At 25.5% G+C, this 72,089-nt stretch overlaps 5 protein-coding genes across 6 annotated transcripts in view; all 5 read right to left on the bottom strand.

Annotated features, from left to right (window-relative positions):
- The window catches only part of LOC145835422 (PX domain-containing protein kinase-like protein), a 14,646-nt gene extending 12,498 nt beyond the window's left edge, over positions 1 to 2,148 (bottom strand). For both annotated transcript variants that reach the window (XM_082943002.1, XM_082943003.1), the window contains exon 1: positions 2,024 to 2,148. In XM_082943002.1, coding sequence (XP_082799128.1) covers positions 2,024 to 2,119 — 96 coding nt within the window. In that variant the 5' untranslated portion in view covers positions 2,120 to 2,148. The remainder of the gene's footprint in view (positions 1 to 2,023) is intronic.
- A 9,575-nt stretch (positions 2,149 to 11,723) lies between these two features.
- Positions 11,724 to 12,574, bottom strand: LOC145836697 (ras-related protein O-Krev-like). The gene is made up of 3 exons (XM_082944478.1): positions 12,507 to 12,574; positions 12,046 to 12,273; positions 11,724 to 11,964 (listed from the first exon to the last, which is right to left on the bottom strand). The coding sequence occupies exons 1-3, from the start codon at positions 12,572 to 12,574 to the stop codon at positions 11,724 to 11,726; spliced, it is 537 nt and encodes a 178-aa protein (XP_082800604.1).
- Positions 12,575 to 17,999: 5,425 nt separating this feature from the next.
- LOC145835979 (ras-related protein Rap-2a-like) lies at positions 18,000 to 21,710 on the bottom strand. Its single transcript, XM_082943752.1, has 3 exons — positions 21,596 to 21,710; positions 20,014 to 20,247; positions 18,000 to 18,561 (listed from the first exon to the last, which is right to left on the bottom strand). The coding sequence occupies exons 1-3, from the start codon at positions 21,685 to 21,687 to the stop codon at positions 18,291 to 18,293; spliced, it is 597 nt and encodes a 198-aa protein (XP_082799878.1). The 5' UTR covers positions 21,688 to 21,710; the 3' UTR covers positions 18,000 to 18,290.
- Positions 21,711 to 27,686: 5,976 nt separating this feature from the next.
- Positions 27,687 to 41,253, bottom strand: LOC145836695 (N-fatty-acyl-amino acid synthase/hydrolase PM20D1-like). The gene is made up of 12 exons (XM_082944477.1): positions 41,249 to 41,253; positions 41,057 to 41,201; positions 32,855 to 33,089; positions 32,201 to 32,433; positions 31,411 to 31,497; positions 30,611 to 30,747; positions 30,422 to 30,541; positions 30,112 to 30,232; positions 29,706 to 29,870; positions 29,299 to 29,482; positions 27,970 to 28,069; positions 27,687 to 27,853 (listed from the first exon to the last, which is right to left on the bottom strand). Exons 1-12 carry the CDS (start codon positions 41,251 to 41,253, stop codon positions 27,715 to 27,717), a joined length of 1,671 nt encoding a protein of 556 aa, XP_082800603.1. The 3' UTR covers positions 27,687 to 27,714.
- A 20,715-nt stretch (positions 41,254 to 61,968) lies between these two features.
- On the bottom strand, positions 61,969 to 63,368 carry LOC145836107 (uncharacterized). The gene is made up of 2 exons (XM_082943914.1): positions 62,411 to 63,368; positions 61,969 to 62,202 (listed from the first exon to the last, which is right to left on the bottom strand). The coding sequence occupies exon 1, from the start codon at positions 63,362 to 63,364 to the stop codon at positions 62,432 to 62,434; it is 933 nt and encodes a 310-aa protein (XP_082800040.1). The 5' UTR covers positions 63,365 to 63,368; the 3' UTR covers positions 61,969 to 62,202; positions 62,411 to 62,431.
- Between the last annotated feature and the right edge of the window lie 8,721 nt (positions 63,369 to 72,089).

Here is a 72,089-nt window from a genome sequence, read left to right as displayed (position 1 = left end):
ACTTATCCGGACACGTTGGGCAAGTTTTTTCTGTAAACATGTCTGGATAACCAAAATTCCAGAAAGGTATAACATTTTTTTTTTATATAATGTGGGACACATTCAAAATTCACCCACAATCAAAATCCACCCACAATCAAAATCCACCCCCAATCAAAATCCATTTGATCAAAATACACCCGATTAAAATCAATCCGTTCAAAATAAACCTGTTTAATTTAACCCAAATCAACAGAAGGTCAGAATTGCACCTTGCTCGTTGCACGGGTTGACTTTTTAGCAGGGTGCGTCTTTTTAGCACTGCTTCATTTTAGCACTGTGGGTCACTAGTGCACAGGTTGTCATTTTTGTTCAACTTCACTTTTGCATGAGCTCCATTTTTGCACAGCGTAAAATTTATACCAAAGGGGACAGTTTTGCACAGCAACACTTTTGCACAGTTTTACATTAGCACAAAGGTAGTACTTTTGCACTGCTACAATTTTGCACGACGTTACTTTTACATAAGGTTTACTTTAAAACAACCTTCAATTTTGCTCGGAAACACTTTTGCACAGAATTTTACTTTTCAACAGCAAAAATATTTAAGGTCAGCAGTTTGCATGTTCATTTTTTTGCAAAACAAGAATTAATTCCTAACAGAATTTTGTAATACCGAAACTAATTATATATTTAAACAACTATTGGAATAAAATTAAATATTTAAGAGAAAAAAATTAAATTCAGTTAGTAAAACAATTAAATACATAAGTAAAAAATTATAACTAAAACTTAAAAAATAAATAAAATGCGATTTTTAAGGTAAACTATAAAAAAAACTTAAATGTTGAAAAATCAAACCTAGTGTATAAAAATTAATTAATTTGGTTAAAATAACAATTAAAATGGTATTTGATTCAAAAAGAAATAAATAAAGCGAGGTGAATGTTTCAACTTAGGTGGATATTGACTTGCATTGATTTTGACCAGGAGGATTTTGATCGGATAAATTTTGAATCGGATCGGGTGAATTTTGAACGCGGTTGGATTTTGATAGTATACCAATAATATAATTGCTGAATATAATGCAACGCATAATAAAAGTGTTATGGTAAAACAGATACATAGTAATTGTGAAAACATTTTAAACAAATAAATAGAAAAGCAGACATAAAAAAAAAAAAATTTTGACTAAGTTTAATGTCAATTTAACGGAAACATACCAATCCTAACAAACTAAATTTTTTTAGAAGTTTTATTTAAATAAGAAAGAATAGACGTTTGTTATATTGTTTTTTCACGTTTTTCAGTATTTATAAAATCACTTAAAATTTTCTTACAGCATGAAAGCTTAAATATTTGTATCATACAAAAATGTTAGTCTTTAATATTGAAAATGTTTTGAATTTTCTTCTCACCGAAACTGTCCGTATAAGTTAGCGTCCAAATAAGTGAAGTACGGATAAGTGAAAAAGCACTGTACTTCAAGGTTTGTTAAAGTTTAAAACTACTTCTGGTATGCTTATTTATTTCTAAGTTAAAACTATGTAAAGATTACTTATAAATTTTAAGAAAAAAATAAACTTCTAATTTTTATTTTTATTTTGTTTTTCTTTTTAATTTAGTTACATAAGAAACTTATTGAACTCTTTGACTTTTTACCATAACATCTCAAAACTAACTTGAATTTTTAACAATAAAGAACAACTTCATACTAAGTCAAAGATCTTTTAAGTGAGATCAACTTGTAAAAAAATACCTTACCTGCCTATGGCCTTAAGTAGTGATCATAAATAAATAAAAAAAGGACTTATCAATAAAAACTATTCAGTAAACTTATATTTGTCTAGTTCATTTTAAAATATCAAGTTTTCTTAAATAAAAGCTTAATAATAACTGTTTAATTATTTAACTGTGCTTAATTTTTAATTTTTTGATTTATTTTAAGATTTATAAATTAATCAAACTACCAAGAACTTTAAGTAAGTTAATAAATAATTTTCATAACTTTCAATAATTAGAACTTATTTACATTTAAACTTACTGTATAAGACTGTACTGTTTCAGAACCAGTAAAAGTACAAGCTAATTTTTCAGTGTCATCTAACACGACTGAATCTTTCTTTTCCAGTATATTCATATTTAAAGTTAAAAAAAACTATAATCAACTATATTTAATTTTATTTTATACAAAAAAACAAAAATTTTAGAATAGCAGTATAAACTATCGTTTTATATTTTTTGTATGCCTCAAAACTTTTATGTTTTAGGAAAGGTTAATACTAACTATTAACTTATAAATTATTACACCATTTTTTTTGATTTATTTACACTTTTTGATACTTTACAAACTATAACACAGCATTTGTAAAATACAATACATGCTAAACAACAAATTTTAAAAATTGAATAGATAAAATCGATGTATAAAACTAGTTGAAATATTTTTTTTAGTATTAAAAACTAATGAACTCTAATTGTACATAACTATTATCAAAATATTAAAAATGTATGTTACTAAAGAAAGTTACTAAAAAATTATCAATTAAAGTTACAAAGTTAGCACTTGGACTTCAAAATAAAATTCAGTATTTGATAACAAAAGTTCAGTGTAAATATTTCTAAAATTTATCCACATAAAGGAATAGGTTTTTTTAAATGTACAGGGTTTCCACTCTATGAGTAAAAAAATCTTCCCTGATTGACCATAAACTTCCCTGAGTTTTATTCAAATCCTTAAAATTTTATTGTTTATTTAAAAACTACAATCTTAATTCTAAGAATATTGAATAACTAGCCGCACGGCTAAAAAATTCTAAATTAGCACTTAAAAATAAATAAAATTAATTTCTGTTATCCAAAATTTTGAAACTAGATTAACTAAATATCATTCTAGATGCAGAAAAAAATTTGCCTGAGATTTTTTTAAAAAATCTTACAACTTTCCTGAATTTTTTAGAAAAAATCAAAACTGCCCTGAGTTTCCCTGAGAAAAAAAACGTAAAAAAATCCCATGAGTTTCCCTGAGATTTTTTATAATTTGAAAATTCCTTGAGTTTCCCTGAATTCCCTGTGTTCCTTGAGTGTGTGACAACCCTGAATGTATTTATTAACCAATTTTATTTTTATTGTTCTTTGCTGACAGAATTAAAAATTTTATTGAACTTAGTGAAGAACCATTAAAAACTTTTCTTTAAAACAGACCAAGTAACCACAGGATGTAGTATTGTGTGAGAGGGTGGAAATTTTTTGCATAAAACTAAAAAGCTTTAATTAAAAGAGTATAATTAGCAGTAACAACCAGTAATTTTCCATGAAATCAAAACAGAAAAATAAATAAGTATTTGTTTTATAATATTTATCCCATCTACATTAACTAGTGATCTCTTCATTTTTCTATTTGTAATACTAATTAGTTTTGTTTTCGACCTCTCCCCCCTAAGATGACAATAATTAAACCTCCTCCCTAACATAACTACACCTACATTAACCCTCCCCCCTCATAACTACACCTCCCCCCTAACATAACAAATGTCTCCCCTAACATTTGTCCTGGACATGACATTAAACTGTATCCTGGTGTATGATTCAATTACCAAAAGGTTTTTTCTTACACCAGGTCCTTAGACCAAACTTTTGAGCGCTTTTTTTGTTTAATAAAAATTACATTATAATAGACTATTAATTTTGTTCAAATGTGTTTGTATGTACTAAATTATTGCCTTTTGTATCAAGCATATAGAGAAAAACTTATTCATGAGTTTTTTAAAATTCTAAAAGTGTTTAATGTTTTGTTTATGTTTATTTTATTTTTATGTTTAAGTGGCTAAAGTTTTGATGCCTGAGTCGAACATTGCACAATAAACAGTATAATAATATAAAACAAATTTATTTACTCAACTATTTCAGGGTTGCCACCCTTTAAGTCAAAAATACTATCATGAGTGACCGTAAACTGTCCAGAGTCATTCTAAGTTTCTTCAAGCCTTAATTTATTTTTACTTTTCAAAATTAATATAAATCAAGTTATTTAATAAAAATGGTTATAAAAAAACAGAATATTTATGCTGAATTAATTAAATCTTATTCACAATCAATAAAAAACCATGTCCTTATTTTTTTTTTAACCTTAAAATTATATTGAGCTTTTCGTAAACTAACAAAACTATCCAGAGCAGCTAGCCTGAGTTTAAAAGTAAAATACAAAATTTCACAAATTCCAGAGATTTTATTAAAAATTAAAGTTACAAATTTTTAATTAAATCATAGACAAAATTAAACTTTCAAAGAAATTGCATTTTTTGTATATGTTTGTATATATAACTTGTTTTCAGTCTTATAATGTTCAACTCTGAAAGTTTTTCATGTTATTAGGACACCTATGCCATCAGGCCACATAGTTTATTGATTTTAAACAATATGTAGACTAAATATAAAATAGTAAATCATTTGGGTTTTTAAGTCTGTGTATGATATTTTAAATAAGTATGGTTGTTTTTTGTATAGAAAACAGTATAAAAGGCATAAAAATATAGTTTTTTCAATAATTCTGATCCTATGTATGACTTATTTGAACGAGCATAAAGTTAATTTTATAGAAAAATTTATAAATTTTCAAAAAACATAAAACTTTAATGTCAATTATTTTACTTATCTTAAAAGCTATCTAAAAAATTTTTTTTTATCTTAGAGAACGCACCTTTGTCTTTAATTTAGGAAAAAAAAAATTTGGTTTGGGGTTTGAATTATTTCATGGGGTCCCTCCAAAAATAAAGAGTTTTTTTTTTGTTTTTTCTATTAAAATTGCTTTATAACAAAAAATATTTTTTTTTTAATATTTTTTTTTTTGATTTCTCTTAGTTTGCATGTTATTTAAACTCTTAATTAGTTTTTTTATAAATAATGTTAATATCTTTTACGATTTGGCCCCAAAACAAAATGATGTATATTACACTATCATTTGCTTTGGCCATCTCCTAGATAAAAAATTGATAAAAGGAAAAAAACAATTAATAAGAATGTAAATTACAACAAATTTGATTAAACTATAATAATTTAATCACATTTGTTGTAATTCACATTCTTATTAATTGTTTTTTTCCTTTTATCAATTTTTTATCTAGGAAATAGCCAAGGCAAATGATAGTGTAATATACACCATTTTGTTTTGGGGCCAAATCGTAAAAGATATTAACATTATTTATAAAATAACTATTTAAGAGTTTAAATAACATGCAAACTAAGGGAAATCAAAAAAAAAAAATAAAAAGAAAAAATTATTTTTGGTTTTAAAGCAATTTTAATAGAAAAAACAAAAAAAAAACCTTTATTTTTGGATGGGCCCCATGAAATAATTCAAACCCCAAACCAAATTTTTTTTCTTAAATTAAATACAAAGGTGCGTTCTCTAAGATAAAAAAAAAATTTTTAGATAGCTTTTAAGATAAGGAAAAAAATTGACATTAAAGTTTTATGTTTTTTGAAAAATTTATAAATTTGCCTATAAAATTTACTTTATGTTCTTATTTGACACATACAGTTCTTGTAGCATGCTATTCAGCTGATTTATAAAGAACTTTAGAAAACTCCCTGGTTAAAAAAAATATGGTCAAAAAAGATTCAAACAAAACTGTAAAATCAAAGTACTTTAAAATATAGATTGTTAGTAGATTACTTATTAAACGACAAAAAACGCTCAAAATATTTTGTCCAAAGACCCGGTGCACGAAAAAACATTTCGGTTAATGAGTGGCACAACCCTTGAATACCTCTTAACGTCTTGTTCAGGACAAAAACATTTAAAACTAAGAATACATAAGATAAGTATGACATATTAAATCGATAAATTAAATCAGCTAAATTAGAACAAAAAGTTAAAATTTATCTTTATAATATTTATGTTCAAAAAAAAACTAGTAGTATTTTATTTTTTATATCAAATCCTTTTTATTTTAGGTATGCGACTTAATGACCGAAAGGTGTTTTTGTGCACGCAGGTACTTAGGGCTTGGACAAAAAAATATTTTTTGGGATCTTTTTGTTTTTGTTCAATAAGCTTACTTAAAAGCTATGATAGTAAAATGATAAACTTTTCAAAAAAAACATGACCATTTAACGATAAATTAAGGTTTTTTTCTAAAAAGTTAATTAATTTTAGTACCTTATAGAAGCTCTGTCTGTAGTAGTTTTCCATGGTAAAGTTATAGCTGCAGAAAATATTTTTAGTAAAGTGTTTGGAAACAAAAAATGTTAAAAAGTGCAACCAAGATATTAAATATTATCATTTTTCAAAATTAAAGTTTTTTTATTGTACGGAACTAAAATTTATATAGCACCCTTACAATTAAATTTTAATGAAAAGTTTTTTTTTTTATTCAGCTATTTCATGGGAAAAATTACTCACTAATTTTAAAAAACATGCTTAGTAAACTATTTTACTACAGCACTTTTACTAACTTTAGTAGCTCCAGCCTCCAATTGCTGCTATTTGGTAACCTTCTTCAATTACTTTGGAATATTGCATCATATTGTAATAATAAGCTGCAGTTTGTATAGCTTTATGTTTTTTAAGAGTTTAATTTATCTTTTTTTTTTTGTTATGCTTACAACAACTTATTAATACATACTATTTTTGTTTTATATTTTGGTATTTGTTATAAATTTTGACACTATTAGTAGCAAAACTAAAAATAGTCACTAAGGCTTCTTTAATAACTTTAAACAAAAGCAGTGAAAATTGGTTTAATACTAAAGAATGTTTTTAAAACTTTTATTTTTGTTGTTATAACTTTTTGTTTTTACTAAACTTCTTATAAAAACATAATTTGTTTATACAAAAATTTCGATGAAATAAAAAATTAAAAGAAAATACATTTATAATATTTAAAATCTATAAAATAAATATTGTTTATAAAAAAGAGTGATACCAAATGTAAAACATTTGTCTAAGAACTTAGTTAATAAATTTATATATATATATATATATATATATATATACATAGAATTAAGTTATTTAACTTAATAAATTAAATTTTTCACACTGAGCCCACCTTGAGGGCTTTGTTAATAAAAAGGTTTATTCAAAGATGCTAAACTCGAAGAACTCAAGTTTCGTGATTACTCACTCATCAGCTTCAAAACAAGTTTAAAATAAAGCACAAAACAAAATCACCAATGAAGGTAAAAAATTTTTTGCATAAATAGATTATGACGTAATTTTGGAACTATCAAAAATCGTGCAAAACGGCTTGTGCAAAAACTAATCTACCAACAGACAATAAACTAGCGAAAATTCATATAACTTCAGTGAGTAACTACATATTAGGACAGATAATTGGAAGAGATAAAGATAAAATTAAGATGCAAATTGAAATTTAGGTTATTTTAAGATGAAATTAAAACTTGTTAAACTTTAAAAGCGACTTTTTTATATGTCTACAAGACGATACAAACTCGCTTCTTTTGTTCAAACATCTTTTGTCTTTCAGTGCATATACAACGGCTGATGCTTCTTTGAGACACAGCCTACATATCGGGCTATTGCCGTCGGCTATAGGCTGTGCTCTTTTTATAACTTCCCAGGATATTTCGTAGTCAATGCCGCTGCGCTTTAAGCCACAAACATACTTCGAAAGTTCAGTGTCATTTTCATATATGCCGCCTTTAAAAGATTTTTTATGATTGGCATACCTGAATCTAAACTGAGTCGAGCACAAGCCGACATAGAACCTCGTCTCAACGCCAGAGTTAACTGTGGCCTTGTAGACGATGTTCTCTGAACGGCAATTACCCCCTTTCAAATTATATTTACAGCTACCAGCGCAGCCGCATTGACTTTGAATTCCTGAGTTTTGATTTAAAAATTTTTGGTTGTGTGCCTTAATGATATTCTCTAAATTTGCCGTACACGACAAACATGTTAAAAAGCACTGCTTTGTTTACTCAAGCGTGAAACTAATAGCTTAAAACAAACCAAAGTTTATATGCTTCATTGCTGAACTACCATAGTAACTCTTAGCATTTTAACAAGTCTGGTACACGAATAACTTATTCGCATATTATGTTTGTTGAAGATTTTAGTTAGCGGATTTTGTTTATTGAAGTGTTTCTTGACTAGATTTATAAATTTTCTTCCAATATTAGTTTTTACAGAATTGCTAAAAGGAGGGTTATACCAGATTACATTTCTTTTTCTTTTGTGTTTTTGATTATTAGGTTGTTGCTCAGGATTTTCGAATTTAAGTTTGTTGTCGTATCCGCATTTTTTCATTATTTTTTCATATTCATCTTTAGTCTTTAAAAAATTTTCTTCTTTGCTTGATCGTTTATTTAGGCGTTGATTTATTATGTTAGGAATTTGTTTTATAATGTTTTTAGGGTGGCTTGATTGTTTGTTGACATACATAATTTTAGCGTTTTGTTTCCTGTAAGGCATAAAAGAGATATCATTCAAGTTGAGCTTCACATCTAGGAAGTCAGTTATCAATTATCTGTCCTAATATGTAGTTACTCACTGAAGTTATATGAATTTTCGCTAGTTTATTGTCTGTTGGTAGATTAGCTTTTGCACAAGCCGTTTTGCACGATTTTTGATAGTTCCAAAATTACGTCATAATCTATTTATGCAAAAAATTTTTTACCTTCATTGGTGATTTTGTTTTGTGCTTTATTTTAAACTTGTTTTGAAGCTGATGAGTGAGTAATCACGAAACTTGAGTTCTTCGAGTTTAGCATCTTTGAATAAACCTTTTTATATATATACATATATATGTAAATATATATGAATATATACGATTTATAACGTCTTATTTTTTTAAACTCATCAAAAGATATAAAATCAAAAGTCCTGAGTAAATATACAAAGTGTGCACAAAGGGTGCACGGCTTTTCAATTCTATTTTGAACATTTTGCTTTTTGAAAATTTTAGACTATTTTTAATAAGACCTACATATACTATAGAAATTAATACTTGCTATATTTATACATGTTTTAAAATTAATGTAGTTTTCAAAAATGGCCCCGAAGAAGTATCGCTTTTTTTGTAGATTATGAATAGTTGTATTGTAACAATAAGTTTAGTGCAAACAATAGGCTTTAAAAAATTAGTTGTTTGAAAGTTATTATAATACAATATAATATTTAAATGTAGATAACTAGAATATCAAACTTTTTTTTAGCACACTTATGTTTTAAGTTTGATTAGTATGTTTTGGTAGCGTTAGAACCTTACGAATTTAATGGATAACTTTATATATCTAAAAGAATATTTTAAAGTTGTAAGATCAAAACTCGCCATTCAAACCTTGTAAAATAAATATTAAAACTACTTTACGTTGGTTTTTCTAACTTTTTATTGTTATTTAAAAGTCGACTTTTACTAACTGTTTGTTTTAAAAAAATAAAAAGGTAAAGCTTTTTTAAATTTAAAAGTAGTTTTTAAAGAGTATTAAAAACGTAGATGTTCATAAATCATACATAAAAGTATGTTTACTAAACTGATTTAGGTTAAACCTACATCAGTAGCCACAATCATTATTCTTTGGTATTGCTTTTTCATCTGATTTTCTATAATTGCTAAACTAGTTAAAGGTATTTTTCAAAATATAAATAAATAATTTAAAGTTTAATACGACTCATTTTAAACACTTGATTATGTTTAAGAGCATAGTATATATTTAACCTTATTAGTTTAGACTAATGGTTTAACAAAAAGTTTAACTAAATTAACAAAGTTATATAGTTATTCTTTCAAGACTTTCTTAGGCAGACTAAGTTATGGTCAAAGACCTCGTCAATGCTTAAATAAAGAATATAAAAAGGTATCTAACAGTCGTGGAAAATAGTATTTAAACAATTAGATCTAGTAGTTGAGATCTCTTTTGTTGTTTTTTAAAAATCAATTATTAAAAAAAATAACAAAATTATAAAAGTTTAAACTATTTTTATCTAGTAGGTTACTTTTTTTTTATTAAGCAACACTTAATTAGTAAACCGTTCTGAATACAATTTTTTATCTTTAAAGAGTAACAACTTTGGTGTTATTTGAAAAGAGTTTGTAACGTTTTATTTTAAACTTTTAGGAGACTATAACTAAATAACTTGAAAAAAAAACAAAGTAATTAAACTTTTATTGGTAAAAAAAATCTTTCTTTAAGTTTTTGAAATTTTAAAAGTTTTTATAATTGTATTAGTTTACTTTGTAATATATTTTATCAGGCATCATTATTAGTTCCATTAAATATTTACAATTTTTACATTAATAAAATAAACTAAAATAGTTTACATAGTTACAACATTTAAGTCTTTTTTTGTTATAGTACACAATACTTAAAATAACAAACAAAATTGTAACGTGCTTACTAAAATTTGTCAGAACATATAACAAAAAATACTTAAATAGAATATAACCATCAAAGAAAAACCTTTAAAAAAACCTCTAAGCATTTCGACACTTATTCTTAATTATAGACGTTCTATAAGTAACTTTAACTATTTAAATAACCTTTGAATATGTGTTTACTATATTTTTAGTATATACAGTATAAAAATACAGTATTTGTTAATTTACAATTTTGATATCGTTTGAGAACTGATAAAAAAAAGAAACTTGCTATTTAAAAAAAAATTTAAAAACAAGATAATTTTTTGCTCAAAATTATTAAAATTGTTAATATTAAATGAGAACAAACTAAACAAAAAGCTTATTATGGTTAATAATTTTGCGACATTGTAAAAATTTAATTTTTGAAAAAAAAAAACTAGAAAAAAGTTATTAGGATCTTATAAAATAAAGTAGAAAGCAAATTTCATTAAAATGTTTAAAAAAAAATTGATATTTGAATTATTTTTACGCATTGCTTTACTTTTTTTAACTTTTCATAAAGCTTAACTTTTTTTTTTAATACTATGGTAATAATTTACCTGTTTGCTATTTTTACTTCATCATTTTACATTATTTATGTTTAAAAATATATTTTTTTATTGAGCAACAAAAGAATGCGATTAAATTATTTGGTCCTAAGACCTGGTGCACAAAAAAACCCTTCGGTTATCGAGTCGCACACAATGGATACCTCATTACGTTTTATAAGTCCACAAAAATTGTAAAAAATATTGTTTAAAGTAAAAAAATATACTTTAAAAATGAACTAAAATTTACTATTTTAAGTCTTTATTCCTAATTTTTCAAAACGACTTTCAGCCAGTCTTAAATAAAATGCATCCAAATAGTACACTTTTATTACTCTGAAGAAAAACCCTTCGGTTATCGAGTCGCACACCGTCGTCAGTACAAATCTTAATATAAATGACTTAGTACAATAACATTTAAAATAAACTTAAACCTAAAGTAAAACAAATAACTACTAAATTATTTTCAAGCATTTAGTTTTAATACCTTGAAAAATAAAGAGTTGAGAACAAATATATTTTATAAACAGAAGAAATTTAAACAGTCTTTTAAAGTCTTTTTAGTTAAGTAGTATTTAGTTTTTTATGAAGGTTTTAAAACGCATTTAAAAAATATAAATTAATCTAAAGCAAAGAAAACATTTGAAAATGTCAAAACAATATAAAACAATATAAAACTAAACGATATACTTTAAAGTTAACATAGGTATAAATATTGCATATGTTCTTATAGTTTTTAATAAATTTGAAAAGTTTATCTAAAATAAAATTATTGGTTTTCTCACTTTAGTTTTTTATTATAAAAAGTAAGATAAAACTTTTAAATAATCAAGTGTTACATGAGTCTGCACTTATCAATTTTGTTTTTATTCTTTTCAAATTCCTCAATAGTTTGTATACACTTATGCATAACGTTTTGAACGTCAAAGTAGTTTTTTGCTGATATTTCATAGAATGCATAGTCTGACCACGTTCTATTTAAAACTTGGGCTTCTCTTTTCGCTACTTCACGATAAAAATAAGTTCCTTCGGCCAGATCCATTTTGTTACCGACTACCACGATCGGAACTTTATCACTAAACATCATGAAAAGTTTTAGTTAAATCAATTTAAAAGTAGAAACATTTATATTAACAAATAGTTAAATAAGAACTCACGTGCCAAGTTTACTCGTAATTTCAAGTTTTAACTGCTGCATTTTTTCAAAAGTAGATTTGTCTGTGATCGAATAAACAAGAATGAAACAATCGCATTTGTTTATGTATAAGTCTTTAAGCTCATCAAAGAAGGCTTCATTTCCAGATGTATCGATGAGACAAAGATTTACCGTTTGGTTCTTGTACACCACGGAAATTCTGTATTGACCTTCTATGGTGGACTCATATCTGCATTAAATGGTTAACAAATAAGCATGTATCTGTTAAGGTGTTTGAAAATGATACTAATAACAAAAGTAAAACTATTATTTTAAAAGTAATAATTTATAAAAACAATTTTGTTAAAACATAAACTATTTTAAAAAAAGTTTGTTTAGTTAAAGCAAAGTATAAAACTAAAACTTGTTAGAAAGTATGTAGCTATTTTTTTTTTAATAATTTTTTAACAGGCTGATACTAACTTTTTCTGAAATTTTTCATGAACAAATTGCTTTATTATGGAAGTTTTACCGACTTCAACAGCTCCCATGACTGCTACTTGGTAATTCTTTTTTGTTTGATTATTTGCCATTACTAAAAATATCTATAATAACTATTTCAAACAATATTCATATTTTTTTTTGTTTTTAAGTTCATAATTATTTAACAGACTGTTGTTATTTGTAATACTAAAACTATCATGTTTAACGTATAATACTAAACTTTTGTTAATTTAATATATCTAATAGTTTTTATTTTACAGTTATTTTTGAGTTTTTGAATCTAAATTTAGATAAAAATTTATCAAATTGCATTAAATTCTTACAAGTTTAAACATTTTGTAATAGTTATGTTTTAGCATTGTCATAGTATGTTAAACCTAATATAATGTTATATTATTTTGTAATTAGCTTTTTTTTCTTATAATTAGCAGAATAAGTTTTACTTAATATTAACTCTAGGTTTACTGTTGTTTAATTTTTTTTAAGTATGTGTTACTGTAAATACTGTTAGTATAAAAATATAAAAATAACACTAAAATAACACTAAAAGTTAAAAATATAATCTAAAGTTTGTTGTACTACATAAAAGCCTGCTTTGTGTGTAAGCTTTGAAGTCAAAGAGAACATTGTTCCAACAAAAATTTTTCTAATTTATATAAATTAAACAATGTTTTTTTTTTTGATTCTGTACTAACTAAAACTTTGTACAACTAAAATAAATCAGAAACATAGTATACAAGCTATATATTAAAGTTTATAAGCTGTTTGTACTGCGATATAAAACACTTTAAAAGCTTCAGTAGTTTTTGTTTTATCTTTTGTTCATAAAATTTAGTTTCTTCAATTAAATATTTCGTTAAAACACTTATGTTAAAAACATTGTTGTTATCTTATATAGGATAGCTTGAAACTTAAAATGTTTATATTGGAATAAAGTATAACTCATAACTTTTATAACATCTCGATTTTAACAACTATGTATTTATCTGTATGTGTACTGAATATATATGTATATATATTTATTTTTTTATTTTTATGAATTAAAAGATGAGCTTTTATTTTACTTATCGAGAGTTTTAACTACTTTTCACATAATTAAAGTATGAATATTAAGCTTGAAAAAGTAGCATAAAAAAGGACTAAAAGTTTTAAACAGTATGTTTTTACAATGTATTTTTACAAAACACATAAAAAGAAGGTTTTTTTGTTTACAAAAGTCAAAAACCTTTTGACACAACGAGCTTTGATAAAAAATAAGTTTAAAAAATCTGGTTTAGGCATATTTTTTTCAATACTTAATTAAGTATTTTTTTAAGATTGTGTAACGTAATAAATTTATAAAATATAAACCTTTACTAATTTAAGAAAAGTATATGTGTATTTAGAATGCATGTTGAGCTTGGATACTTATATAAAACTATTTGTTTTGTCCAAATTCACTTTAGAATTATACCAAATTTGTTTATGCATTAAACTTTTCAATTAAATTATTAACTTGACGAAATTTTTTTTAAACTAAGAACAAAGACTTATAACAGTTTAGTAATTAAATTATTTTTTCATATTCTAGTTAACAAGTAAAAGTTTATTCTTAATTAAAAAAAAACTAGTTTAAATCGAAAGTTAGGTAAGTCTTCCAAAAAATCACAATAACTTACTATAATAGCTATTGAAGTTTAGTAGTTTGCATAGTTCTTTAGTAAATGGAAGTTTATACTTTATTGATAAAAACATTAGTTTTAATCTAAAGTTAAGTAAGTTTTCCAAAAAAAAATCACAGTAATTTTCTATAACTAATTCAACTTAAAAAATAGTTAAACTATACTAATGTTTAAAAAAAAAGTTAAGTATGGTAACTAAATTTATGTTGGTAAGTTTTATGTTAATACTTAACTTTGTGTAAACTAAACTTTTCTGCTGTATAGTAGTAGTGTTATACTGTATAGTAGATAAAATAATCTTCTACAAAAATAAATATTAAACACAAGTAAATTCATTAATACTATGATTTTGTTAATAAAAAATTAAAAGAAAATGTTCGCCTACATTTATTTTGATGATGTAAGTATTTAGCTAATTATATATTTAGATTAAACTATTAAATAAAAACAATAATATATATAAAATATAAGATTATATTTTCAAAAAACTAAGATATAGAAGAAGTTTGATTTGACACAACTAACCAAAAACATAAACAAGTAGTTAATTACATAGTTATTTAGTAAAAAATATTAGGATAACTTAATAACTGAATAAAATAAACTTTTGTTTGTATAGCTTTTCTATATAAGTTCTCTGAACACAGTGCTTGATAAAATAAAATAAAAGTATTTTTAGCGTTTGACTTTATAACTTAATTTGTTTAAATTATTCTTTTTAAAGACGAGTCATCGCCGATTGATGGATTATTATAAAACTTGGCTAATTTTTTTTTTAAAACAGGTTAATTTCTTAGCTATTAAAGTTCGGAATTTAGAAACATTTTAAATAGGTTTAAACTACTTAGTCTTAACAAAATAAAATAAAAATCCTTATTTTGTTAATAGACAATAAAAATAATGATGCAATCTGCTCTTGTTACTTATTTGTTATAAACCTGAAATAACTTCTGCAAACAAAAACAATAAGCGATTGAAGAAATTTTGTTTTTGTAGTCTCATTTTCAAACTACAGTTTTCAGTTAAACATACTTTTGTAGTTTTGCGCTTATATTTCTTTTTTTCAAGCTTAAGAACTTGTTATAATAGGTAAAACTCTCAATCTTCAAGTGTCTTTACAAAACTTTTCATATAAATTTAATTTCTATTAGGTATACTTTGTTAATTGTTCTAAATATTAGAATTATATTTTTTTTGATAAAAATTTGTAGCGTTTAACTAACTTCTTACTTATTTGTACGTAATTGTTACAAACAATAAAAATGTCTAAATAATTGAATCTATTAAGTATTAAACATTCAAAAAAAATCTTATAATATTAATTAACTTTTGAACTAAAAAAGTATTTGAGACAAAAGCAGTAAAATAGTAAGTCTAATTGACTAGGTTTTTATAATAAATTTAATAGTACTTTAACCATTTAAAAAACTTTGAAATTTCTAAAGTTTTTAGCTGGTTATCGTCTAATCTAAGACCTAACTGTTGAAGTTTGTTTTAAAGTTTTTATTTAGTTAGTTTTTGTTGTCCTTTAAATTCGAGCTTTGTAAGCTGTTTATTTGATAAAATGTTTTAAATATGTTTACTCCAACAAAAACGTATTGTAGATATCAAAACTAATCGAATATGAATTTAAAAATTGATTGTTGAATGCTTGCTCATAAATATTAAATACAAGACTTTTAATTTGGTAATCTTTAAATAGAGTTCAAAAAAAATAGAACACTTTACAAGCCTATTCGAAAGTTTATTTGTTTTATTTAATAATAGTTTTGTTCACACTTGAAAACAATTATGCTTTATATTATGCGATTATTGCGAAAAACTTAATTATTGAGTTAGAAATATCTGAATTAAGGTTTTCATTTTACTTACAATCAAATATACATTTCTTTAAAATATTTAGCAGTAGTAATTTTTAAATCTTTGTAATTCTTTATCAATAAGTATTTATTTAACAGACTTGAAAACTGATCTGTTCTATAAAATCTCCATCAAAACTGACTAAATTGTTCATTTTATTTTAACCAGATAACACTTATTAGTAATAAACCACCTATATCTTAGGCATTTAGATAAAGTTTATAAAAATCCATCAAATGAAACGACACTGATTGCTCGATGCAAAGCTAATTTAATAAATAAAATGGTATTGAATATGATTTTGTCTTTGTTTAAACTAGTAACATAACAAAATATGTAAGAAAGTTAGTTTAAAATCGAAATTGATTTAAAACTTATAAATATATTTTCGATAGTTATAATTACTATCTGAAAACATATTTAGCTTTTTTTAAAGATATGACGACTTACGGATTATTGTTTCAATTATGAAAATAAGTTCGAAAAACAAAATTAATTTAAATACTATATTTTCTCAGAACTTTTGTTAATTTTCATGAAAAGTAACTAGTAACAGTAAACGAAAGTTTCTACAGATTAATTTTAAAGGGTTTCTACTTTATTAAACAATTTTTATAATATTATCATTTAAAATTTAATTTAAGTTAACTATATATACACCATAAATAAACAGAGGAGTTACTTTTTTTATCAAAAACTTACACACAAAAAAAACTGCCTGTTTTCTAAATTACAACAAGCTTTTTTTTACAATGGTGTGAAAGTTAAATAAGCAACTTTAAAATGAACTATAAGGTTTATCAATCTATTTTAATAATTTAGAAGTCAAAAAAAAATTTTTTTTAATTATTTAGTATAAAACTTAAGCAGATAATATCTAATTTTAAGTTAAATATATAAATATAAAGAGCATTTAGTGTAATAATTGTGGAAAAGTGGAACAATTTTTTTGCTACAACTTTAAAAATTGACGATTTAAACAAGTTTTAAAACTTATTTCGAATTTTAACTTTTCATGAAGTTATTTCGCTTGTATTTTTTTATTTTGAAGCACATTATCATAGCATGTTGTGAAGTATTAAATTATAAAGAAACATTGAAAATGTAGGAACTTATGCAAAATTTTAATTTTCTTTATAAGATGAAAACATTTCAAACTGTCAAAGTAAAGTTTATGCTCAATTATACTAGTTTTTGTTAAAATATATACTTAAATTCAATTTTGATAGTGTAATAATATACTAATAGTCTGAAACACTTTACAATGTGCTGTCGAGTAAGGAAATAAATTTTTATCACAACAAGTGACCTTGAAAAAAGCTCAATGTAAAAGTTTAACTTCGAAAACATCTTTATATATTACTAATTTATAAAAACTGAAACACAAAAACAACAAGCCAGAATGCAATTTTTTTTGCAATTGATTCCACAAAGTTTAACTTAGACACCATCCATAATATTTCAAATAAATACACAGGTTTGTTTTAAACAAAAAAATAAACCAACTATTACAAATAAACGTTTATTATTATGTGTAGTTAAGTTGTTTTAATTTATAATAAACATGATTAATATTACAAGTTAAATAAAATGCAAAAAAAAATAGTTAGAAATTAAATCTAACTGTGTTTTTTAATAATGATTCTGTAATAAAAGTTTCGAAAGTTTAGTTATTTATAAGGAAATAGAAAAATTGCAATATAACATTTACAACAAATATAACTAAGAACTAAAAAAATTGCTGAAACCGACATATTATCGTAAGCAATGGTTTATTTACCATATTACATCAAATAGTCTATACAATTTTTTTTAACTTAAAAATGATTAAAAACTAAAGACTACCTTTTACTGTTTAGTTACAACAGTTTATTTTTAGATATATGTTTTTAAATATATTTTAAAATCCAAAAAATCATCAGTTAGACTGAAAAATAATAAATAAGCAGTTAATTTCTTACATATGTACTACAAATCGATACAGACAAACTGTCATTTTTTTACAAAACCATGAAATCTCCAAAAACAATCCTAAATTTAAATGATAAAAATTCTTAAAGTATTATGTTTATTAAAATACTAATTTGTGAGTATTTAAAAATAAAAAAGTTTTATGTATTAAAATTTAAAAAAAATTGATCATTTTAAACTTCTTTCTCAGCAAACAAATGACTTTTTTTTCAAGTTTATGGAGTTTCCTAAAGCGATCAAAAAACTATTTTTTAAATCCCCTTCATCTATATCACATGACATTGCATCTTCCCTTCTTCTTCTTCTCCGCCGCCTCCTTCTTCAGTTTCTTCATGTTCTCCTTCTTCCTCTCCGTCAACTTGTCCACCACCGTCAAGCAAGCTTCGAACACCTCCCGGATTTCCCCCTTCTCCCTGGCAACCGTTTCCATGAGGACGCACGAGGGCCACTTCTTCACCACTTCCTCCGCCTCCGCCCTCGTAACCTCCCGCTCCTCCTCCAGGTCGCGCTTGTTGCCCACCAGAACGATCGGGACTTGCTCCCTGTTGAGAAGAATGTTAAAACTCAAGTTTAGCAAAATTTTAAAAATTTGAAACAAAAGTTTTGTAAGAGCGAAGTCGAAACGTACTTAGAGCAGGTTAAAAGTTAAAACAAATAGCTTTTGTTACTCAACGGCAAGATAGGAACTGCATTTCTTTTGTTTTGAAGTCAATTAATAATTTAAATTTTTTTAACAGGGACTTGCTCCTTGTTGAGAAATATATTAAAACTTTGAGTTTGCAAGATTTTGAAAATTTGAAACAAAAATATGTAATATAGCTTTTGTTGCTCACCGGCAAAATAGGAACTTGCTCTCTGCACTGCTAATGCTTTTGTAGTCAGTTAATAATTTAAAGTCTACCATGAAAAAAATGCGATTAGAATTTGTCTTAAGCAGCAAAAAAAAATATTTTAAGTCAATTTCTGTACCGTTAATCACCGCGTACTAATTAGCAATTAAATGACATTAAATGTTATTTGAAGTAAGAAAGAGTAAATGTAAACATTACAAGCGTATTTAGAATTCAATCGCTATCAGTTTAGCTCAACAAGCGCGATTCATACTTTAAGTGTTTTTGAGTTGAGTAATAAACAGTCGTTTATGAGCTCATCAAAGTCAATTGTTCTACGAGCTAATCAATATTAAAGCAATGATGACATAAGAAGTTTTAGTTCAGAGCCACAACTTTTCTTAAGTAATACAGAAAAACAATTAATAATTTTTTGAAATATAAAACTTTAACGAACTTTCTGACACTTTTTATACTTTTTAAATTTTATTTCAAACCTTACTAGTAAGTATTTAAATGTATTTTAAAACGATAAAAACATTTTGAGACCCATGATTTTTAAATTTTTTTAAAGAAACTGTTTATACTCGTGTATTTTGATTTGTACTTTTACTGAACATTTTGTTAATATAATAAAACTCTGAAAGATATTTAATGTGAGCTTTTATTTATCATTGAAAATTTAGTTACGACAAACTTAAACTTATAGCCAATTTTTATATACTTTAGCCTGTTTATACAATGCTATAAAAAATTATCAAAAAGCCAAGAAATAGAAAACACTTCTTTGAGTATATTCATTAAATTTTTCTCTTTGTAAACATTTAAAAATAAAGCTCTAACAAATATTAGTTTCTTATAATAAATAAACTATTATTGAATTTCAAACTGAAGCATTTGTACTAAACTAACTGTTCCATTATTATCTTCGCATCAAAAAAACAATACAAAAATAACACATTTTTAATTTCGATAGAAAAAAAAACAGTAAAAATTTTCATAAGTGAACATGATAGTAAACATACCAAAAATAAGCAGTTAATTCGCACTCATGCTGCACAAAAACTTTCATACCAAACTTACGCTTTTTTTTTCACCAAAAACAAATAAAGGAAAATATTTTCATAACCAAAAGTTTTATTACAAATTACAATCAACACTCACGCGCACTTGTGCTGCACGATCTGCTCCCTGATGATCTTGACGTCCTCGAAGGTGGTGGCGTCCACAATGCTGTACACCAGTATGAACCCGTCGCTGTTCCTTATGTACAGCTCCCTCAGCGCCCCGCACTCGAACTGGTCCATGCCCGCCGTGTCGGCGATCTCGATGTCCACTTTCGTGCCGTCCTCCCTGGCTATCGTCTTCTTGTGGATCTCCTCGATGGTCGGCTCGTACCTGCGGCGGAAAGTTCAATAAAGTTCATGTTGTTTCAAGTTTCTGTTCATGCTATTGTAAGTAGAAAACAACAAAATTCATGTTGTTTTTACAGCAAAACAATTTGTGGTCTTACTTTTGATTTTGTGTGAGCTTTTGTTATTTATTTATTTTTGATTGATGTTAATCAGCCTGTAGTTTTTGTATCATAAAAATTGTCTTTTAAGTTTTTTTGTTAATTCAATTGATCTAGTTTATTTGAGTTATTAAGCAAGTAGTTTTTTGTAACAGAAGGATCAGTGATGTTTTAAAACTTGTTTTTGTAAATTTACTCGGTTGCTGATTCGTAGCTAAACAACAGTAGACTGTTTTAAACTCTGTTTTAGAAAAGTATTATATGTTTCTACTAATTTTATTAACTTGCAAACAACAACAATTAGTATTTTATAATAAGTACTATTGGAGGTACACCAAGATTTGAAATTCAATTCAAACAGATTTAAACAAATTTTATATTTTATTAAGCTTAATTATTGATTTAAAAGTACAGCCCTATTTTGAATTAAAAATTAGTTAAAGCTACTCAATAAAAACTTTTAACTAGTTGTTGAGTTTTGATTTATTACTAATGTTTTAAATTGTGCATATTTTTTATATAAACGGTTAACTTTTTTTTGTTAGTTTAATGATAACACAATGTTTGTTATAATAAATTTTATTTTTAGTTTTTGACACTGCTTTACTTATAACAAAGGAAAATGACTAATGTACTATGTATAGTTAAACATAAATATGTCGAAACTGGCAAAAAAAAAGTTTGTAAAAACTAAATTTAGTTTACACTTGTATAGATTGGTAACAACTAGGTTAAAGTATTAAAAAATAAAAGTGCTTTATCATAAGGTAACTGAATACTTTACATGACCGACAAAAACAAAACAAAAAACATAAATACAAACGATCATTTGTTAAGTTTAAGACTTTTTAACAGTTTCAACAAAATTATGTACAATATTTGTTTTTTTTTTGTCGATTTTAGCAAAAAATATTAATCCAATCGCTAAGTAATCAAACTAAAAACAATTAATTTTTTACAAAGATATCTGAAAACTTTCATTCGAGCAATAAAATAACATAAAATAAACTTTAAACTTACAACAACTACTTAACACAAACTGAGTACAATTTTATTACAATCAAAAAAAAAATATTTAAGCTACTTAAAATATCGGTTAGTGATTTTTTATTTTATTTTTACATTAGCTGTTTAACAAAAACTACTATTTAAAAAAATTTAATAAACTTTTTATTTACTTATTTCGTATTTAAAAGTTTATTTAAACGAAATGAACCATAACTAAAAACTAACACTTCATCAAAGGTTTCTGTTGTAAACATTTTGACCATCGAGCTTTTACCGACACCCCCTGATCCCATAAGTGAAAGTTTGTAGTCTTTCATGTTTTAAAAGTTCATATGATGCTGTTGCAAAAGTTAACAAAAGTGTTACAGAATGAGACTGTTTAAAGCTAGACTAGTTAAAACGAAACTGACGAAAATGAAGTAAAATTTAATTAATACTGATAAAAAGTTTAATGATTACTAATTAAGTAATTGTAAAGAGTTAGAAGTTTTACATGTTTAGATTACAGATTTTTAACTAATTTGCTATAATAACAAAGTAAATATAAGTAATTATGTAATTAGATTTTTTAATTAAATAATTATAAAAAAGATAAAAAATCTTTTTTAAAGGCTTGTTGACTTATATGATAATGCTATTTTGCTGGAAAATTTTATTTGAAATAAAAATGTCTAGCTTATACTAAAGTTAATTAAAAATTGGTACATATTAATTTTTTCGATCAAACTAAATGTATTTTTGTTAAGCTAAGTTAAGTTTAAAAAAGCATGGTAAAAACCATAAATATTCAAGTTCTATTGCTAAATGATTTTTTACAAAGCTTTTATTTCATTTGTTCTGTTCAGTCTTGCTTTTCTTTTCTTTTCTTTTTACAAAAATTATAATTTTTTTATTTCAGTTAATTGATTTTTTATCCTTCTATTTCATTAAAAAAATTATTTTTAGCACTAATTGCACTAGTATAGCATTTTTTAGCTTTAAGGAAAAACAACGGATAAATTTTTTTATACTATGGCTGTATTTTTTACGTTTTAAACTTTCTTGTTAGATTAATTTTCAAAAGTAATAAGATAAAAAAACATGTTACTAATGATCACAAACTTTAACCTATCTCTTTTTCATAAAATATTTTTACAATAAACTTTGCATTGAACATATAAAAAAAATTGACTAAAATAGAAAATTAGACTTTATCTGTCAAAATCAAAAAAAAACTATGAAAAATTGTAATACAAGTGCAGCAGTATACATTAATACATTTCATTTTTTTAAACACGTTCAGTTGTATAATGATATGTGCTACAATTAAAACAAAACAAACTAACTAAATTCCAACACTTGTTTGTTATACATTAACACAATATCCAGTTACACTGTAGTTTGATTTTACAATTAGAGAAAATAACTGAGAAAATAGGCTGATCAACTCAGTAACAAAGAAATAATTTTCAGTTAAAAAAATATAAAGAGTCTTTTTCAATATGTTTAAACAACAAATGCACTTTTCCCGCGAAATGTCTTGTTTAGACTAAACAAAAAAAATACATCTTTCAATTAATTTTAAAGTTAAATTTTACTGCAAAATCTTTTTTTTTAGCTATGTCTTACTAAGCTTAGGAACACTACTTCAATTAATGTACTAATTTTGATTCAATTTCAATTTTTTAATAAAAATGACTGAATGAAAAAAAATATATAAATATTCTTAATACACCAATAAAATAAATTTACATTAAAAAAAGGATAAATGTTAAACTAATTTTATTTAAAGTACGTGTCATTCTGAAGCAACTTAATTAACAAACTAATGCCATTCTTTTTTCCTATAGCAAATTAATTTTTACTTTTTGTAACCGTATATTCTATTGCGTTGTTTCCGTTTCATGCAATCACGCCATGACGTCTCATCACGTGGAATCTACGTCATAATAACCTTCCATGACCGCTAGATGGCTTATAACAGTGTATTGCAATTAACACTTTAATGAGGTTTTTCTACTTTTTTATTTTTTTTTATTTTCAACTGTTTATACTATTTTAAACTAACCTTAACTGTTTTCTTTTATTTAAAGCTATCAAATCGATAATATAACTTTTGTTTAAAATAAATTGTCCTATTTATATAACTATAAAAAAATACTTTATTAAAATGATGGTACTTTTAAACATTTTTATTTACCAAAAGTTTAGCTTTTATTTCAAACAGTGATAAAAATATAAATTATAAACGTTATGTATAGTTTAAGCTGCATATATTTTAAAAGTTATACTTGAAATAAAAGTTAACTAAACTTACTTTAGGAATAAAAACTGTGTTAAACGAAAAATATTTTATTAATAATTTTTGCAAAACTAAGATTTATTAGATTATTTTCTACTACATCAGTTGTCGACTGTCGATAATTTTTTTATTTATACTAAAATTTTGGTGTTTGAAAATACATTCAAGCAACTATACTAACATTTTATGTTTTAAACAATGTTATAGCACAAGATTGTTATTATACGCAGCAATAACGTTGTTTATACAATTTTTCTTCTTATAAAGTTTTAGCATCAAATTATATAATAATGTTTCTTATTCAAAACAACTCAGGCAAAGTGTTTTTTTAACTAAATTTTGCAACATTTGTAACAATTTATGATAAAACACTTGCCTTATAACTCATAAAATTTTAGTTTTTTTTATCATTTTTAAAAGTATATTACTACTAGTTTTGTTTTTATCTAACCAACTTTTTATCAAACAACGGTAAGGATAATAAAAGTTAGAACATTTCTCGAATATAATTATAATAAGAATTATTCTATTCACGAGTATTGTTAAAATAATTACAATTAATATTTCAGTTACTATTATTAGAACTATGTATTTAAGAAATGTAGAGCAAACAAAGTATTTTTTCATGTTATAGTTAAATGAGCTATAACTTATTATTCAATATAATTATATTAATCATTATTTTGTTATAACTTAATCAATACTAATAATTACTAATCTTGAATTAAATCAAATATGAAATACAAACAATAAACAAATGCTTTAAAAAAAAGATTTGTACACGATAAACCTGAACCGATTAATATAGATACAGATTACAGTAATTGATTTAGATTAATTGTGTTTCTTTATTCGACTTATATTTAGTTTTATAGATAGATACTTTAAAAGGAAGTCAATTCATAAATTAAGTTGTTAAAAATTATAAAGTGAATCACATGCATTATTATTCTAATGTCAATCTTCCAATAAAAAATCTTAACTTAAGTATTTACTTTAAAATAAATCATATTTTACATCAAATTTTTTTAAATGCACACGAAAAAATTGAAAGTATACCAAAAACTAAAAATGAAGGTAATAATAGTTAAATTTATAAAAGTAAATTACTTATACTTGTGGGTAATTTAAAATTTTTACGATTTCAATTGTTTTAATTAAGTCATATTAATCATTATTTACCTATAATTTTATCCGTTAAGTCTCAATAATATTTATACTTGAAGTTTTGACAATACAGTACTAAAATTAATAAAAAAAAGCTTTTTATTCATAATTTGCTTTTATTTTAAGTTTAAGATCGGCGCATGCTTGATAGTAATAATAAAATGTTTATTTAATGTATAAACAAATACTTTGAAAAACTTGAAACTTATTTTCTCTCTGATTAAAATGTTAAAAAAATGTTTATACAAAAGATAAAAAATTTTAGAACGTATGTAGAGTACACCAACTCCATAAAAAATAATTCTAAGAAAATGCAGCTTTATCATAAAGCTTTATTAAAAAAATGCTATAAAAGTGTTTTTTTTTTAATTTCTAAGCACAATGTAGTTTTATGTAGGAAAGATTTTTTATACAATTTTTTATTCATAGTAAAACTTTTAAGAGTTTTTATCTGTATATGTACAAGTCGAACTATTAAAGATTTATATTAAAATTTTCTGAATAACAAGCCGAATTATTACAGTTTTCCAAAGTACTAAAGTTTTATAGGGTAAATTAGTCTGCTTTAAATCAAAAAAACTACTAAAGTTTACTCAATAAGTAATTAAAAGGACGTATTAAACTAAATTGTTATGAATTTTCTTTAGAAAATTTGGAGCCAAATATTTTATAAGTTAATCAACTAAAAATATAAATAAAACTAATGCTGTACACTTATCAAACACAAATAAATTTATTTTCATATGAAAATTAGTATGTTTTTTATTTATATTTTTATTTGTTTACTATTTGAGTGTAAAAGTAGCGTAAGATAGATCTTTGTTTGGTTTAAAAAAATATTTTGATAGTTTTTATTTGTTTTAATCACAAAATATATCATGTTCTGATTTTTAAAAGCGGCATATTTTGTTCTAAAAATTACTAACACTAAGTTTTGGTCACTTCATACATTATCAAACTTATAGTGCAGTTGTACTAATAATAAGTAAGGTTGTAAAAACATTATCGCAGGGGTCGGCAGCCTTTTACAAGTAACGGGCCTTCTTTCCTAGAAAAGGCTTCTTGCGGACCGCAGTTATTTAAACTATATGTGTGTAGTAATCAATAAAAAATGTAATTTGAAACAAAAAATGTGATAAAATAAGCAAAAATAAAGCACAAGTATTAAGAAGACTTAGTATATTTTTGCAATAAAATTTTTCATAACTTAATTTTAAAGTAGGTTTAAACTTAGAAGTACATCGCAGGCCGTAGATTTTGCTTTGCAGACCTCTTTTTTAATAACATTAATGAATACGTTTTTATCGAACAGTTTAGTCAAGTAACTAGATATTTTTTCAAAAGACTTGTAACACAGTTCTACAAATTTTCATCTGTTATTATCATAGTACAGCTTTTTTTAACTGTTTTTTTTAGTAACACAGCGTGAGAACTCCGCGCGTACGATAAGCTAAAAACTATATTCAACAATTTAAACGTGAAGTTTTAATATTTTATAGATGTTAAAAACAAGGGGTAGTTAAAATTTTAAATAAAATTACTTAAAGAAACGGAGGGTTATATATATCATTTACTTTAAAGTAGTAAGAGTAAACAATTTCTTGATCAGAATTTAAGAAATAACATTTTGATAGGCCAAAAAAGTTTTTTTTTTTTTGAAAACTCTTAAAAAGTTGCTTCTTTATTATACATTAACTTAAGAAAAAATTCGTTTGTATATTTTAGCTAAATTTTCGAATTGAAAACTATGTGAAATTCTTAAACAAAAACTGCTGCATTTATATAATTGGGGCTATAAGTAATGTCAGTTTTAAACATCAGTAATGAATAAATGATTTTTAATCAAAATACATTTAGTCCTTTTTAATAACCTTAAAATTAAATCTTTAAAAGTGCTTCATTAAAATTGGTACAAAAAAAAATACAATAACATGAAACTTTTTTTAATTAGTTTGATAACTAATTTTTGTCCTAATTTTAAATAAAAGTTTTAGATATGTTCTATTTAATAAAATTTGATTTAAGAGCTATGTAAATATACTATCTGTTAACTTTTTATAATTACAGTCATGATATTCAAATAAACAGAACATTACTAAAAGTTTTAATGAAAACTAATAACTACATTCTAATTGACACTATTATTTTCAAATCTAGCTTGTAGTATTAGTTACAAAGAACTACTTTTTTATGAATTTTAGATTTAGAATTAAGAAATTAAAAAGTAAAATGCTTAGTAAAATAAACATATTTTAGAGTTTATGTTTTGATCTTAGAGTAAAAATTTAAAAGTTTAAACGAGTAGTATAACTAAACTTGTAATTATTTTTTTTATTATTCCTAGTTTAATCGTTTTTAAACGAACATATCTTTTTTTAAAAAAATAAGTCCATTGTATAATTGCAAGCTTTTATAAAACAAATGTCGAAATGTTTTTTTTGAATACTTAAAAAATGGTTGTAATCTATTAATCAACACAAAGTTAAAAATTATTAAGTTATAGTAAAAATTGCAAGCTGGGACAACTTTTTTCACAATGATCAAAAAAAAAAAAAGAAGTCAAAACTATGGTAGTTTAAGTTACATTCTTAACACGATAAATAAAAATTTAAAATTATTAAAAAAATATTTCTATGATGTACAAATTTAAACTTATATGGTAATTAACACTAATGTAAAGTTTTCTTCTAACAAATATATCACTAGAAATAATTAAACTAACATATTAAAAACAAACAACTACTCTAAGTTGTTTAATATAACAAAATTTTTCAACTAACTTTAAACTATAGTTTACACAATTTAAAACGGTCGTACAATAGTATAAAATGTTATTATCAAAAGTATAAAGTACAAAAATTGGCTATTATAAAATCCTATTGAAAACTTGTTCATGTCACAGCTCTTTCTTTAAGCTCCAGTCAGCTGGCCGCTGGTCAAAGTCCACCAAGTCGCTGTTTCTTATTAGAGCATGGTAAAACTTAACGGTGTTTTGAAAATTTGTCTTTGAAATATTTTCATCGTGTCCGTGAATCCTGTTTGAATTTACAAACATTATAACTATTTTACTTAAAGTGTAAAGTGTTAGCAGAATACGAGTTAATTAATGAATAAGCTTATTAATGTGTAAAATAAATTTTTTGTGTCTCACCCTTTTACGTCCTCAGAAGTTAGTACGATAGGATAAATTCTGAATACATGATTCGTAAAATCGAGGTAATGCTTTGTGTCAGTATTTGCTACCATTGTACCTAGAAGTTTATTGTGTATATTATGGCTTTGTTATAATCTTTATTAATAAATGTATTCGCTTTAAAAAGCAACCTGCAAAGTTTTTTGTAGCCTTATCGTTTCATTCCTACAAAAATTGTTTGTTAAAAAGACTAGTTTAAAAACTAAAATAAGTTAAGTCGTAAGAAGTTATGAAACAACAGCTATTAATAGTTTGAAAATGCAAGTTAAGCCAACAAAATCAAATAAAGTCGCAAAAGTTTCTTTAAAATATATATTTTGTATTTATATAAACAAAAATTGTTATTTTAAATTGTTCTTTATTTTACTTTTTCTAAAATTGATACAAAGATGTTTTATAAAATTTAAAAGATAAAACAAAAATAAGTTATACAACACTGTTATTCATCAACTTTTATATTTTAGAATACTCAGTTTTTTATGATTAAGAACTTATTAAGTTTTAAGTATGAAGTATTATTTGTTAAACTTATTCAAATTAGTTTGCTTAGTTTGCAACGTATATTCATATAGGAATATTACTTTATTAGATCAGAGACATAATCCATCTACATATAATAGCTTTGGAACTATTACTTATTTGTTTTTAGACTGTATATTACAAGTATTTTGATAATTGCTCTTTTTATGAAGTTTATCAACATCATCACTATCTTAATTGACAACATAACAATTCAAATATAGAGAATTTAAATTCCGACAGTTCAAGTTCTTTAAAAAGTGTTTAAAGTATTTTAGTTACAGTAAAAATTGCTTTTTAAGGTTGAAGGACCACCACTCAAAAAAATTATACAAATATAAAAAGTAAAATTTAATTAATAAGGTAATGAGAGTAAAAAACAGAAAAAATACTTTTAAGAGGAATAATAAAACTGCTCTGTTTTAATACTAATTTTACCTATATCTCAAAAAATAGTTATATTTTTGCAGAAAAAAAAGTGTATGTAGGTACTAATTAGACATACAATTACTCTTCCTTATTATTGCAAAATATGTAGTACTTTTTGAGATATGTCCTTTAAATCTTTTTTCAAGAATTTACTTTCTTAGAAATTGAATAGTCGTGTATTCATTTAAGTACATAACCTTTAAAACTATTTATTATTTGGTATTTTTTTGACTGACTTTAATAGATATTTAAAATATTGATCCTTTATGAAGATTATCAACATTATCATTTTAACTTTGCGCTTTTTTATTTTTATAAATTTCAAACAAAACAACAAACCTGGGGCGACTATTGTGTCGTCACAGTCGTACACGTGAAAGTAGGACGACTTCACGAGGTGGTAGGGAGAGTCCCTGTGTTCGTTGTGGGGCGATATGGGGCTCGGGTTGAAGTGGTACATCTTGTCGTATACGTCTATCTGAACCCTATCATCATTTATGATGCGCCTCACCGATTCAATTACCTAAAATTGCTGTTGTTGTGCAAAACTTTCGGATGAAAAATAGTTTTCACGTTTAAACATGATTTAAGTTTGTTAGACTTTTTTAAAACACAAAACTATTTTAGACTGAGTTAAAAATAACACTTTCCGTGCTTCAGCTCAAATCGCCCTTGGGCTTTGATGCTTAGATCTAGCATTGAACAATAAAAAAAACAAAAAAGATAAAATAATTTTTAAAACAAACCTGATCAGTCGTGCTCAGAGGGTGGATCCTGAAGTTGACGACGGACCAGGCGTGGGAGGGCAGCACGTTGGTCTTGGTGCCGCCTTTTATCATGGTGACTGCCGTTGTGGTCCGGATCAATGAGACCGTTGTCTGCTTCATTTGCAGGATCAGTAGGATTAGCGGCTGTAAGGAAAAGACACGCAAATAAAATACAAACTAACGAAATAATTGCATAAATTAAAAGTTAGCCGCAAAAGTAGCAAAAAAATTTGATAAACGTTTTTTTTTTATGCGAAGCTAAAAGAGTGCAAATGCGAATGGTTACTGATAAAATGTACTTAATTTTTTCAATAAAAGTTTTAATAATTCATTAATCAAGTCAAAGTAGCTGTACTAAAAATGCATATCTACCAAAAGTCCTTACTCGAAACAGCCAAATGTTTGTAAAAATAACATTTAGTGGAAACTTCATTTTTCTACCGACAGTTTCAAACATACTTTGAGTAATTTCATCTAACTTCGATGGCATAGGACTTTCCTCTAACCTGTAAATTTTTAACACTAAATTAAATTTATGTATTTTACTTTAAGAACTTTAGTTTGAAAATATATTTTTTTATCATTATTAAAGAATTACAATTAAAGAATACTTTAAAAATAGATATTCAACATAATCTTTTAGCTAATAAAGCTATTAAAAGTGTTCATTGTCAAATTAAAATACCAAATAGAACCTCTGAACAGCCTTAGACATAATTCCTATGCTGGACTGCTTCGGAGGCATCGAAGAGTGCCCTGGGTTCTGGTATACTGACATGTTCAGGCTGATAAACCCCTTTTCTGCAACTCCTATGCTGTTTGAATGTGCAGCAGAAAGTTAGATTTTTCAACAAACAAAATTTAACATTTAGCTGTATACTGACATGGCTATGTTTTCTTTTATTCCCGGAATCATGTTCTTAACTATCGGCATTCCCTCGTCGATTATGTACTCGAGTTCGGTTACTCCCCTTTTACGAAGAACTCCCGCCAAGTTTTTTGCCCCTCTGTCGCCTCCTACCTGAGTTGTTGGTGAAATAAGTTTCAAAAAATCTAGTTAACTGACATGTTTTCATATTTAGTCATATTTTCTAATAAAATCTACTCAGTCACAGCATGTAACATTTAAAATTTAAGCTTTAATTTTATAAATTTAAAATACGTACACAATTTTTAAGAATATTTTATTTCTTAAGTTGTCCTGGAGTTTTATTTGTATCTTAAAGATTGTAATAAAATAGGACATTTTATTTTTGAAAAACACGAGGCAACCATTGACGTTTATAACCTTTTTTCAATAAAGATTTCTAATAAACTATCAATAACTTGAACAAAACTCGTATTTTTATGTGAAAGCTTAAAAGCTTTTTCAGTAAGTTGAATTTAAAATATCTATAAACTAAAAATTAGACAAAAATATTTATAAATATTATTTTTACATAAATAACTACTTTTAGCTTTTTTATTGCATATTTTCATTCGTAATTTATATTTCTTAGATGCTCACATTTATACAAAAGTATAAGAATTGTAAGTTTATCCAATTTGTATATAAACCTTTATCAATTTTTATATCTTTAGAAAAATAATTAGATAAACATAAAAGTATTATGCTAAAAAAACAGAATAAATTATTAAAAACTTAGTATGGTCACATATAAAAATAGTTTTGAAACATAGTAACCTCTTCATCGTGGCCGAAAGCAACAAAAAAAATTTTTTTTGGTTGGTTTTTGCTTCGTACTACTTCCAATAGACTTTCCATGATACCCTTATATAATAAATTAAGTTCGTCAAGTTTAAGTAATTCGCATAAAGTTTTAAGAAAAAAGTACAAACTCGCAGTATTGAGAATGAATTTTTAGAGTAGCAAACTTTTTATTTTAAATAGATAAAAAAAGTTCTAATATGATGATAAATAAACACAATGTTCGGATATTAAGTCTTTAAAAATATCTGTAAATTGATTTATTCGAACTAATATTCCTTTAAACTAATGCTTATTGTTCAACATATTATTCAATAAAACCATTTTTTAATTAAAAAAAGTACTAAAAAAGCAAACTACTTATGAATATATTCTTTAAGTTCAATTAAAGTTGAATATAAAATAATTATACCTTAAATAAAGTACTTCTAGTTTTATTTAAGACGTCTTATTATATTTTAAATAAAAATGATGAAAATAGTTTTTATTAGGTTTAATACAAAGTACTATCCAAACGAAAAATTTAACATTGTTTGTAAGATAGTTTTATGAATGTTATTTTCAAGTGTTCAATAAAAAAAAATTTAAGTTTAAAGTTTAATGTTTTTAGAAACAGTTAGATTTTCTTTTGTATTCTGTAGAGTTTGAATTAAGTCATTAGTTTATCAAATGCATACCAGCTAAAAAAAATTTCAAAACTTTATGCTAAACTACGACCAGCCAAATTTTTAAAACAAAATGAATCTTATTTTGTTAAAAAACTCACAATAACTGTCACTTTGCAATCGATGGTGCCCCTTCCGTAAATACTTCCGTTTTCCTCTTCGGCCACAAATGGCGGCCTGGTCCACTTGTGGCGGTCCACGGGCACGACGTCCGTGTGGCCCATTAAAAGGTAGGGGGTGGACCGAGCGTCGGTACCATGTACAGTTATGAGGACGCTCTGACGTTCAACAGTTTGCAGGTCGATGTACGAGGCCTCGAACACCTCAGAGTACTCTGTAGTGAAAAGTAAAAGTGAATTTTTGCTAAAAAGAATTATTTAATAGCTATCAAAATATTTTGGAGCTTTTTTGGAACCAACAGGTTAAATTTATTAAACTCAGCACTTTAAATTAACTTTGAATGCTTTGAATAAATTATCATTTTACTTTCACAGTTTTTGGGTTAACTTTATACAGATATAATTAAGTTAATGAAATGCTTTGATAGTAAATTATATTATTATACTTAAAGCTTTATCATTTTTTAATTGAAACGTTGATTTAGGTAGTTTAACTTTAGTAATCTCTAAGAGCATTTTTTGTTATACAATTTAGATAAAACAGTTAATTACGTTAATGCAACTGTCCTTGAATTTTTAGTAGAAATAAAAATTATACACAATTTTAAATAATTACTTTATAAGTTCAACAACAACCTTTCTTTATAAATTCAGCGAATTCTATCTTAGCCTCGTCATACTTTTCATCCGCGTCATGCGAAATAGTCGGAATTCTGATCGCTTTTGCGAATCGATTCCAGCTCAGCTCGTCTATCGAAATGTTGCGGGGCGGAATTTCGTCGAGAAAGCTATTTACGTTGTACTCGTCCAAAAAGTAGTACGTTCTAAGGCAACACAACGAAAAAGTTAGTACGAACCCTTGTGCGACATGCTTTAAAAATTTCTTTATTTTTAGCATGCTGAAATAAAGCCATCGGTTAGACTTTTTCAAACTTGTAACTAGTTTTAGGCAAATTACGTTTTTTTTCAAATTAATAGCTTGGTTGCAAAGTTTTTGCTTAAATATTAAAAAATGATAACAAACTGTCTAAAGTTATAACAGTTTAATGATAATTAGTAAATGCTTTTCAATAAACACTTATCCTTAAGTTTTTATTTTTGTTTAAAATAATTGGTTTAAAACTCTCTTAAATACAATAAAAGTGTTTAACAAAAACAAGGCATTTATTTGGATTTATTAAAAAATTACTTACATAAGTTTTCTATTTAGAAAATTAAGTTAGTTGTTTACAAAACGTATAAACAAAATTTGTTTTTACTTGGAATATTTTTGAGCCCTCAGTAGCTTATTCCAGAACAAACTTTACAAACTTATTACAAGTTTTTCTCTTACATTTTTGTGATTTAAAGTTATTTATTGTGTAACAACAGTAATTTTATGTCTTTTTTAAACAACAGTTTTTAACAGTTTAAACTTGAGCTTTATAAACAAAGAAAAACTCTCAATAAAGACTAAAAACCAATTAAACAAGCTAAAATAAATGCGAAGTTAATTTACTAAAAAATCTACACGATTAAAAATGGTACTTAAATGGTAACTAAATACTTTAAAAAAATAAAATCTTAGTCATGTAAACTCCAAATATTTTCGTAAAGAAGAGCTAAAATATAGATTCTTATATATAAAAACTATTCTCTTGAAGAAAATGAAAAAATCCTAAATTGAAAGAACTTAAACTTTTACAACTGTAAAAAGTATGTATCTAACAATTAAACTTTAGCTAATTGCGAAAAAAAGCAATATTAACAGACTAAATAAATAATTATAATATAATCATGCGCCTAATGTCAAAAAAATAGTATTACCTTAGCTAAACTATGTAAAAATTATGTTTTTTTCAAATTTAAACTTTTTTTAAGCGAACTAAGTTTTAAACAAACAAACTTTTTATTTGTTCGAAGTTTACTGCTAGAATTTTTATGTAGTAATATGCGACATAAATGTTAACTTTTCCACTAATAATTATACAAGTTAAAAAAAATAATCTGAAAATCAATTAAAATGAAATTAAATAAGTATTTTTTTGTGAAAATGGATTAAATTCAGTTGTGATTAAATTTTTTAATAAGATTTATGGTCATTAAAATAATTAGTTCTGATATATTTAAGCTTTAAAAATAGCAATTTTTAATTCACTAGTTATTTTACAGTTTTTATAACCTGCTTTAAAAATGTTAAACAAATTTTAATCTAGAACGTTTTGTTAAGTACTTCTTTATAACTGATTTGAGTTTAATTTTACTTTTTGTTTGTTTATAAGCTTATTTTGTACAAACGCACAACTTATTTATAAGCAAGTTTTAACTACTCGTGGGTACCTTTTGCAATTTTTTTCATGTTTTACCTTTAATTGAGTAAGAAGCATCAATTAATAAGAAATAAAAAACCAAAATCAAGTAAAATACTACAATTTAGCAATTACATTTATAATTCATGCTTTTGTTATCAACTTAGCTCGTTATAATTTCTAATTAACACATTTTAATTTTGGTATAATCTTGGTATAACAAAAACTATTCTTTAGACTTCTAAGTTTAAAATAAAAATAAAAAGTTAGTTAAGCACAACATATTTTAACTATAAAAACACACATATAACTTTCAATATATACTGTATGTCAACGTTTTAAATTAACTTTAATCATTATAAACAACGTTTTGTAAGTAATTCGCTTTTTTATTAGAAACTTAAATACTAGTTAATAATTGAAAAACGGTTCGAGCATTACACATTGTCATCGTAAAGCTAATTAGAAACCTCAAACTTATGCAGCTTATGAGCAGATGTTTGCATGCTTGAATGAAATTGACCACTCTAAAACAAATACTATATACTCATTAAGTCGTGTAAAAAATATTTTGTTTCTTTATCAAACTGCAATTGAACTAAAATGTAAAATACTATTTTTAAATTTCCTGTTTTTTCTCTATACATTTCCGTATAAGTCTAATGACAACGTTTAGAATGCATTGTACATTTTGTTACTAAATGTTAAAGTATAACTATAGCATACATGAGTAAACATAAGAAAGTCCTTTTTTCCTTTTCTCTTTTGCTTACTACACCTTCATATTATTTTCGTTTGAAGATGTTTTAATGTATTTGTTAATAACATAATGCTGAAGTTGTAAACTTTAAAATGTTTATTGTTTTGTAATAATACTGTTACCAATGAAAAAATATACATATAGCTAGCTACCAGTGGCGTAGCGTAGTATTTTGATCAGGGGGTGCGCAATTATTTTTCTCAAAAAATCCCCTAAATTAAAACTTTTGGGCCGCAAATTTTTCGGGGTCAATTTTCTTGGAAATTTAAAAAAATACTAAAAATCTATCTCCTACTTCATTTTTCGAGCAGTCTTCTTCAAATTTTAGAAAATGTTCCTTATATTACAGGAAAAAAACTTACTTATGAATTTAGATAATTAAAATGAATAAAAATTTTATTAAAAAAAAAAATTTTTGATACAAATTTTTAAATTCACAGGTAAAGTTTTTTTTTTATTGTATAAAGATTAAACTGTTAAAGTTTGAAGAAGATTGCTTGAAAAATGTAGTAGGAGATAGATTTTAAACAAACTAGCCTTTTTTCGCTGTTTTAGTTTTCCCTTCCCATAGGTAACCTATTATGCAGCCCGACTTTGACTGGTCATATCTCAAAAAATAATTCGAATTTTTTAAAACAATAAAAAGCATCTTAAAGCTTATACAAAATCTTTAAAATAAGATCAACTTCTAAAAAAATAGCTTACCCCCCTATGGCCTTAAACTACAAATAAATAGTCAACTAAGTATAACAATTACCTCAAAACATTTTTCTCTGTGCAATTTCTAAATAATGTTCAATATCTATTTTATATCAACAAAAAAGTATTGTATTAAACTCATAATGACTCATATTTTTAGTTCGTTGCAGCTTTTAGTATACAATCTTTATCTTTTATATAAAAATGTTAAATTTTCAATATTAAAATCGAAAGTTTTAAATTTTTTGTTGAAGAAATATAAAGAGCTAGTTTTTTTTTTTTACTTCTTCATTTTTACTTATATTACAATATAAAACTGTAAAAATAAATCTTGACAAATGAATAAAATCTGAAACGAAAAAGAAGTAAAAAATAAAAATTTCATACCACTTGAACTGCAGATTTGAGTAATAGTAATATCTGGTGTTGGTCTGCTATTTTTCAATTCTAGCTTTTGAACTTCAGATAATTTTCCTATCTGACATATTTTTAGACTTGCAACATTCCATACAATATTACTTTGCATATTTAAAAAAATAATAATCTAAAAATTAATGAAAACAAATGTTTACTTTTTCTTTTGTATTATAAAACATATTTTAGAAAAAAAAACAATTAACTTTGAAGATATCAGGATTGCCTTGCCACTCTTTGAGTCAAAATAACTGTCCTGAGTTTGTTTAAAAATTTCATGTGTCATCATAAGCATTTTAAATTATTTTAAAGAATTTTTTTTTTTAACTAATAGAAACTAGGATTTATAACAAACCTTTTAAAACCACTAAATCTACCTTGAGTTATAAAAAAACAAATCTATCCTTAGTCAGCCTGAGCTTATAAATACTTAAAACATTCTGAGTTATCCTGATTTTTACTGAGTCATACTAAAGTTTTCCAAAACTTCATAAAATCCTGAGTTATCCTGAGTGTGTGGAAAGATTTTACCAAATGTTTCTGATACAAAACAAAATGTTTAAAAGATAATTTTTTTAAGGTCAACTTTTTCAATGCTTTTTAAAATTCACACAAATATAACTTTTCACTTATCTTAAAATCAGTTATTTTAAGATTTTTAGGGAATAGCATTTTTTAAATACTAAAAACAGTTGGTAGAAAGAAAAATTTTTTAAATACCATTTGACATTTGATTTAAAACTAAATAAATTTAAATTTAAAATTAATCAATTATGTCTTTTAGACTAAAAATTGATTGTAAAAATTCTGTTTTACAAGTTGTTATAAATTTATTCATGATGTGACTAAAGAAATTTTAAAACAACTTGCTACAAAAGTTGATTAATTTTTAAATTTTATGGCTGATAGAATAACAAAGTTTGATTTGTTTAATATCTTAAAAAAAAAAGAAACTCCTTTTAATTAAAATTTTAAGTTTAGATAATTTAAACAATACTTTTTGTATAATGAGACTAAAACTGTAATCACAGTATAAATTGTTTGTTTATTATTTGTTTTAATTTATCTTTTTATTTTTGTTCTGTTTTTTGTTGTTTATCTTTTAAATTATGTTGTAAATATTTTTTATTCTTATTATCAATTTATTTTTATTTTATTAGCAGTTGTTTGTTGCTTTTTTTACTACAATTTGTTTATTCTTGAATCATTATAACTATAAAACAGGTTTAGTTTTATGGTTTGTTAACAAAATGTTAGCATTTTTCGTTGTAAAAAAATCTGTCATAAGGTTATACTACTGCGGTGCACTAACTAGTTGCGTACTGTTTGAGTCTAAATTCTTATGAAGTTAATGAAGTTATAAAATTTTTCCTTATGGAGTTTTTCATCAACATCGGTGCGCATTTGCAACTACGCACCGAATCAGTATACTGGGTAATTTCCCTAACTTGTCACTAATTTGTATTCGAAATTTCGTTTTATTTTTCGAATACTAGAAAAACATAGTTGAAAAAGGGCAAATTAAGCAGAAAAAATAAACAATAAAGGATAAAGATATTTCTTTTTTTTTTTACTTCTTTTTTTTTTTGGGTGGCACGCATGCGCCAGCGTCCCTCCCCACGCTACGCCCCTGCTAGCTACTATATAAAATAAAAAATAAATTACATTAGCTATGAATGCACTACTTTCATTGGCACTTGTCGTGTTTAAACAAAAATATGAAATTTAATTAAATTTTGTGTAAAATTTATACTGTTTGCTGCTAAATTAAATTTATTTTTCTCTATATTGACTGAAAAAATAAAAAAAGAAGTAAAACTTTTATGATAATTCAGATTAAAACAGACATCACAATTAAGAACAATGATTTAATTTCTAAGTACATTGCAAATTCACTTATCCAGACTTCACTTATTCGGATGCTCATTTATCCAAACAGTTTCAGTCGAGAAGAAAGTTCAGAAATTTTTCAGTTTTGAAAATATCTTTAAACAATGTTATTAAAAATATGACTTAAAGTATATATTTAAAGTTTTTTGATAGTTGATTAAAATTAAAGTTTTTTTTTAGAAAATGAATGTTTAAAGTTCTTTTATGTTTGATTTTTAATTTAAACACTTTTTATTTAAGATGAGGTGCATGACAAATTTTATTTAATCTATAAGTTATACTAGTTTGACACACTCAACACTAGTGTGCTTATTTTTACAGCTACTTTTGATTTTACAGCTGGAAAAAAAAATTGGAAATATCATAAAACACTTTGATTTTCTAAAAAATGTATTGTATGCGAAAATTTTGACCTTGGAATTTTAAGCTCAAACTTTTTTTACATGTGGCTAGTTGTCACACAAACTTTCTGAACAATTTAAAACGATTTAAAGAAAGTTTTATGGTAGAACTTTTTGATTTTATTTAATTTTATCACTTTTAGTAACTATTTTTAGACTCTCTTTTTTTTTCTAAAAATAAAAATTCCACTATAAAACTTTCCTTAAATCATTTTGAATTGTTCACAGTGTTTTTATGTAGCAATTAGCCACATGTAAAAAATTTGAGCTTAAAAGTTCAAGGTCGCAATTTTCGGATCCCATACATTTTGCATTGGGTGGTTATTAGAAAATCATTTAAATTATATAAAATTTTGTACAAAGTGTTTTTATTGGTTCTGCGACATATTTTTTTTCCAGCATGAAAATCAAAAGTAGCTGTAAAAATAAGCACCCTACTCAACACACAAGGTTTTAGAAATGGACAAGACGTCATAAAAAGAAAACGAGTTGCACTAACCATTCAATATAAACTAGAAGTATTTTAAATGGCAAAAAAAAAAAGTGAATACTTTATAATGAAACGTAAAGTTTTAAAAACAACAGTAAAGTATATATATTTTCTATCTTTTTTTTATAAAGTTCGGGCTAAAATTACTTGCTTTAACTTAACGTTTTATAACTAAAAAATAATTTTCAGAATTTTATTCAAATTAAAGAAAAATTAAACTAATGAAAATATATTCTACTATTTATCAATAAAAAGAATAAAATCATTTAAAGTTAACTAAAATAATGAAAAAAAAACAAACTGTAGTTTTTATAAGTTTTTAATCTAATGTTTTGTATTAACAACTTAAGTGTTTAGTCTTTGTTATTTTAGTTTATTAGTCAAAGTTTAAGCACTAAAAAAAAGTTAACTAAAAAACTTTTATGGGTTTTATGAATAAAATTTTTTGTTAACATTTTATATAAGAAAGTTCAATGTAGAATAAAACTTGTAGATTTGATTTGCGTAGTATGATAAATATCTTTTTTAAATCCACCTACGCTAAGTACTTTATTAAGATCGCTTTTTAATGCTTAGCTTTCATTTCAAACATTTTAATTGACTATTAATTACGTTAAAACTTACATCTTCCAAAGATTAAATATGTGTAGAACGAAATAAAAACTATTGGTATTGGCTAGACTATATGACAGCAACTGTTAAATTAATTATAACCTTTATTTTTAAAAGTTTTTTTTTACTAATCGGTGGTGTTTGAGTAAATTATGATTTATATAAATACGATTGTAAAATAAACGAATTACTTTCGGGAATAAACAAAAATTTCAACAGGAACGTGTTTCGGTTGACTTGGTTTGTTTTCGCTCGATAATCAAGCAATAGAACAGAATGTTATATACCCAATTTCCTAAAAGGATAAAAATATTTAACTTAATTTGAAAAAAATTACTACTTATTTTTCAATATATGTTCTTTTAACACAGCTAAAGGCTCAATAAAAAAAGGTAAAGCACAATATTTATTTTCAGAAGAGTAAGTAGAAATGAGAAACCGGTAAGATAAAGTTTATAAGTTTGTTTTTTACTTTAGCGGCTTTTTTAATTTTTAGGAAACAAATTAAAGATAATTCAAATATATTTATAAGAATGATATTTTAATCTTAAAAAAGAATTATTATAAGCAGATTAGTAAAGCTATTAAGATATATACATAATATAACAGTTTGTTGTAATTATACAGAAACCTTAAATATTATCAACTACATTACAAAGTCTTCAAGATAATCTAAATATCGTATTTTTTATCAAAGTCGATTTAAAGACGTTACTGTTTAACCAAAATATCGTAATAAAAGTGCACTAAAATGTGATAAAACTGAGTATAACATTAAAAAAACATGTTTAAGTGTATAAATTAAGTTCAAATAAGTAGGTATTGGTTTAATTAAAACTTTTTTATTTTTTTCTAAAAACATAAAATAATTTATTAAGAAAAACTATGAAGATACCAAGGCATTTAAAGTTTTATCAAATGATACAGAAGGTAAAAAAACAACTGTTTAAAAGCAAAGAAATTTTTTAAACCATCTTTCATTTTTGTTGACATGCGAGTTACAACCTTATTAAATGGTCAGCACGTAACCATGGTTAAAAATATCACAATTGTGACACCACAAACTCTTCATCTTACAATTCGCATCGCAATTCATGCTTCCTGGCTCCCCGGTCATCGATCTACCGACCCACGCTTTAATGACCTGCCAATCCAGACCTGCGTAAACAGCGTTTTTTGGAAGAGCGTCACCTTTTTTAGTTTTCACCCAATTACATTCACCGTTGGTTAGCAATATTTCACCCAATGTGCATCCGGAAATCCATGAAAATAACTGTTATTTACTTTTCCCTGTTCCAAATCAACTTTACCGGGAGTGTTATCAAGTCTTGCAACAAAAACAGCTCCGTCAATACGAGTATTGCCTGCATGGACGGCGTCTTTTGGTAAGTCATCACCTCTGTTTAATGTTTTCTTGTGTAGGTCTTCTCTAGAATGATAGGAATTTCAAATACTGAAGTGTTTTTTGCACTATACCTCATCTTCATGAACTTTTTAGCTTCTTCTTAAAGTTGATCAGTAGAGCAGCTTTTTTTAAAATTTAGTATAAGGGTGTCGACAATGTTCTCAACGAAAATGTCATCAATTAAGTTTTTAAATTTTAGTGATCTGACCAACAAAGTCACGTCATCGTAATACTATCTCAACGATTAATTAGAAGCCATTTCTTCATCTTCAGTGAGAGAAGAAATGAACGTTGTTCCAACTGGCTTTGACAGCACCAGAAACCTCATGCTTGTAATTTTGAATTTAGAGCTGACTTTTAGGCTTCCAGAGTAGTGGTCTATTTTCTTCTTGGCTGTTTTGCTTCACTTGTAAGTAATTGTTTTTCGGTACTCTTTTTTTTTGCACAAGGCCTGGTGGTGTGTTCACACTCAACTACAACTTTGGCATCAATAGCTTTGATTATCATAATGTTTAACATTTTTATAAACTAGAAACAGTTTGGCTTGTAATTTAAATTTATAAGTATTGATTGTTTTCAAACTAAAAATGTTTACAAAAATTTTAATGAACAAGTAAAAGTATATTTTTAAACTATATGTAGTTGATATTTTTTTGTAATTTGATAGAAAAATCACTATTAACAAAAAAAATTAAAACTTAACTACAATGTGATCAACAAAATAACGGCGAAATTCTGCAGAGCCTAAGGCTAGACTTTTGTATGCCGTGAAACAAGCTCAAGTTTAACAAAATAGTTAATCATACCTACCACAAGCCTTAGATATACTGAGACCGGTTTCTTTTTGTTAGTACTCATCAGTCAGTCACAACCAGAAATCTTGCAGTCACCAATCTACAAACGGTTTATGATGCTTTCACATGAACCAACCGTTTGCTGGTATTGATCAGTTACGTCAACATTGTCTTTTGCCGTACAACGTTTAATTTTTAATACGTTGTCCACTAGGCAAAACAGCTTGTACGCTCGTATTGAATACGATCAATGAAAGCATCGGCAAAAATCTACAGAGCCTAAACCTAGAATTTCGTATGGTTTGAAACAAGCTCAACTGCAATTTTTTGGTTGTGACCGACTGATAAGTCCTAATCAGGACAAAACCGGTCTCAGTCTACCAAAAGCTTGGTCTGATGACCGTATTTGGTATGATCCAACCTTGTTAACTAAATTGTATTTATGTGCATGATGTATAAGAAACTATTTTCTGAGCTAAACTGTCTAGAAATTTTGTTTTTTAGATATGAACTTCCCAAGCGAACGTTTTTTATAATGTTACAACATTAATTTGTCAAAATTAACTGCTTAAGTATTAATTAAGTGACAAATTAAATAAATGTTAGTTTTACATAACAAGTTATGTAAATTAAAAAAGAAATTTAATTAGATTTATTTTAACAGATTTTGAGTTTGTTGTTTATTTGTAACAATTTTAAAGCATTTATAATAACTATACGTTTAAATAACTTTTTATTTATTGATACGTAAAAAAAAGGATATAATTCAACAAAAACACTGGCGAAAGTCTGCAGAGCAGAAGCCTGGACTTTCGTTTGCCGTGAGACAAGCCCAAGTTTAGGAAAGGGTGATCATTCCACTTCGATAGTCAGACCATAAGCTTTCGGTAGACTAAGACCGGTTTCGTCCTTATTAGGACTCATCAGTTACTAAATTTATATTTGATTAATTTTGAGATCTAAAGTAAACTTTTGTTAGAGTAAACATATTTAAAATATTTTTATCACATAAACAACTTATGAAGCTCAACTTTAAAAGTATAAAAATAGTAATTAAATATAACCTTTAAAACAACTTTGAACACCTAGATTTCAAACGTTAACCAGTCAAACTTTAGTCATCTTAAAGTTTGTCAAATGTTTAAAGTACGACTAAATTTATCATAAAATCCTAGTCAAAAAAACTTACTTAATTTCGTTTACTGTTTTGGTCTCCAACACTTTTTTATTTAAAAAATTAACTATTATATTATTTACTTTTTAAAAAAAATTTAAAAACTTTATAGATACAATTATTAGACAATTTTATTGTTTATATAAGTTTATGGTTTTTAACAGTATTAGATATCTAATCTATAAATGTTACAGTTTAATACTTGATAATCATATACATTTTAAACTTAATAAATAATACGGTAAGATAGTGAAGTTGATATTTAATCAACAAGACAACATATTTCTGATAAAATTAAAAGAAACTTAAGATTTTTAAAACTTTGTATATCATCTTTCTTATATCATCTTAAAGCTTAACTCCTCAACTTTAAAATAAAGTTACTTTGATATAGTTTGGGGTTGTACAGATAAAGCAGGATCCCATTTAAATCAGCGTGTTTAAAGGCTAAACCTCTAAAATAAAATAAAAATAAGTTAGCATAACTTTTCATTCTTTTAGGTGGAGCTACAGCTCCAGCATTCTACCCCACACGACGTCCCTGATAATAAATATAACTACTTGGTTTGAAAACAATAAAAACTTCTATTTTATTAAAAAGGAAACTTTTGTTGTTGAAATTGGTTAATACAAATAGCTAGTCTTTACTGATTTACCTTAATATATGTTTTTACTTTAAAGATTTTTTGTTGAGTTCTTTCTTTAAACACATATATACCTTACAAAAAAAATTAATTTCTTTAACATGAGTATGGCTAAATAGTAGTTACTTTATAAATGTTGAAAATTACACAGTTTCGTTTAACTATCATAAACATGGTGTCACGATGATAAAATTATTAAATCAAGTTTTAAGCTCAAGTTTGAAAATGTAACCCCTAGTATCTGTAGTTGAAATATCAACAATATTCACAAATAATATGTAAAATTTTGTATTATTAAAGTTTTTTTTTTTTGTTTTAGTTTAAAATATATATTTGATTTAGTGTTGATAATTACTTTCAAGCTTTTTGTACTTGATAAAATGTATATTTTAATGATTTTGTACAATCAATTGTAATTATATACTTAGGTCAGCGGTTCTTAACCTAGAGATAAATTCCCTTGTTTTAGGGCAGGGTTTCCAAAAGTGGGCGGTACCGCCCCCTTGGGGGCGATTTTAGTAAGTCGGGGGGCAATAACTAGTAAAGGGGCTAAAGGGAGGGCGATTTTAAAACTTTGGTCAGTCATACTTAGTTTTTACTTTTTAGCTTGCTATTTTACTAATTGTAGCTTGTTATTAATTACTATACACTGAGGTAAAACTTAAACAAAAAAAAGTTAGTTTTGTTTAAATAAAAGAAAAAAAACAATTAAGTGCTTAGGACTACTATTTTCAAGTAAATTACATATTTTTCTTCATATCTTTTCTCATTTAACAACTACAAAGGTCATAGATGAATGGAATCCCTCACAACGTTTCGTAACCTGACATATATACTACTTGGAATAATAAATTGTTTGTAAAAATTAATGTTATCTATTATTAACTATCACCTCATGATATTTCCAATTGTTTTTTGAAAAGTCACTTAGTTAGACTAAAAAACTATATTAAAGTCAATTTTTCAATAGAATAAAAAAGCTGTTGTAAATGTAATTAATGAATTATATTTTTATGTAAATCATGTTTTGAAATCAATATTTTGTTTTTGAGCTTGCACTACTTAATTTAAAAAAGTAATTTTTGATTAGCATGTACTCACATGGTAATCAAGTATTTTAAGTATAGGTAGTGTGGGTAGCATGAGCATACCAAATTGCACGAGTGCACAAAATTGCACGAAGACACTTTTGCACGATGACACTTTTGCACGAGCAGACAATTTCTTTTTTTTTCGAATTTATTTTTCTATCACTATTACTCCTATCCTTCAGTCGGTAGCTTTTTTTTTTTGTTTTTTTTTAAATTAATCTTTTAGTTTTTTTTTCTTTACTCTCGTGCAAAATTGACCTTTGGTGCAAAATTTTCTTCGTGCAATTTTGTTCCATCATGCAAATTTATCTTGGTGCAAAAGTATGTTCGTGCTATTTTGTCTTCGTGAATTTTGACCCGTTCCTAGGTAGTGTATATGCAAATTAGTTATTATTGTACGTTTTTGATCATACCAATAATTTAAGTATATTTTGCGGCTTAAATAAGTTACTTAGCATTAACTACTTTATGTCCGAAGTTCGTTATATCAGATATTATCATAATGTCAGGTTTCAGTTATGAATTCAGATGGGTAACGTACTGTCCAGACCAGTCGAATTAAGGTCTGCTAAATAACTTGGAAACTACTTGTGCAAAACAAACAAAATTTAGTTTCTTGATTTATAATATTTTAAAATATGGTTTTAAATTTGGTTTTCAATCCACAATAGCACTTCCTAGATCACAATTATACTAGATCATTTTATAAAATTTTGCACGAGATTTTTATATTTCTTATATGTTAGTTTTTTAATTAACACAGCCCGCAGGTACATTTTTTTAACAAGTCGACACGTTAAAGGATTTTTTAGAAAATATGACCTACTGACTAAACTAGTTGTCCACCACTAACCTAAAGAGTTCATTGGTTTCAACACAATTCATATTTGAACAGAATTGTTTACAGAATTGGCCTTTTAATAATTAAGTATTTAATAACACTTTACCAAGCTTATAATATAATAACTGCAAACTGTTTTCTCAAACCTTGTAAATTACTTTGAGCACAGCTCAAAAGTACGTGCCTAAGAATTACCAGTCTAAATTACATTTAAAACAATTTTTTGGCTCAAAAGTGCGTACTCAAGAGAAAAATAATTGTATAAAGTCATGGGGGCGATTTTTTTTTCAAATTTCTGAAAAGAGGGCGATTTAGTAAATGAGTTTGGGAAACCCTGTTTAAGGGGGTAAATTTTTATTTTTATAAGTTATAAAAGTAATTAATTGTTTATTAGTTGTCTTTTAAATTTAAATTTTATTTTAATGTTTAACTGTAAATATCTTTAAATTATATAAACTCTATAAATTTTACAGTTTTTAACATATTTAAGCTCAAAGTTCAAAAAATCTAGTTTTTTTTTCCTCAAAATTACACACTATTAGTCTTTAGGGGTAAGTTTGGTAATTACCTTACAAAAAGAGGTATAACATGAAAAAAAGGTTAAGAACCGCTGACTTAGATGAAGATTTATACTTAAATAAAAAACCATCTTTATAAAAATGCTACAAACTTTTCTTAAAAAACAATTTTAGTTATGATAAACTTCTAATTTTTATATATAATACCATGTATACGTATATGAGTAAATAGATGCATGAAGAACAAATGTTTTATTAAACGCTTTAAACAAATATAAAAGTTTTTCGCACCACATCAGCAGAAAAAATTTTTTTACAAGCAACTTCTAAACTGATTCTTTTGAATTTTGCTTCCTTCCGACTACATCTGCTGGCGTCTCATCTAAAATTAAAAAATTTATTTTAAGCAAAACTATATCAATGTTTGTGCAGTTTTAAAACAACTAGAATATCGAAAATTAAGATAGTTTAGAAGTTGTTAATACACACGAAATATACTTGGACATTTAATGATCAATTAGCTATCATTTTAAATATATCAACACAGTCAGTTACAACAATCTTTTATAATTCAATTACTTTTAAATTAAATATGTACAACATGCATTTTGAATTTAAAAGAAATCTAACCTCCTTTTTGATGCTTCTTGTAAAAATAAAAGGCAATTACGATTCCAATAAAAACACCCACTGAAATGAGGACTGCGACCACAAGTGGTGACAGTTTGCTTTGCAATTTAAAGGGTTTTTCACCCTCAAACATCACCCTCAACTCAAAGCACGTGTCTTCTACGTTGAGGCATAATGGAGTTGGCTCTGCAAGCGGCTCCTGTAAAAGAAATTTTATTTTAAAAAACAAACATCATAAATCTTATAAAGGCATTGTTTACTTTAAATACAATTGTTTTCTTATGAGTAAGTAGTTTGAACGTAGCCAAAACTGCTAACTTATCAGAGAGTATGTACCTAAAATTGCCAGTCAAAAGAAAAACTTAGTTTCGAACACAAACTTTTCGGCTCAAAGAAGTTGAACAAGTATTAAACAAATAATTACTATTAGCTTTGGTTATCTAGAAAAGTTTTTAAATTGCTATAAAACTTTTTTACCAACTTTAACATTACTACTTTTCAAGTGTTTAAATAAAAATATGTAACAAAAAGTTTTAAACAGTTTGTTTTAATTTAAGTAATGTTTCAACGATTCATATTATTGGTTTTATATAAACTTGACAACTTTTTTATGTCTTTTCCTAGTTTGTTTAAATTTCTAAACTACTATACGATTGTGCATCGGACAAGCAAGTTTGAACTTAGTTCAATAAAGTTCATGTTGAAACTAACTTCTGCAAGAGAGGGTTTCACCGCAACAGACTGAACTTTGTTTTCCCATTTCGTTGTGACGACTTCGAGACAGCCGACTTTCGCTTCCCGATCGTTGAACAAAGATACTGAAGATTTTAAAATCAAATTATTACTAAATATTATAACTATTTTAAGTGGTACCTATGAAGTTAAAAAATTTGAAAAAAACATTTTTAAGTTGACTACGTTACTATTAACTAATGGGAGTTGATAAAATAGAAAAACATTAAAAATGTTGTGGTAGCTGAAAACTTAAAAATCACTTACAGTTTAAGTAATGAAACACTGGTGTAACAGTATATGCAATATGGTTATTAATAAAAGATTTACTGTGTTTTAGAAGTAAAAGTTTATTGTTTTAAACCAAAAAGTAAGTTACACTCAATTTTTCTTCCTTGGCGTACATTTAATAACCGATCATATTTAATAAAAAACTCAAATTTAAATAATTAGTAACCATGCATTTTTTCATCCGGTATTTGCTGGTTTGAATTGAAGTTAAATTGACAAGATGTTTGGTTCATAAAATCTTCCTCATTTTCAATGTAGAATATGCAGTTTTGAGCTTTAGAAAATATATAAAGTTTTAAATAGAGTTAATACAAATAACACTTTTTTCTAAAAGAATTCTTTAAACAATTTTTTTTTTACTTTAAAACTTCATCTAGTTTTTAAAACGCATATAAATAAATTCATAGATTTAAAATAGTTAAAACACTAAGTTAATTTTCTACATATTACTACCTGATATTTGTTGATGACTAAATTTAATAAACCAAACTAGAAGGAAAATATAAACTAAAATTTGCAACTCACAAGAAACAGAGATTCTTTTTTCTGGTGAATAGCTTACACCCACGTAATCTGTAACAGGGTTTATGACGTTACAACTCACTTTTTTTTCGTCGTCAGCCCAACTGGCGAAATGTGTGAATGTTTCGTCCTATTTTTTTTTTTGTTAATTAAAAAAGGTTAAGGAAATTGCTCATACTCAATTTAGTTATACCTTTTTTTTTAAGATTATTAAAACAAATATAAGTGCTTATATATTGAGTTTTTTGAGTAAAATATAATACAAATTTTTATTTGTTGAAATAGTTTTCTAGTATTTTTTCAGTTTCTATTTTAATTAACTTAAACCTAAATTTCGCTTTAAAATACATACTTTTAAAATTATAAACTAACTTTTATGGTACAAAAATATTTAAAATTGTGTATTGTAGAGGTTTTAACTAGAACTGTTTAAAACGTTTTTGGTTAGTTTTAATTGTTTAAAAACTTGTATAAGTAATCAATAACCATTTAAAAATGTAAATATGTTGTGTACGTAACACTAAAAGTAAGTTCTTTTGATGCATTAATACTGTTAAAAAATACTTATATTGTAGTTTGGTATGTAACAACTAACAGGGCTTAGTGTTTTAACAACTGTTCCATCGATTTTGTACTCTACAGATGTAGCCGGCAGGTTGCCTTCTTTGAAAGTACATTTTAAATTAAGCTCTTCCCCTTGATTAACAAACAAATTTCCTTCAATAGCAGCATTAGTTGGAGCTGTATAATATAATAAATAAAGTATGAAAGTTTTAATACTTTTTTAAATTCTTAGTCGTAAAGTATTGAAGGTTTTATCAAGTAAAGAAAAAAATTACTTCATTTTTGTAACTTTAGCATTAAAAAATTTTCTACTATCCTTTTTTCTTATGAAAGTATAAGTTATTAAAATCAAATCTTCCTTTTTTTTAATTTTTCAAAAAGTAATCAGTCCTTAAATTAAATCTTATTAGTATAAAGTTTATAAGTTAAAACTATAAAATGTGGTTAAAGATAAAAATTCAAGTTGTAGAAAATTATTTTGTATATACATTTTTTTATTTTTTTATCTATAAAGAAGATCGGCTAAATTTTACTTCGAAAATAAGGTTTATAAAACGTTAACATAACAATCTTTGTAAACAATCGTTCTAACCAGTATTGCATTTTACTTTATCTAAATCCTTCCAAGTTTTATCAGATAAGCATTTAGTTGTAAATTGATTAACAAAATTTCCATCATAGTTCAAGTAAGCACGACCGTCTTCGCATACGAATTTTACTGACGAGCTGTACAAGAACTCGGTTTTGCTTCGCTCAGACTCAAGGAAAGTTTTCAATTTTTCAGGTTTTTTGCAATAGACCTCTAAAAATACAGAGATTTTTTTACTACTTTTTTTTTATTTAATGGTTTTAAATTTCTATAATATAGTAAAAATAAATATCAAGATTGCCACGCAAAATATTACAAATATAGCCTGACTGTAAAGCTACTTTAAACGTGTTTAATGAAAATTGATGATGACAAAATATTTTCATCTACATGATAGATTTTTGTGTCAAATCAAAGTTTTACAACTTGACATGTTAAAATTTCTTAAATTCCAGGTTTTTCTAGGTCGTTTTAGTGAATTTTGTTCAAAATTCCAAATTTTTTATAGTTTTTTTTATAACTTCTCAAATTCCAGGTTTTTCCAGATTTTCAGTTTTTTTGGTAACCCTGTGTACAGTGTAAGTATTCTTATATGTTAAGGACAAAGTTTTCTAAATATGTTGTATGTATGGTTACATGACAATTCAAATTCCGACAATTCAAATTCTAAAAAGATATTTAACAGACTATATCTCAGAAAGTTATATATAAATTAAAAAAATAAAAACCATCTATGTTGGTCTTATTAATATCTACAAGCCATTTTTTTCTTTTTGTAAAACTTTAAATATTTTACAAGTTATTCGAAAACTAATAACAATTAGAATACTTTAAAATTTATTTTAACCATATCTTATAAAATATTTAATATTTCACAAAAAGAAAAAATGGCTCGTAGATATAAATAAAACCAACATACGTATTTTTTATTTAGAAAAATATATGTTACTTTCTGAGGTATAGTATCTTAAATATTTTTTTTTTAGAATTTGAATTGTCGTGCACCCTGTATGTATACAATTTTCTTAATTTTAGTAATGTATGTAATTTTAGTAAAAATAATTTGGTATGAATTGTATTACCTAATTACTGCAATTGATACATAAAAGTTATTTACACTCAATATAAAAATTTTCAACTTTGAACAATTGTTAAAACGAACCTCTTACTTTAACATTTATTATAACAAGAAGAGATTTTAAACTTTTTTAAAAGATTAAAAACACCAAAAAATATATACAACCATGTTAACAGTTGTTTCAAATAACTAAACTAATATGACATTTTTAAAGATCTAGAGCTTATTTAGTAAATCAAAGCAAGTTTAAACTTAAATATTTATTTTGTTTTCTCGAACATACCTGGCACTCCACTGGCTTCAGATGGCAATAAAACACTGCATAAAACGATTACTGCAAATACTTTCATAGTTTTAATGTTTAAAAACATTTTAATATCTAAATTAACAGTTCATTATTTTTACTGTAATGGAAATATGTACCTGTATGTTTTCAACAACTGATAGTATTAACTAAACTTAACTTAGTTTTTTTTTATTTGACTAGTTTTATATATAAATTTAAAACATTTAAAATACAATAATCTAAATATATGAAAGTGAAAGAAGTTGAACTCGGAAAACAAAGTCTTTCCAAGTTAATTGGACTCAGATTCGAGCAAAAAATGGTCAGATCTGGCCGTATCAAATATACCACTACTTAGAACTTAATGATACTGAATAGCTAAAATATGTTCTACCTATAAACACTAGAGGCATTACTATGAATTAAAATTTTGTTTTAAAGAACCATGTACTAAATAAAAATACAGAAAAAACTTTATGCTTTAGAAATACCTTAGATGTTCTTACAAACCTTAAAACACTTTTAATTCTCAGAGAAAGAAATAAAAAACTGTATAAAATAACATTAAACTTCATTGCTTAGAATTTTAGTAAGTAGACTGCTTGTAAGAAATACATGATGAGAAATAACTTTGCAATAAATACGAAATAATACAAATGTTATTTGAACTACATCTTAGCAGCAGCAAGGTTGGCTAACATTAATACCCTCTCCAACTGATGAGAATTTTGTAGTATGCAAATTCCAAAACACGTTACCTTGCGGGCTTTTTCTTAAATGCTTGGATGAACAAGCAATTTAACTCAAAACTTTACATTAAATTTAACATTTATCAATTGCAGTTTGATATCTTGTTACACCAGTATTATTTTCAAACTAAATTGGACGTTCTTATAGTTTATTAACAATAACAAATTATAAGATTTTTATTCTTGTTACAATAGTAATTATAAATAAAATATTTCTGCAGATTGTATCTATACTTTTATTATTTTTGTGTAGCTTGAAGTCTTGTCCTGTTAAACATATAATTAGAATAAACTTTTAAATGTCTAAGAATCACATGTTTAGCACAACATTTTGTAGTCAGTTTAAGATCACCAGCAATAACTTTAGATACTTTTTAAAACTATTTAATTAAGTACTAAAGTCATAAAACTTTATAGTCAAATTTGTTAGAATTGTTTTCTGAAAAATTCAAACTGATAGCTATCAAACGATAAAAAAAGCGCTCAAAAGTTTGGTCTAAGGACTTGATGTACGAAAAAACCTTTCGGTTATGGAGTCGTACACCACATATAAAAAATATCTTTTAGCACTAAATCTTATGCTATTTCAAACTAAGTTAATTTTGGTATATGAATTAAGTAGTCTTATAAACATACTTATATATTTTTTTAAGACAAGTTTAACGTATTAAACTTATTATAAATTAGTCTAGTTAAGCTGTTAAATCGATTTAAGTTTATTTACAGTGTGAGAAGTGGTTTTTATTTTAAATATGTTATTTCTGAAAAATTACTACAAACTAAGAGCTTAAAAACTTAAACTAAACTTTTAAGCTTTTTTGTATAATGATTTAAACTACAATTTTATCGAAACAATTTTAATTAGTTACCTTTTTTTTAATTAAAGGAACTTAAACTTCCTTACTTACTATACATTAATAGTTTAAACACTTAAACTAAACTTTTAAGCTTTTTTGTATAACGATTTTAACTAAAAGTTTATCGAAATAATTTTAATTAAATAGCTCTTTTTTTTTAATTAAATGAACTTAAACTTCCTTATATTATTTTTATACATATCTGTATACTTAGATTGGAACCAAATTCACAAACAAATCAGTTTATCACTATTCAAGCGTTGATTTTTCGTTTTAGAATTTAACAAAAATATTTAATTTAATTATTTATAAGCTCTAAATGTGAACATTAAATTATTGATTTTATTACTTTTAGTTTATTTTAGATTAGATTCTTCTAAAGTTGTTAACACCAGCCTTTAGTTTAGATTACATTTAAAAGTCTAAATGAAAACATTTGACTAAAACTTCATTTATATCAATAAAAATGATAAACAAAGTTTAATTACATACCAGCTTAACAATCATAAATCCCGTTTATTAAAAAACATAGGAATCAAACGTTTTTAATCGAAGTCTATTAAGTTAATAAACTAAAATAATAATATTTTATTTTGTCATAATAGAGTTAACAAAATAAGCCTGTTCTGTTACGATTTTGAAATTACAACGTTTGACTTAAAAACTTCACATGCTCTAGTTAGCAAAATATTTTATAGTATTGTGCAATTTGTATATTTCTTTACTTAAAAAAAAGTTTGAAACTTTTAAGCAATTAAAATAATGTATATTGTTTTATAAATATCAAAAGAAGTTTTAGAATAATACAATTCTGTAAGACAATTATATTTAAAAAACAGAAATAAATACTTTACAAGTTAATTTGTACATGTGTATTTCATGTTTTTACAAAGAACAGGTAAGAAACAAAAAAAACTATTTTTCATACCAAGTAAAGTAATTTATTAATTGTATATGATGTTAACTTAAATCTCTTTTTTAATCTACATAAACAGTATTGATTTAAACATTGATATCAAAAGTGACATGAGTTCATTTGCAGATTAAACAAAAAGTTTTAGTGAGTCAAATATCTCTTTACAATTTACTCTAGATAATATCTACGAATGACTAAAAAAACTTGATTTAAATCCTAAAAAACATAATATTCTTACCATTAAGAAAAACAAACCGTTTACCCAACCGACCTATTTATTAATCAAAACAATAACAATAAACAGCTAAAGTTTTTAAGGACTTTGGAATATATATCTCTAAAAAATAAAAATGGAATGTACATATAAACTATTTATATAAAGTTACACAAATTTTATCTTTTCAAATATAAAAATGTTTTAAAACTAATGCAGCTATTCTGACAATACTTTTTAAAATATACGTTCATCCCACGCTTGAATAAAACACCAAAACTTGGTCACCCTATTAAAAAAAAAATTAATAAAACTGAGCTTGTGCAAATAAAATTTACATGTTTTATATGTAATCGTTGTAAGATTTTCGGTACATCATATTATGATAGGTTAGTTAAACTTGGATAGAAATCTCTAGAATATAGAAAATAGCAATTTGATTTATTTACTGTTTATAAAATTATTGATGGCAAATACAAGGTTTTTTTAGTCAATTTTTCAGTTTTTCCCATAATAAGTATCAGTAAGAAGAAGTGATAGAAAAATAGAATTCATACATAATTTCAACAACAGTCAGTGGCAAAGTTCAATTTTCCACAGAGCAAAGACTATGTGGAACAAGTTACCACAGAATGTGGTATCGTGTTAGAGGGTGAAACTTTTTTGCTTAAAACTAAAAAGATTTAATTTAAATTTTATAAATATCAGTAAAATCCTATAACTTTCCATTAAAAACATTAAAAAAGTAAAAAAAATAAAAAAGTTTTATAATATATCTCACCTGAATTAAATACTAATTTTTTCATGTTTCTCCTTGTAATATTTCTTTTCCCTACGCCTCCCCTAACAGCTACTAATTTACTTTTTTTTTATAAAACTGCATTTATTTATTTAGTTATATTTTCTTATGGATGTGCATTTATTGTTTCTTTTTTGTATGTACTAAGTTACCGCCTTTTATATTTAGCAAATAAGTTTAAACTTATTAATGAGTTCTTATAGTTTTAACTTTGTTTAATCTTTATGGTTATATTTATTTTTGTGGAATAATTTTTTTTTTTTTTATTTATATGTGTCCTGTTTAATTGGCTCACGTTTTGATACCTGAGTCCAACGTTGCAAAATAAATAATATATTTTCAATATTAATCATGATAATAACAATAAACTATTTTTAAAATATTAATTTAAAGAAATATAGTGTTTTCGTATCGTTGCTTTTTTTTTAATACTTGAAAACTTTATAAATAACTTTATATTTATTGTATATTATGTTATAAAAACTAGCTTTATATATTATGATTTAAATTCATGTAAAAATTTATTATTATTTTATATATGTTATTTTTTAACTTAATTTTGTTTTAATAAACAAATCAAACTGCTGCGCTATTATACAAATAAATAAGTTTTTGTTGCAAAAGATTTTTTTTAATGTTAGCCGTTCAATTCATTTTTTATTTAACTTTGATTAAACCCTTTCGCAAAAATATTTTAATGACAGAATATTTATGTTTTGCAATATTTCATAAAATTGATAAATATACAATATATTTATTTGTTTTTATATGTATTCAAATTTCTATATTACACTTTTTTTTGTCTACTTTTTTATAAAAGTTCAATTATTTCATAGTTATTTTAACTTAATAAAAAACTAACTAAAACAATATTGCATAAAACATAAAAACCAAAACAAAAACACAATAAAAAAAAGTACTGTATGTGTTACACATACACTATTGACATTCTGCAACTTAAAAAGATTGTTTATAGTACAGTATTTTTCAATAATTATATTTTAATAGATGTGCAGTGAAGTGTACTAGCAATAAAAATAGTGCTTTATTGATATTTTTAAGTAGAAGTAGTTTATACAGAGCTAGTCAAAACAAATGTCTTAATTTAGTTTTTTTTTAGTTTTACAAAGCAGCATTTACTAATTTGTTTAAGCTTAGCTTGGTATACACACCATGACCAGATTGACGATTAAAAAAGTTAAAACCTGCTTATTTTTCTGTCTAAATTATACTTTAAAGACATTAATTCATTTATTTTAATAAAGATAAGACATATTTTACTAGATGTTAACATAAAATTAAAACTAGCAATCAAAGCAATTCGAATTTTGCTAAAAACTTGTTAACTTTTGACCACTTATAAATACTTTTTTTATAGTGTTCATAAACAATTAGTATTAGTAAACATGTATATCATTTGTTTATAAAATTCAAGTGTTAAAATTAAAGTTTTACAAGAAACAAAAACTGACTTATATAATTCATGCCTAGAATTAGAATTAACTTGTATGATACTTTAGTATATGGTATAAAATCTTAATTAACTGCAACTTTAAAACTTAATAAAAGTTTTGAATATAATTTGAAATTAAAGAATATTGACAACTTATAGTAGTTACTAAATAAAAAAGACAGTACGAAAAACTAGACTTAATTTTGTTTTAAGTTTATCAAAATGTTTTAATACTAAACTCAACTTATATTTTGTTGATATGTTGCAGTTAAACTTTTAATAATAATAAAATTAGAAAGAAAACTAGACATGACTTGTTTATGATCTAACAAAAAAAATAACAAATATTTATATATATATATATATATATATATCAGTTTTAAATATGTAGAACATTTTAAACATACTACTGTAATAAGAATATACAGTTCAAAAAACAAACATAATTTTGTGTAAATTTTTCTTTGTTTTATCAAAGCAATTATACTTATTAACGAACTACATTACTCAAAAAAATATAAAAAGAATAACTAAATGGTTTATTATGTTTAAATTAAGCTGCTAAAAACTAAAACATTAACGAGCATTTTCCAAGTAGTTATGAACAATCGAGTGACATAACAATTCAAGTTCGGAGAACTTAAATTCTAAAAATTAAAGTTCTTTTAAAAGTGTTTGAAGGACTACAACTAAAAAAGTATTTCAGATTAAAAAAAAAGCGGTTGTATTTGTTATTGATATGATTATGAAAATAAAAACAGAAAAATGTTTATAAAGAGAATAAACAAAACTACTCTATTTTAATACTAATCTCACCTATATCTCAAGAAATAATTATATTTTTGCAGAAAAAAAGTATGTGAGTACTAATTAGACATACAACTGCTTTTCTTTATTATTTCAAAATATGTAGCACTTTATGAAATACATCCTTTAAAATTTTGTTATAAAGATTTGTACATAATGCACTAAAATCTATTTATGTGCATGATGTAGAGCAGGGGTCGGCAACCTTATGTAACTCGCGGGCCAATTTTCCAAGAAAAAATAGCTCGCGGGCCGCACTATTTAAAATAAAAACCTTTAAGGGCCGCATTTGTTTAAAAAATTCTAGCAATCAGTAGAAAAACATTATTTAAGATCAAAAATACGATAAATTAAGCAATATTAGGGCACTAATAAAGATTGTTTATTCAATTAAGAGCCTAACAGTAAGTTTTTATTACGAAATCTTTAATTTTTATTGTTTTTAAATTTTATATTTTTGGCTATAAATGAGCTCGCGGGCTGCAGATTTTGACTTAAAGAGCCGAATTTGGCCCGCGGGCCGCAGTTTGCCGACTCCTGATGTAGAGGAAACTATTGTCTGAGCTAAACTATCTGAATTTTTTTTTTAAATACAAACATCTAAAGTAACCGTTTTTATAAAAATGATACAACATTAATTTATCAAAATTAACTGCTATAGTATTAACTTAGTGACATATTAAATAAGTATTAGTTTTACATAAGTAATAATGAAAGTTATAAAAAAAAGAACTTTCAATTAGTTTTGTTTTAACAGATTTTAAGTTTTCATAACCGAATGTGAAATATGCAATAAGAGAGCATTGTGCTTTAAAACTAATTAATCAGATTTATAGTCAAGCAACTAAATTTTTTTCAAGTTTATATTCTAAAATAGGTTTGTTTTATAATTGACCAGCTTTTTTTTTTTAATGTATCATAATAAGTAAACTGCTTTTTTTGTTCGTTTTTATTAACGTGATTCTTTATAAAGTTACTGAAGTTTAGCTCAGGTTTTTTTAGCTAAGATAAACGTTTCCGTTTGAATCTCTTGACAGTATTTCAAATTTATTGTACAATTTCTTACTAAATATCAGAATAAGAAGTTATCGTACATGAATAAATGTAAACTAAATTGCTTTTTTTTTTGTGAGTTACACATTCAAAGTGATTTGAAGTATCTGCATTTCAAGGTGTTTGTATGGTATTATATCACATTTTCAAGTTACATACTAAACAAAACTTATCTTCAAATATTAATAGTGTTAGCGATGAAAGCAACTATGTCTATAGATCGAATATTAAACGTAAAAACAGTAAATTTTTTCAATATTACTACTTGTATTGTCTTTTTTTTTTTAATTAGCTGTATAGAAAACATTAGTAAATCTAATTAAGTTTTAAGTAAAATTTACTTTGTTCACTTTATGCTAAAATCAAGTTATTTTTTTTATCGACTTAGATTTTAATGAATAGTAACTCCCTTTCTGACTAACATTAAATTAACTAATTAAAAACAAACAAGGTCTTCTATACAAAATTAATATATTTCAACAAATTTTCGTCAGTGTGATACATTTTTAACTAGATAAAGAAAGCTTTGCCTTACAATTACATCAGAAATTAGTTGATAAAGCAAAAAACATATACATAAGTAATTAACATTCTAAACAAACATAGTTAACATGAGAGCACTAATAAGGTTTGTTCATACCAATTCGATCATCAGATTTTGTTGATAAGAGCATTAATTAACTAGACAGGAAAAATGAACAACTAAAATCAAAAGCAATTTTCAAAACACTAGGCAAATTGATATGTTAAGCTTTATATAAGTTTAGTTACTATGTTTGTATTTAAAATTTATAGTACTTTCAATTTTAATAAGAAGTTAAAATATATATTTTTCTATATTTTTCTATATTTTATCTATATATTTTTCGTATAAAGTTTTATACTTGGTATAAAAAGGTTTTGAGTAGTTAAACTAATTTAAAAAAACTAGATTAATTAAATATTCAAAACAATATGCTTTATCAAAAAAATTAAAAAGTAAAACTTTATCTCAAAGTCTTTATTTAAAAAAAAAAGAATTCAAAACGTTTTTGTTTTTTAAGGTTTCTGTAAGTTTTGAATATACTGTTTTTTATAAATGACTTAAATGTTTATTCTTTATACTAACTTTAGTTTATTATTCAAAGAAATACAACAATGTAAAATAAGTAATTAACTTTAACCAAAAAATTTATAGAATAGAATTGAATTAATTAAAAACTTTCTAACAATATTGGAAGAAAAAATATGTACAAAGTTTAATTTAAAAAAATTTGTCTCTACCTATATTAAATAATTATAAATTTTTAATTTTTTAGTTGATCTTATTATTTAGCATCAAGTAAACCATTTTTAGTTTTCAATATGAAAAAATAGTTCTATTAGTTAATCATCTCTTTAACTTCACAATAAAGGTGTTTTAAAAATTTTAATTAGTTTTTTAATACTTAATAAATATTTTTGTATTTGTACCGAAGAAACTTAAGCAAAAAAATGCTTAAAAGATGCTTGTGTTCATCGTACAATCCGCACCACGAGTGATTGCAAAACGGCAGGTTGGGCGCGCTGGCCTCGTGGAACCTGCCGTAGCTGCTATTGTGACGTAACAACACCCTGTCGTACAGCGCGATTTGAGCACACGGCGTCTGCAGCCGAGTTGTAGTGAGGTTCTTCATTTTTTCAACCGCAACCTCCCAGGTTGTTTTTTTTTTCTTTCCAGGTATCAGGTGGCGGCACTCCTGGATCATCCTGGTTCGGTTGCAGGTTCGATCGTACACGAGATCGGTGAACTTAATGTAGCTCATGTGCCTGCACGAGCATTCTCCATTGAGAATTTTAGTGCAGTTAAAAAGCAGGAAGGTTTCGAAGTAAGTGGTGAGGTAGAACTTGTTGTGCTGCGAGTAGTACGCTCTTTGCAGGGAGTCGCCCACTTTCGTGGCTGGAATTCATGCTAAGATTTAGTGATGCGTAGCGGTATTAGTTTTTTGGCGGTATAACGTATAACAATGTACGTTTTTTAATATAAAAAGTTTATTGCGCATGATGAAACTAAACTATTTTTTAAGTTCAATACTTGCACTAAATATTGAGTTAGTTTTTATTAGTAACCAAGTGATAGCTGAACAATATTTTGATATTTGTGTTTTAGTTTTTTATTTAATTAAAAAACTCTATAGACCGATCTTTATAAAAGCTGTTTACTAAAAAAAAACAGTTGAATTACTTTTCATTTAAACAAAATGACAGCTTTTGCACTTTTTTAGTTACAGTTAAACTAAAACTGTAAGATAATTAATGTAAAAAAAGTACTTTAAAAAAACTTACCTTTAAAATATGGAAATAGATAAAATATGATTAAAAAACTACTGCAAAAAAGACATTGTGCAAAAAAAGACTTACGTGACTAACATAAACATGTGTATATGTAAACATGTTAATTTCGACTTATGCGGATAAAGTTAAAACCATATGATGTTTATAAATAACACAAAACGAATCAAACAACCTGAAAAATCTTTAGCATAAACTGAAACGTATAAAAGTAATAAAAAAACATCTTTATACTCATATGTGTTGTTAAAGAACAAAAAATGTTCTATAAACATTTCACAGGCAGTGAAATTAAGAATTAAAAACAAGAATTGTTTAAGCTTCAAATATTTATACTAATTTTAAGAATAAAAAAATAAAAGAATTCTCATAGCACAGTGTCAAATTAAACTTATGCACCAATTTTAACAAGCAAATAAACCTCTTAGCTGTAAGAGGTCAAATTTGTATAATTTTTTTCAGAGGGTAGAACTCTGGAAAATTGTTTTTCTTTGTAACAAAATTTAAAACAAACAATGAAAGTATGAAAAAAAAAATGGTTTTGTAATTGAATGATAATTACTTATTTTAGAAAGCTTAAAAAGTTAAGTACCAAGTTTTTTTTTTCTTAAACATTGATAAAAATCTTAAAAAGTAAAAAATTGATATTCCTTCAAGTAGGCGGTGGGTGGTGTTTTGTTCAGGAATGTTTTCATATATAAGTGGCATGCATTTCACACTGAATTTGATTTATAAATTTTAACTTGAACATTTTAAGCCAGTTTTCCGACTAGTTCTACAAAGAAAAAAGTTGTAGCCAAGTTTGGAAACGTAGCAATCTAAAACACTTAAGTTTATTTCTTTTATTTTTATTTTAGTATTAAACAAATTTTAAAATAAAACCAAGGTTAAATTTAAAACTAGAGTTTTTTAAAAAATTAATTTCAATAAAATGTGTTTTACTTTTGCGCTATAGGTTAAATAAGTATACGTATTTAAATTCTTTAAAAAAGAAGTAAATTTAAAGTTTTTATAATAAATGTGTTTTTAACTCATTTTAGCTGAGTTGCTTGCTATTTTAAACACAATAATATAGAACTAATTAAGTGATAAACATTCAATTTATAAACACACTTATTTTACTGCGAAATGAATCGGTTTTATTACTTTAAGCTTGATTCTAAATATTATATACTATCTTACAAAAAAACAACTAATTTATTATGCAAAACAAGTTAATATGGAAATCTCTGAGTTTAAATCAACAAATGGTTAACATTATCAGTAGTTTTTTTTTACTGCTACTTAATAAAATTCAGTTGCTACACAGCTGTACTGATATTTATTATTAAGTATTTAGCAATATTCAAACTGTAAGCCTCGTTTTTAATTTTTATATTTACGTAATACTATGTTTTTTATAACTTTTCTACATGCAAAACATTTGTTTTACCTTCAAATTTTTACGTTAATTGCTTGCTAACAAAGCATTTGTAAGTACTTCTAGCAATGATAAGGAATGTAAAATAAAAAATTCTTTTTTTAAGTTGTTTATTGTTTACGAAAAATTATAAGGAAAAAATATATCTGAAAAAAATTTCAGTTTAATCTTAAAATATTAATTTAAAATAATTTAGTTAAGGTACTAAGCTTTATATATAACATTTAAAAGTATGTTGTAATTCAACAAAAATCTTAAGTAATACTAAATATCTGTAAAATGAATTTACTAAGATACTATTAAGCACAGCATTTAACCATATCATTAAAGGAGAACTTAAAACTATTACTTAACTTTTTAGCTAAAAAGATAATAAAAAAGTGTGATGTTAAATATAAACAAGTTTATTTTAACAATAAATAACTGTTATCAGAACTAAAAGCAAACCTTTTTCTACAATTTTTTTTAATATTTACTTATTCTGAGTTAAATATGTTTTTTTACATATATTTATACATTATCTTTTATGTTTTTGAAAGTACAAGTTTTTGGTGCGAAAAAAAGTTTCTCTTTTGTTTCCAACTAAAAAAAATAAACAAAGGTTTCTGGCTTGATGACCAAAAATTTTTCTGTACACGAAATTTTTCCCACCATTATTTTGATCGTCGACTTTTTACCGTGTTCAGTAAACCACTATAAAGTAATGAAAATGTGTTTCAGTGTATAAATCAAGTAAATCGATTAATTTGAGAAAAAAATCTTAATTTTTACATAAAACCTGGTGTGTTTCACATAAAAAATAATGATGACAGATTTTAGCAGAGTAAGATCTACCGTAAATGATAAAAGGTATAAAAAAACAACAACTGTTTAAAAAGATATAAATTTTTACACCAACTACCTTGATCAAGACACTTAAAATTTATGAAATGGTCAGCACGTAACCATCGGACGACCAGTCGCTGTGGTGGCACCACAAATTCTTCATGGTAAGAGTCTCCGCGTTGTTGTCTTCGCACGTGATCTTCCCCGGCTCCCCGGTCACCGACTTTCCGATCCACACCTTGTCCTTCCTCCTATCCAGTCCCGCGTACACGGCATTTTCCGGGAAACTATCGCCTCTTTTTATCCTCACCCATTTGCAGTCGCCATTGGTCAGCAGCATTTCGCCCGATTGTTTATTCTTCTCAAAACCGTGCATCCAATAGTCCCATATTTTTCCACCCTTTGTATTGACTTTACCTGGGGTGTTGTCAACTCTTCCAACGTACACAGCTCCGTCGGTACCAGTATTACCTGCATAGACGACGTTATTTGGTAAGACATCACCCCTGTTGACTGTTACCCATTTCACATAAATCTCCTTCTCTAGTACGATAGGAATTTCCAAAACTGTTGAATTTTCCGCACTATACTTCATCTTCATGAACTTTTTAGCTTCTTCCAACAGCTGGTCCACAGTGTAGTCTTGTTTTGCGTTCTGCACGATAGTCTCTTCGATGTTCACAGCTACCACGTCTTCAATGAGGTATTTGTATTTGAGTGACCTTACTAAAAAAGTCACATTGTCGTAGTATTCTCTACACGATTCGTTAGAAGTCTTCTCTTCATCTTCAGTGGAAGTGGAGAACGAATGGGTATTGTTCCAACTGGCTTTGACAGCACCAGAAATCTCAAAAACAGGATTTTTGTACTTGGCGCTGACTTCGACGCCGCCCGAGTACTTGTCTATTTTTTCCTTGGCCGATTTGCTTCTCTTGTAAATAACTGTTTTTTGGTATTCTTTTTTTGCGCCGGGTCTGGTAGTGTACTCACACTCGATCACGACTTTCGCCTCGACGGTTTTGATAACCATAGTGTTTTACAAACTAGAAAAATATTATTTTGTTTTTGTTATATAAAAACTTTTTTTAAACACCTTAGCAAAGGTTTTAGGATATGTAGATAAGTATAACATTATACTGTAATTTAGCAGAAGTCTTATATGTTACTAAATATATACATTCTAAGTTTACCAAGGAATTATTAAGCACATTATTTGATTATAAGTATAAGTAATAAAGTCGAGTCTAAAAACACTACTAAACTGTTTAACCAAAAATGTTATAGAAAATTGTATTGTTAGATGTAATGAAACTGGTTTTAACAGTAACTACCTGTTATACAAAATATAAGCAAAATTTCGTTCTACTATTTAAATACACCTTTTTTCTAAGGTCAAGTTATTATAAATTAAATGTTTTCTTTTTATTTTAGTATGTGGATTTTTTAGTTTATCTTTTACGTTTTTAAAGTGCAAGTTTTTAGTGCAAAATTAAAGTTTTTTCTTTGTTTATTAGCTCAAAAAAGTTATTGTAAATAAATGGTGTGTAGCTCGACGACCAAAAGGTTTTTTTATACACCAGATTTTATTACCATAACTTTGAGCGTCGATTTTTATCGTGTTTAATAGATATTAGACTTTATTGAACGACAAAAAATACGCTCAAAGTATTTGGTCCCAGGACCTGGTGTACGAAGAACCTTTCGGTTATCGAGTCGCACACCACGAATATCTTTTAAAGTCTTTTCCAGGACAGGATCTTTTTTGTGTTATAAAACAAACAAAAAGCAACTATTTTCAGTTTTAAGAATTTTTAATTTTACATATATGAAAACAACATAAAAAATGTTAAAAGAAACCACTATATGTTGATGTAAACATGTTTAAGTGTATAAATCAAGTTTGACTCAGTAGGTTATTTCATTAAAAACTTTTTAAATTATACGTAAAAACTTAAGGACTTAACAAGGAAAATAAAAGATGATATATACCAGTAAAGCTAGGCATCTCCAAATATTGATACAAGTGTTTTAAAAAACAAAAGTTGAACAGAAGAGAAATTTTCACGCCAACTGTCTTGTTCGTGCGAGTTACGAAATGGTCAGCACGAAACCGTTGTCTAACGCGCTCACGTTGGCGTGAGTCCACAAGCTCCACATGGTGGGAGTCTCCGCGTCGTTGTCGCCGCACGTGATCTTCCCCGGCTCCCCGGTCACCGACTTGCCGATCCACACCTTGTTGGACTGCCAATCCAGTCCCGAGTACACGGCATCTTTCGGAAACTTCTCGTAACTTTTTATCCTCACCCAATTGCAGTCGCCATTGGTCAGCAACATTTCGCCCGATTGTTTAGCGTAAAAACCATGCATGTAATAGTTATATATTTTACCGTCCTTTAGATTAACTTTACCTGGGGTGTTTTCAACTCTTCCAACGTACACTGCACCGTCGGTACCAGTATTACCTGCATAGACGGCATTTTTTGGTAAGACTTCACCCCTGTTGACTGTTTTCCATTTTATATAGATTTCCTTTTTTATCTTTATAGGAATTTCTAAACGTGTTGAATTATCAACACCAAACCTTGTTTTCATAAACTTTTTAGCTTCTTCCAACAGCTGGTCCACAGTGTAGTCTTGTTTTGCGTTCTGCACGATAGTTTCTTCAATGTTCACAGCGACCACGTCTTGGATGAGATATTTGTATTTGAGCGACCTGACCAACAGAGTCACATTGTCGTAGTACTCTTTCAAAGATTCGTTGGAAGTCTTCTCCACATCGTCAGTGGAAGTGGAGAACGAATGGGTGTTGTTCCAATTGGTTTTGACGGCACCGGATACTTCTTCCTGCGTGACGTCTTTGTACTTGGCGCTGACTTCGACGCCGCCCGAGTACTTGTCTATTTTCTCCTTGGCCGATTTGCTTCTCTTGTAGGTAACTCTTTTTTGGTACTCTTTTTTTGCGCCGGGTCTGGTGGTGTACTCGCACTCAATTACGACTTTCGCGTCAATAATTTTGATGACCATAGTGTTTAAGCTTTTTACAAACTAGAAAAATATTATTATAGTTAATTTGTTCAAATTTTAAGTTTTTACTTAATACCACAGTCTGAACTCAGATGGTAAAAATTATCATAAAGTACAGTAAGCGCTCACGAATCTACGCGCGAAGCAAAAGTGCGTACTGAAATGAGAGAACATAGTTAAACAAGAGGTAGAAAATATACCTACTATGTTGGCTGTTTTATGACAATGCATCTTATTAGAAACAGTTTAGGTGTTTTCCTACTTTTAATCACTTATTTATTTAACTAGTTTACATTAAAGTTGTACATATGTGTCTAGTTTGGTGCTGTAGTAGCTGCCCTCTTTTGGAAATCTAATGATAAAAAATAAGAAATTTATAAAAAAAACATTGTTTTTGTTTATTAAGAGTTTTTTTTCTTACAATTTACTTGCCAACACAAGATTAAACTTGTCTTACATAGTATTAAAGAAAGTTTAAGGGATTTGAGTTGGAATGAAGTTTTATGCCATAAATATTGTAGGAAATTGTACAATTTACTTTTTTTATTTAAAGGTATAAAGGGGACGGGGTTAAGACACTTAAAATACAAAGGGCATGCCATAGTGTTCAATAGTTTTACAAAGCCTAAAGTTATACAGTGGTGAATAACCTTTAAAATTTTTATATAAAAAACTATTTATATGTATTTTTAGTTCAATACATACAATAAAGTTATTTTCAATTTTTAACAATTTTATAATTAAACTCTTTATGTTTTTGTTTTTTGATAAATTTAAAATGCGTAACCTGGCAAAAGTGCGTAGATTGGCAAGAGGTTACTGTAAACTAAAAATACTTATTCAATATAAATTTGTAAGCATTAAAATACTCATGCTCGCTTTAGCATCGACTAATATTCTACCGTAGTATAAATAGTATGTTTGAACGCTTATTCTAGTTGTAACAGAAATATGTCTTTATTGTATTTACATCGCATATTTAAAAAAATAAACAACATCAGTTAATGTAGCATAAACGTTGTTAAAAAAATTGGCAATTACCTGGATAACACTTGTGCAGTGGTCGGCAGTCTTTTATAAGTTAGGGCTAGTTTACTTACGAAAGTTGTTTACGGGCAGCAGTTATTAAATATAATTGTAAATCATACAAATTTTTGTTTGTAATTTTTGTTCATATGAGTATAAATTTTACACTCACAAGTTAAAGCATTAAGTGTAAGCACCACTAATGTGGATCAACAACAATAGAAAAAGGAGTCTTCAGCAGTAAAAACAATATTAGAACATATTAAAACAAGAACCGAAATAAAGTTAGTATTGCTATAAACTTATTTTTTCTTAAAGAGATTACGATAAAAAAATACTTTCACAAAGAATTTTAACTTTTAACCATTTGATACATCTTATTTAAATAAAAACTACCTTAGGTAAAAAAAACTAAGGGTTTTTTTTTTGTTCATTTTAAAAACCTTTCTTACAACTTTTACTTATTGATTAACACATTGAATGTTTTAATTTTTTTTACTTCAAAACCTTACGTTCCTTTTTTCTGCTCTTCATTTTATCTCATAGAACTAAAATCGATTATTAAGTGAAGACGTTGATGAATAAAAGCAAAATAAAACTACTCAGCAACTTAAACTAGCTTAAATAATTTATCTATCACTGAATTTCGTTTTTGTTAATTACTTAAATAACGTTTAACAAAAATTTTTGACCTTTGTGAAGTGGTTGAATTTAAAAAGTTAAGTTTTTGAAGACTAAAAGAAGTTTTTTTAATTTCTAAAACTTTTATTCAAGTTTCTCTGAACGTTTTGTTCAAACATAAGTATGCCTGATTTTTATGTAACCTATTTAGTTTGATAATTGTTAAGCATTTACAACAAAGCTATTTTGATCTTGCTCTTACTCAATCTTTATTGTAGAACAAATTAAAAGTATTGTACCGTTTCACTTTGCAAATAGCTAATTTAAAACACTTCTTTTTATTTGATACACAACAAAATAAACCTACAAGCAGCTTCATTATAAAACTTTGTGATTTTTCAAACAGTTGAATTTTTTATACTATAACTCGTGACTGATTGTGTAATTTTACACAAGGAAGTCTTAACCATCGTTATTAGCGTCATTTTCCGGTTAAAGTACGGGTAAACAATTCAAATCGTGTTATTTAAGTTTCAAATTACTACTAAAAAAAAGATTTTTTTATATGTATTTTTTTGTGTACCGAATCATTATTATAAAACCATCTTCAATAATTAATTTCATAAAGAGTTTATGTTGCCTAAATTAAAACCTAAACTATTTCAAAATTTATTTTATATCCCTCAAAATAAACTTTATCATTAGTTATTTTTACAAAAAATATCTTTAATTTAATGCTTTTGCTCAGTTTTAAAATTATTGATATATTAATTAGTTGCTCAAATATTATAACTATTTTAGAGACAAAATAAAAAACTTTTTTTTAACTTAAACTTAATTGTTTATTTTTTTTTTCAATTTTGACTCCAAGTTACTAATGACCGATTTATACTAGGATCACAATAAATATATATATATAAGTTTTACGTATTTTACTCTATCTTTATACTTCTTAATTGAATATGTAATTCTTCAACTTAAAACACAGTTTTCTTAAAATAATATAATAAAAAGGTCGCAAATGATTTTCATACGAGGTTATTTTAAAATCGTAATTCTTTGTTTAGAAGTATCTTGCTATATAAGTTTTATGAAAATTTACCTAATTTTTTGATAAACTTAATGTGTTTCAATATTTTCTTTGTTAAAAAACTTTATTAACTATTTTGGGTAAATAGTATGTCTCACAGTAAAACAATTAAATAAAAAAATTAATGTTGTAACATACAAGTATACAGTACTTCAAATGCACGGAGAGTCCCTTTTACACGTGTTAATTTAACGCGGGAGATAAATAAATTGTTGTTTTTTTGTGTTTTTGTTGTTTCAGTTTGGTAGACTGACTTTACACTTTTCATAAAAACTTTTTACATGCAGCTTCAGTTAATATGTTTTCTGAACAAAAAATTATTGCTGTTAGTTTATTTTCTTTTTGAAATATATCGAAGCTTTAGACTTGAATTTGATTTTCGATTTACTGAAACTAATTAAAAAAACTAAATTCAGTATACAAAAGTTATAAAAACTATTTCAATGTTTTTTTTAAGTAATAAATAAGGCTGATATTGTTATATTTTGATAAAAATAGAACTTATCTTGTTTCAATATTTTAATTTAACAAAAGAAAAAAACAATTTAGTTATTTTATTAAAAAAAATTAAAAATTTTGTTAACTTTTAAATATATTAAAAAAATATTTAGTAAAACCCCTATACATTTTTAGGTTTTACTAAAGTTTAAAGGAATACTTTCAACCTTTGGAAAGCTTTTAAAAAGGGCAAATCTTTATTGTAAAACAAATTTATTAAAAAAAAAAAACTGTAAGTTAACATAGTTTTGAACTATGTTAAACTTATTTTCTAGAAATTTCTGTGTTTGTTTTCCAAAATGATTCATTTTAAGTCTTAGCCTTTTATCAGACTTAAATATTAAACTTAATACTGTAAATAGATTGCTTTATAAGTAATATGAAAAACTGTAACGTTTTTAGTGAAAAATAAGTTCATCAATAAATTTGAATTTAAATAAAGTTTAAGTTAAATATTTTTTAATAATGGCTACAAAAAAAGCGGTATTCAAATTAGCTGTACAATAATTCGAATTTATTTTACTGTTTAGTTAGGTAAGATTTTTTTACTAAAAAATTAACTTTATTAGTTCTAATGAACTGAACAGCAACAATCATTAGTCATCGTTATTTTCTACGTTTGTTTCCGTTCGTTTTAATGGCAAACAATTTACACTAAGTATACAAGACTAATCTTGTTATTTCATCTAATATAATATTAAAAAGAATGTTGTGTGTAAAACATGTTTTTGATGATCTACTGAAGTATTTTAATGAACCATGGTAATTTTGGTTTAAAAATAGTCTATTTCACTTAAATTTTATACCAAAACTGTTCTAAAAATAAAATAAAATTTTATTTCGTTCAAAATTGTACAACCTACTTCTGGTTTGAAAGCATATGACATTTTAAGATTATTTTAAATAGTATAACGATTTCTTCTAAGTAAGAGGGGTACACTAGTTTTATTAGTTTTGATAACTGTTTTAGCTTTTTTTCTCTCTGGATGATGATTTTTATTTAAGTAAAAACAAAAACAGAAACATTAATTTGTAACATTTTTTTTAACTTTTATAATAATTATACGTTTAGATAACCCTTTATTCTTTGATACATTATAAAAAAAACTGCATATTGTTCAGTAAGCCTTATGTTTTATAGTTTATTTGTTGTTTAAGTAACTTAGTTGCACTTAATAAAGTTAGTCAACTACGGCATGGAATTAAACAACTACGAGTAACGAAACTTTCTATAGTGTTTCCTCTGTTTTTCAGCACTGAATCAGCACTTTCAGTCGTACAATTTTTCCTGGACATGACTTTACACTGTATCCTGGTGTATGACTCGATAACCGAATGGTTTTTTCGTACACCCGGTCCTAGGACCAAATATTTGAGCGCTTTTTTTTTTCGTTCAATAAACACTGATATTTTAAAGCTTTAGTACTGGCAAGACTATAGTCTCTGAACTTTAATGAAATCTCAAAACATTGTAAGTAAAATTAAAAATTGTTATGAAATTAGAACAATAAAGGCTTTATATCATCTTAATTGTTTTTAATTTTTTTAATGAGACAGTATGTTTAAAAACTGCAAAAATAGTCCTGTTCTACTTTTAATAATGTTTAGACAACTTTAATATGTTGTAGAACTAAAAAGACAAGAAAACATTAAATTTAGCATTATTAATAATAAAATAATAATTAGCTCATTGAAAGTGTAAAAAATAATTAAGATGTAGAGACCTATTAATTTCAGCCAAATATACTTAGGTTTTTATTTTAAATTACTGAGAGCAAGACAGTAAATATTTAAAATTATTCAGTGGGTATAAAGTATAAATATTTCAGACAAGGCTATGAAATATACATTTTATATATTAAGTAGAGTTAGCCAGAAACTTGTAGCTAAAAATAAAACATAATTTTGTTATCTCTACAAATAAAATGTGAAAATAATAAGTGTAAGAGTAATGAGTATCAAAATATTTAAAAAAGTTTAGTACACTTTTTTTCTATACTATTGACAAATTTAGAGCGAAAAGTGATTAAAATTATTAATATGATTAAAGGAGCTTTATTTTTGAAAAATATATTTTAAATTAAAGTTTACAATTAGCTAAAAAATTGTACCTAAAAAACAACTGTACTTTTTACGAAGTAACGAAACAAAAGACTAAACGCTGAATATATTTAGTATAATAAAAACAAGGGAAGCCTATAATCATATACACAATACGGTTTTTTGGGGTGCACGACTGTTCAAATTCGGAAAATTCAAATACAATTCAAATTCTTTAAAAAAAGTTGAAACTGCAACAAATAAAAAAGTAATGTATATTTGTCAAATGTAAAAATTATATATGTAGGTTATATTAATATCTACAAGCCATTTTTTCTTTTCGCAAAACATTAAATATTTTTTGACATATAGGTTAATTAAGTAAAGTACATAGTTATTTTTAGTAATTTTAGAATATTTTGAAAAGTATTTTAGATTTTGAAAGTATGAAAAAAGTCCCTTATAGATATTAATAAGATCTACAAATGTATTTTTTGTTTTTGTCAAATTTATATTACTTATTGAGATATAGTCTTTTAAATATTTTTTTAAGAATTTGAATTGTCGGAATTTGAGTTGTCCGAATTTGATTGTCATATATCCGGTTTTTTTGCATAGTTGGCCTGTAACGGACTCTTCCAGGTTTATTTCTTTCAGATTGTCCTGGACAAGACGTTGGAAGGTATCCGTGGTGAGCGACTCGATTACCGAAAAGTACTTCGTGCACTAGATCCTACAACAATATATTTGATTTTTTTTTTGTTGTTTTAAATAATCTTTATTACTATTTTGTACAGTTTTTTTTTTCCTGCCTTTTGTTTAGTAGGCTTAAGTCTTCGATACGTTTGTCAATCTATAGACGATAAACTATGCAAAAATATTGTTAGTTGAAGTATAGTAAATTTAAAAAGAAGGGAGTAAAGAAATGAATTGCAAAATTTAGTTAATTAAACTAAAAAAGGGAATATGCATTATGCACTCCAATTGATAAACCTACGTACCTACATACGAAAAGATTTGTTTAGTACGCTTCAAAACTTCTTTAAAAAAAAAGCTTACTAATGTGCCATGCAAAACATTTTTTATATATTTGCTTGATTAAACCACTCTACTAAGGTCTGATAGCATAGGAGTACAAATTACAAATTGTTTCTTCTCTGAGTTGAACATAGCATGATCAAAACCCAAAGGTCGACTTTATACAAAGAAAGTAAAAAACTTTAAATAAATTTATAAAATTTCGTGTTTGAAGCTTAAATAAAAAACAGTAAACATAGTCAAAGTTCTAAGCGAATGTTTTGTTTGTTGTTTTATATCTTGTTCTAGTATAGAGAGAAGTAGAGACTTTTAAACTATATGCACCAGTGAATTCCGATTTTTAGGAAAACAAATCGGTTTAAAAATTTGTTTCAAAAAAAAATTTAAGCAGATTCAAATACTGCAAAAAAAAATAAAA

This window comes from Thalia democratica, chromosome 5 (genome assembly GCF_965202585.1).
Source record: "Thalia democratica chromosome 5, ktThaDemo2.hap1.1, whole genome shotgun sequence".
Classification (NCBI taxonomy): domain Eukaryota; kingdom Metazoa; phylum Chordata; class Thaliacea; order Salpida; family Salpidae; genus Thalia; species Thalia democratica.
This window is presented reverse-complemented; position numbering and strand designations above follow the sequence as displayed.

What these genes read in the sequence shown, in the direction of transcription:
- LOC145836697 (XM_082944478.1), bottom strand. Translation starts at nt 12,574, where the DNA reads ATGGGAGCTGTTGAAGTCGGTAAAACTTCCATAATAAAGCAATTTGTT. An exon ending in CATGAAAAATTTCAGAAAAA is followed by an intron (nt 12,274 to 12,506) that starts GTTAGTATCAGC and finishes CATTTAATGCAG; the next exon opens with ATATGAGTCCACCATAGAAG. An exon ending in ATTACGAGTAAACTTGGCAC is followed by an intron (nt 11,965 to 12,045) that starts GTGAGTTCTTAT and finishes CATGATGTTTAG; the next exon opens with TGATAAAGTTCCGATCGTGG.
- LOC145835979 (XM_082943752.1), bottom strand. Translation starts at nt 21,687, where the DNA reads ATGAAAGACTACAAACTTTCACTTATGGGATCAGGGGGTGTCGGTAAA. An exon ending in ACAGAAACCTTTGATGAAGT is followed by an intron (nt 20,248 to 21,595) that starts GTTAGTTTTTAG and finishes TTTCCGCCGCAG; the next exon opens with GTACGAGCCGACCATCGAGG. An exon ending in ATCGTGCAGCACAAGTGCGC is followed by an intron (nt 18,562 to 20,013) that starts GTGAGTGTTGAT and finishes TCTTCTCAACAG; the next exon opens with GGAGCAAGTCCCGATCGTTC.
- LOC145836695 (XM_082944477.1), bottom strand. An exon ending in ATGTCTAAGGCTGTTCAGAG is followed by an intron (nt 30,233 to 30,421) that starts GTTCTATTTGGT and finishes AAAAATTTACAG; the next exon opens with GTTAGAGGAAAGTCCTATGC. An exon ending in ACTTCTGAGGACGTAAAAGG is followed by an intron (nt 27,854 to 27,969) that starts GTGAGACACAAA and finishes AAATTCAAACAG; the next exon opens with GATTCACGGACACGATGAAA.
- LOC145836107 (XM_082943914.1), bottom strand. Translation starts at nt 63,364, where the DNA reads ATGGTTATCAAAACCGTCGAGGCGAAAGTCGTGATCGAGTGTGAGTAC.